The following is a 72,089-nucleotide window of genomic DNA, read 5'->3' as shown; positions in this document are numbered from 1 at the left end:
ATGTCTTATTGCTAAAATTTTGGTTGAAAAGTTGTGTAGCCCACAACCGAACGGTTCTTGTTGACCTCTTGCCTTCAAGATTCGCAATAATGTTCTCATCAATTTCAAATAACCATTTTGGGGTTCTTGAAGGTCTTGGATTTGGAATTTGTCTTTCATCCATGAGAGGGTCTTCATTTCTAAAGTAATTAGGTGTTACATATGGTTCACTTGGTTGAGCAATTCCACCTTCAACGTTAAAGTTTTCCACATTTTCACCTCCTATGTCAAAATGTTCCACATGTTGAGCATTTTCATTATCACTTTCAACATTTTCAAAATTTTCAATATTTTCACTTTCAAAATCTACATTTTCATTTTCAATAACTTGTGGCACATTTTCAAATTCAATTTCCTCTTCACTTGAAGTAACATTAGCAATATTTTACATACCTTGTCTTCTCCTCCTATGACATTCTCTATCTCTTTCTCTATACACTTCAATTTGCTCATTTGAAAGTTTTCTTTTGTGTTTAGACTTCCGACGACTACTACTACCCATTTCCCTCCACACATGCTCCTTCATGATTGACAATGTAATTTTTCACTTTAAGAATCTCCTAAAAGCACAAATTTCTCTCTAGCTGTTTGAAAACCATGATCCTCGACAAAAAATAGAATATATGCAAACTGTGGGCCATTGGAATCTACAGAATGGCCCACAAACCCTTTTTTTCTTGGCTTTTTGTACAAAATTCGGATATCGGATAAAATCGGATATCGGATTTTATCCGATATCTGATTTTAGTACAAAAATTTGTGGTCCCCAAAAAAAATTGAGTTGCTGCCATTTATTTACTAAACTGCCACATTGCAGAAATCCGATATCCGATTAAATCAGATATCAGATTTTATTAGTCATATTTTAGAGAGAGAGAGAGAGAGAGAGAAGGAGAGGGAGAGAGGGAAAAAGAGAGGGAGAGAGAGAGAGAGAGAGAGAGAGAGAGAGAGAGAGAGAGAGAGAGAGAGAGAGAGAGAGAGAGAGAGGAGAGGGAGAGAGAGAGAGAGGAGAGGACAGACAGACAGACAGATAGACAGACAGACAAACAGATAAAGAGACAGAGATAGAGACAGAGAGACAGAGAGATATGACCCTATAAGACACAATATGACCCCTTAGGACACATTATGACCCAAAGCAACCCAATGTGGTGTCATTATGGGTCATATGGTGTCCTAAGAGGTCATAAGGGTTCATGAGACACCATATGACCCCTATGGACACCCTATGACCCCTAACGACACCATAGGACCCCTTAAGACACCAAATCATGTCGTTAGGGGTCATATTGTGTCCTACAACCCCGTAAGACACAATATGACCCCTAACGACATGATTTGGTGTCTTAAGGGGTTTTATGGTGTCGTTAGGGGTCATACGGTGTCTATAGGGGTCGTATGGTGTCTTCGGACACCATAGGACCCCTTAGGACACAATATGACCGCTTAGGACATAATATGACCCAAACCGACCCAATATCGTGTCATTAGGGGTCATATGGTGTCCTAAGAGGTCATAAGGGTTCATGGGACACCATATGACCCCTATGGACACCTTATGACTCCTAACGACACCATAAGACCCCTTAAGACACCAAATCATGTTGTTAGGGGTTATATTATGTCCTACAACCCTGTAAGACACCATATGACCCCTAACAACATGACTTGGTGTCTTAGCGGGTCTTATGTTGTCGTTAGGGGTCATACGGTGTCCATAGGGGTCATATGGTGTCTTGGGACACCATAGGACCCCTTAGGACACAATATGACCCAAAGTGACCCAATATGGTGTCATTAGGGGTCATATGGTGTCCTAAGAGGTCATAAGGGTTCATGGGACACCATATGACCCCTATCGACACCCTATGACCCATAATGACACCATAGGACCCCTTAAGACACCAAATCATGTCGTTAGGGGTCATATTGTGTCCTACAACCCCGTAAGACACAATATGACCCCTAACGACATGATTCGGTGTCTTAAGGGGTCCTATGGTGTCGTTAGGCATCATATGGTGTCTTGGGACACCATAGGACCCCTTAGGACACAATATGACCCAACGCGACCCAATATGGTGTCGTTAGGGGTCATATGGTGTCCTAAGAGGTCATAAGGGTTCATGGGACACCATATCGCCCCTATGGACACCATATGACCCCTAACGACACCATAGGACCCCTTAAGACACCGAATCATGTCGTTAGGGGTCATATTGTGTCCTACGACCCCATAAGATACAATATGACCCCTAACAACATGATTTGGTGTCTTAAGGGGTCCTATGGTGTCATTAGGGGTCATACGATGTCCATAGGGGTCATATGGTGTCTTGGGACACCATAGGACCCCTTAGGACATAATATGACCCCTTTTTCCCAACAATATGACCCAAAGCAAACCAAAATAATGTCATTAGGGGTCATATGGTGTCTTAAGAGGTCATAAGGGTTCATGGGACACCATATGACCCCTATGGACACCCTATGACCCCTAACGACACCATAGGACCCCTTAAGACACCAAATCATCTCGTTAGGGGTCATATTATTTCCTACGACCTCATAACACACAATATGACCCCTAACGACATGATTTGGTGTCTTAAGCAGTCTTATGGTGTCGTTAGGGGTCATATGGTGTTCATAGGTGTCATATCGTGTCTTGGGATATCATAGGACCCCTTAGGACACTATATGACCCAAAGCGACCCAATATGGTGTCATTAGGGGTCATATAGTGTCCTAAGAGGTCATAAGGGATCATGGGACACCATATGACCCCTATGGACACCATATGACCCCTAATGACACCATAGGACCCCTTAAGACACCAAATCATGTCGTTAGGGGTCATATTGTATCCTACGACCCCATAAGACACAATATGACCCCTAGCGACATGATTTGGTGTCTTAAGGGGTCTTATGATGTCGTTAGGGGTCATATGGTGTCCATAGGTATCATATGGTGTCTTGGGACACCATAGGATCCCTTAGGACACAATATGACCCCTTTTCCCTGCAATATGACCCAAAGCGATCCAATATGGTGTCATCAGGGGTCATATGGTGTCCTAAGAGGTCATAAGGGTTCATGGGACACCATATGACCCCAATCGACACCCTATGACCCCTAATGACACCATAGGACCCCTTAAGACACCAAATCATGTCGTTAGGGGTCATATTGTGTCCTACGACCCCGTAAGACACAATATGACCCCTAACGACATGATTTGGTGTCTTAACGGGTCCTATGGTGTCGTTAGGGGTCATATGGTGTCCATAGCCTTAGGACACAATATGACCCAACATGACCCAATATGTTGTCATTAGGGTCATATGGTGTCCTAAGAGGTCATAAGGGTTCATGGGACACCATATGACCCCTATGGACACAATATGACCCCTAACGACACCATAGGACCCCTTAAGACACCAAATCATGTCGTTAGGGGTCATGTTGTGTCCTACAACCTCGTAAGACACAATATGACCCCTAATGACATGATTTGGTGTCTTAAGGGGTCCTATGGTGTCGCTAGGGATCATATGATGTCCATAGGGGTCATATGGTGTCTTGGGACACCATAGGACCCCTTAGGACACAATATGATTCCTTTTTCCCTACAATATGACCCAAAGCGACCCAATATAATGTCATTAGGGGTCATATGGGTTCCTAAGAGGTCATAAGGGTTCATGGGACACCATATGACCCCTATGGAAACCCTATGACCCCTAATGACAGCATAGGACCCCTTAAGACACCACACCAAATCGTCTCATTAGGGGTCATATTGTGTCCTACGACACCGTAAGACACACTATGACCCCTAACGACATGATTTGATGTCTTAAGGGGTCCTATGGTGTCGTTACGGGTCATATCGTGTTCATAGGTGTCATATCTTGTCTTGGGATACCATAGGACCCCTTAGGACACAATATGACCCAAAGCAACCCAATATGGTGTCATTAGGGGTCATATAGTGTCCTAAGAGGTCATAAGGGATCATGGGACACCATATGACCCCTAACGACACCACAGGACCCCTTGAGACACCAAATAATGTTGTTAGGGGTCATATCATGTCCTACGACCCTGTAAGACACAATATGACCCCTAACGACATGATTTAGTGTCTTAAGGGGTCTTATGGTGTCGTTAGGGGTCATAACGGTATCCATAGGGGTCATATGATGTCTTGGGATACCATAGGACCCCTTAGGACACAATATGACCCCTTTTCCCTACAATATGACCCAAAGCAACCCAGTATGGTGTCATTAGGGGTCATATGGTGTCCTAAGAGGTCCTAAGGGTTCATGGGACACCATATGACCCCTATTGATACCCTATGACCCCTAACAACACCATAGGACCCCTTAAGACACCAAATCATGTCGTTAGGGGTCATATTGTGTCCTACGACCCCGTAAGACACAATATTACCCCAAACAACATTATTTGGTGTCTTAAGGGGGCCTATGGTGTCATTAGGGGTCATAGGGTGTCCATAGGGGTCATATGGTGTCGTGGGACACCATAGGACCCCTTAGGATGTAATATGACCCCTTTGGACACATTATGACCCAAAGCAACCCAATATGGTGTCATTAGGGGTCATATGGTGTCCTAAGAGGTCATAAGGGTTCATGGGACACCATATGATCCCTATGGACAGCATATGACCCCTAACGACAGTATAGGACCCCTTAAGACATTAAATCATGTCGTTAGGGGTCATATTGTGTCCTACGACCCCATAAGACATAATATGACCCCTAACGACATGATTTGGTGTCTGAAGGGGTCATATGGTGTCGTTAGGGGTCATATGGTGTCCATAGGGGTCATATGGTGTCTTGGGACACCATAGGACCCCTTAGGACACAATATGACCTAGAGCGACCCAATATGGTGTCATTAGGGGTCATATGGTGTCCTAAGAGGTCATAAGGGTTCATGGGACACCATATGACCCCTAACAACATGATTTAGTATCTTAAGGGGTCCTATGGTGTCCCAAGACACCATATGACCCCTAACGACACCATAGGACCCCTTAAGATACCAAATTGTGTCGTTAGGGGTCATATTCTCTCTCTCTCTCTCTCTCTCTCTCTCTCTCTCTCTCTCTCTCTCTCTCCCTCTCCTTGTCTCTCTTTCTCTCTAAAATATGACTAATAAAATCTGATATCTAATTTAATCGGATATCAGATTTTTGCCATGTGCCAGTTTACCAAATAAATGGCGGCAACGGGAAATTTTTTTGGGACCACAAATTTTTGTACTAAAATTGGATCCGATTTTAATGATATCCAATTTTTGTAGTCAAATTTTCAAATTTCAAATTTAGGTTTGGGAATGCTTTGGTATTTGGCTTGGAAGTGACAAGCCTGGAAAGTCAACTGAAAAAATGTGTTTTTCAGTATTCCTTGATTTTCTAGACTTTACACTAGTGGCTGACGACTTTTTTTGTAACCAAAATTGATAAAACAAAAAGGGTTTTTTAAGGACGTTCCTAGCTTTCCAACAATATAAGGCTTGTCTTATTTCGACTTTAATAAATAATTATTATTTATTTTCTAATTGAATTCTGACAATAGTCTTGATTGATATATTGATTGAAAATCACTCTTAACTTTCAAATGGTATAACATTTTTTGAAACTGAAATATGCGTCACATCCTATGCTTCATCTACTATAGGGAAAAATTAAAAAAAGTTAAATTTTATTAGGTTTTGACCAAGTTAAGGTGGTCATACGTAGGAGTTTCTAAATTTCTAAAAAGTTGTAGTAAAAAATTCATAAATAATTATTTAATTTATAAAAAAATAAAAAAAAATGTGTCACATCCGGACATGAGTCTAATACTTATATTTTAAATATTATAAAAAAATATTAAGACTTGATTGTGATTAGGGTGGTCAAACATACGTCTACTTCTTTTTTTTTTCCTGAAATTTTAGTACCACTGCATTGAAATTTCAAATTTTCATCAAATAGGATTTTTTTTTTCCAAAAAACAACCAATAGCTTAGAAACTACATTCAATTTTCTATATATTCTCTTCTTACATATTTTAAAAATAATGTTCACAACTTATTCAAATTTTCATGTCAAGTTGCATAACTCCAATTTTCTGAAATTTCATTGCCACTTAAGGCCCTGTTTTGGCACACCATGATCCTACACATACCCATACGTAAGCAATTCGTGTAGGCTCAGGTATTCTTGATTGACCAAGAATTCTGGGGAAGTGTAAGCTTCAAGGTTGGGTGGAAAAAGCACCTGAATCTTGTTCTCGTCTTCATTCTAAAGATTGCATTGAAGATGGCTTTGGATTGTAGATCAATGGACGCATCTCATCCTTTACTTTATATTTTTCTTGTTATTTGAACTTAAGGCATTGGAAAGTCCTAAGTTTTGTATGTAGATATGAGTGAGATACTACTTACAAATTCTTATTGAATAAAGAATTTTTATCGCTTTTTAGAAATCTCGTGTTTATTATGATATCAATGGAAGGATCATTTAGAACTAAGGATGGAATAGTGGAAGTAAATAGACTTATTAAAGGAATTATGAGTTTATCTAAGAATAAAGAGTATTTCATTTTATAATTAAATTTAGAACGTTTTACGTCTGTACACATCTTTTATGCATTATTTTTGTTAGCTTAGGTGGAGGAAGAAAATCAAGATCATTATATGGAAAGGTTGGTCAATTTGAATTTTTTTATAACCATAACTTTTTATCCCATAGGCATTATTTGACAAGTATCCCCTACTAAACACCTTGACGTAAATCATTTTACATGGATGGTAGGAGGGCTATGTTGGGGTGAATTATGTAGGGTATGTATTGCAATAGGGAAAATATAATGGCATTGAAGGAACAACCTCCTTGTACGTTGAAATGAAACATAGTGATAAAGGGTTGAAGTTCAAAATAAATGTACATCACACAAGGAGGGAGGAGTATTATAACAAATAACATCATTACAAGGCATGAACATAAATTTCTACTTGGCTTGCTAAAGTATGGCTATTGAGAAGCACAAGTAGACATTGCTTCAAGCTAATATACAATGATATTAAGAATAATAAACAATTAAGAACATATCATATAATGGTGGCACATATGACCTCATATACATAGCAAGTGATTACCATCAAAGCACATAAATATGTAAACCATAACATATCATGGTAACCTATTTTGCCTCACATACACAATAAGTGACTTAGCATCATTCACATACATGTGTAATATCATAAAACTTATCCTGTGAATGTAATAAGAAACCCTAAGCAAGATGTCATATAAGAACTTAACACATAATTTATTTTTATAATCAATGTGCATTTGAAATTAATTATCAAATTCTATACAAAAACACATCATTTGTATGCTAAGCATTAGATTAAGAACAACCCAATCAAAATGAATCTAAAACAAAGAGAAAAATACAAGAAAGATAATATCTTTTTATATATCTAACTAAAAACAACCCATCTTTTAAAAAGATAGTATTACATAAAGAGAACATGAAAATATTTCAAATTCAAAAAAATTAATTATATCATTATACTAAAATCTTCTTTTTTTTAATTTAATTTAAAATCACCAAAAATTTAATGAATATTATTTTTTATTAATAAAATATTAAAATATTTAAAAATATTATAGTTTAAATTAAAAATAAAAAATAAAAAATTTATTCATCAAATTTAATGTTATTTTTATGAATAAATAATTTTAATTTTTTTTTATGATTAATCAATTGATTTTTTAGTTCCTCCATGGGAGGATACTATAGCAATCATTATATTTTAAATGACTTAAATAGTTATTAATCATTGTCCTTCTCAACCAATCATTTTTTTTTAATTTTCAAACTAAAATAAATTTTTATCTTTTCAAAATTCAACGTTATTTAAAAACTGATTTATTTATTTTTAAATGGCTTAAATAGTTATTAATAATTGTCCTTCCCAACCAATCAATCTTTAAAAAATTTCAAACTAAAATATATTTTTAATCTTTTCAAAAGTCAACATGCAATTTTTTTTAGCAAAATTTATTTTAAAACTGATTTATTTGTCATATGATTGGCCTTATTTTCAACAAGCATAAAATTCAATTTTTGTCAACAAAAAATACAAAATAATTACATCAACAAATGTCAAATCATCTTTTTAACTGTGCTTACACAAACAAAACAATAAATAATTAAAAAATTCAAAAGACAGTTATTTAAAAATATAAAATCATCACAATAAAAAAAAATCCTTTATAATTAATTTTTTATATAATAATAGTACTCTACATTTTTTGTGCAGGTGTTAGTAAGCACAGAGTTGTACAAGTTCTGTCGGGCAGAGGCGGACTGGTGAGGCTCTAAGGTCATGGCAAGGGAAATGGTCCTTTGGTGGTGGGTTCTTTCCTGTTTCTAATGCCATTTCCATTAATTTGAAAGTAGATATGAAAAAGGAAATTGATCATAATGTTTTTGTTCTATCTTTGCATGGTGTGATATGTCAGTTTAAGGGTTTTTGGCCCAACCTCCCTCAGCTGCACTCATGGATCTCAGGACACTGGGAGCCTCTTATTACTGGTAAAGTTCACATTTTCCCCTTGGCTAAGGGGTTTTTTATTGCTAAATTTGATAATGTCTTGGATAGAAACAAAATCTCATGTGATCATTTCTTTAGTTGGGAGGATAGATTTTTGTTGATGATTAAGCCTTGGCACTTTGATTTCAACCCTTCTTTCGAAACGTTTAATAAGATCCCCATTTGGGTTAGGCTTCCTAATCCCCCCCTTCATTTATGGACTGGTTCTCTTTTAAAGGAAGTTGGTGAGGCCCTTGGAGATTTTTTTATGGTAGACGATGAATCCTATGATATTTTTCACTCCACCTTTGCCTGAATTTTGGTTGAAATGGATGTTTCAAAATGGCTACCTACTGAGATTTTTCTCAAGTCTTCAAAGGGCTATTGGGTTCAATCTTTGGACTATGAAGGGATTCCCTTTCATTGTAGAAGATGTTTTAAAGTAGGTCATGCGACTACACAATGTGGATTTGAAAAAAAGGCAATGACAACTACATGGTGGAAAGGTGCTTCTCAACAACATTATACAGTTCAGAAGAAAACTGAGAAAAATAGGAGTTTTTCTGAGATGGTTGCCATGGAATCACAAGGTCGTGGGGCATCCTCTTCAGATGTCATTGATGGTGGGGTTGTTGATGATGTGCAAGAATATCATGTTGAAACCCCTAAAGTGCGTGGGTATGGGCCTCAGGCTGCTATTTCTAGTGATAGCATTCCAGTTACCAAATTGGTGACTCTTCTGATATAGCCATGCCTGCTTCGTTGCTTGTCGATGCTGGGGTTTTGTCACCCGCTAGTTCTAGTGTGGCTGTGTTTGTCGGGTAGAGGCGGACTAGTGATGCTGGGGTTTTATCGTCCACTGGTTCTTGTGTGATCGTCTATTGTGATTGGGGTTTGATGATTTCACCGCTTGCCGATGTTGGGGTTTTGTCGTCTGTTGGTTCTGGTGTGGCTGAGACAATGACTGCAGGCATTCATTCTCAGGATTTTGGCATGCTGGCTTGGAATGACAAGGCAGTGCAAGTGGAAGAGAAATGGATTTATGTTAAGGGCAAGAAATAAGTTCTCTAAGCCTTCTTTTGACATGATTCCTCGATCCCATAAGAGCAGCTCTAAATGTAAATATTGATGGTGCTTGGTTGGGGGCTGATTTTAGGCTGGCTGCTGGCTATTCTTTTTGTAACTTTGTTTTAGGTTGTGGGGGTTATTTTTAAAAAACCCATGTTTTTGGTTATGGGTATCCTTTTACCCCTAGTTGTCTAGTGCTTTCATGTTCCTTTTGTCAGGACAACCTTTTGGTTGAGGGTTTGATGTTTTTATTCTAAACCTTTTAGAATCTTCTTTGTAAAGGGTTTCAGGCCCATTCAAAACGTATTTTTGCATTAATCCAAAACATTTCATTTTTAATATTAATAAACACTTTCAATCGGGAAGTCTGACGACCCTACCGCTTATCAGCAATTTTGAAATTAAAATAAAAATAATTTCCAGTATTTGACCGACTTGTTTTTTTCCACTTGAACGTGGATTAAATTTTTACTTTGTTTGTATATAAATATCATATAGTGATTATTTAATATATATTAGTTTATAACGTTGCTTTTTCAGAAACTTTTATCTACTTAATTTTTTAAGCTAAATTAAATGTGTGTTCAATTAACTTAAAAAATTAAAAAAAAGTTGAAAATAATTTAATTTTTTACATTTTACATTTTTAATATATGATTAAAAATTTATTAGTACTGAAATAGATTAAATTTAAGATTAAATATAAATTATTATTTCTATTTTTAAATTTATCATGTTTAAATTTTTTATTTTTATAAAGATGGTTCGAAATAGTTAAATATTTTATTATTTGTTTTGAAATTTTTAAAAATATAATCAATAAATTATTTATAGTAAAATTATATTTAATTTGTATTTTCATTTTCATTTTAATATTTATTTTGAAGTTTTAAATATATTGTTGACCAAATGGGCTTCCTCCACATGCTATTATTAAAATAAAAGAAAGCAACATATATACATATCTCTATCTCTTTATCCCTCTCTATCTTTATCTGTCCCTCTCCCTCTTTCTCTTTATATATACATATCTCTATCTATCTATCCCTCTCTCTATCTCTCTATCTATTTCTTTCTCTTCCTCTCCCCCTCTATCTTTATCTCAAGTTTTATCTACTCTAAACTAATGACAAGAACATGATGCTTTACGTCTCTTGTTTATATCATCAACTGAAAGCTATAAAAATATATTGTTAATTTTAGTTAAGTTCATTCGTAGAAAGTAAAGGTAGTCCCATATATATAGACCCTAAAACAAATATAGATAGAAAAACAGGTCGTCAAATATTATACACTATAATAAATCCATCTGCTTAAAAACGAATGGCATACAAGTGAAGGTAGTGGCAACAATTTTAATTATATATATATTTTAAATGATTAACAATATCAAACCTCAACACCACATTGGAGGATGTGGAGATTTGCTTGAAATGCAAGAACAACAAATCAGAAGAGAAGAGAAGGAAGATAAGGTGGGCATTCTGATCCCTCATCAATACTGTTCAACTTCTCCTCTTCTGGATTTCCAAGTTTTTTGGAATTCATAGCTGAAGCAAATGAAAAGGACGGGAATCTCCCTCCCAAAAACTCACAACAAGAAAAATCAAAAGCAGATCTACTGTCAAAAGAGGAAATTGGTAATGGAAGTCCTTCAGGACCGAAATAACTGAAAAAACTACAATTCATCTGATCTTGTTCCTCTCTTTCATGAACCAAAACTGACCGAGGATCTACAGTCCTCTTTTTCTTTTCATCTTCATCTTCCATATCTAAATTCCCCAACTTTTCTTCCATGGACAAAACCTTCTCTACAGATATCTTATTATGATTTGGGTATTTCATGGATTTGGGCATTTCTTCTTCCTGGCCCTGTTGTTTGAAACCTTGGCAATGGAACAATCCAGACAAGGAATTTGTTGAACTACTGGAAAAAGGGGAAATCGGCAATGGAAGTCCGTCAGGGCCAAAATAACTAAAAAGACTACAATTCATCTATTCTTGTTCATCTCTTTCCTTAACTAGAACCGACCAAGGATCTACACTCGTCTTTTTCTTTTCATTTTCATCTTCCATATCTAAATTCCCCAGCTTTTCATTTTCATCTTCCATATCTAATTTCCCAAACTTTTCTTCCATGGACAAAACCTTCGCTGCAGATATCTTACTAGGCTTGGTATTCATAGGTTTGGGCATTTCTTCTTCCTGGTTCTGTTGTTTGAAACCTTGGCAATGGAACAATCCAAGCCAGGAATATCTAGAACCAATTTTTGAGCCGACCCTGTTTTTATCAGGGGACATCGACTAAACATGGTTTCGAGAAAAATTCAGAGAATGTGAACCATTTTTCACTCGAGGAAGAGCCATCTTAGGAGGAGGTTGATAGAAGAACTTAACGCCATTGATGACATGCTCTCTTGATGAATGCGGAAGAGCCTGACGGGCAGAGCGGTGGGGTGGGCGCAATGAGTTTCAGTCCGGAACTGCACCAGGGTGCCCGTGGCCTGCCCGATCTCTCTCGCCGATGCGCCTCTGGGCCCTAACACAAAGCCAGCAGCCAATAAGGTTACCTTCATCACCACTTCCATCTCTACCCCTCCTGCCCACCGCTGGTATTCTGTGCTCACCACTTTGTGATCCTCCCACCCCTCCACCAACATACTAATGTTTCCATTGGATAGCAGTTTATCGATCTCCTCTGTGCTGTGCACAAGGCCCTCATGATCACTTGAATTCTCCAGCTCGGGTTTATCTGATCGGCGTTCATGTTGTTGCTGTGATGTTGAGCTTTTTGATTTTGTCCTGAAACTTTCGGGCATTGGAGATTTTTTTTCTAAAAATGTCATACAAATCTCCACGGCCATCGTCTGTTAGAGGATTAAGTATTGAGTCTGGTTGAAATGTGGGCTTACTCTTTGAAGTATTCCTCCCTACATACACAAAGATTTGCAGTGTGAGTGCGAGTAGAAGCACTACATTCTGGCATATATGTACACCTATGACAATGCTTTGAAGAGGCATGACAGTACTAAAATCTTTAGCGCCCCACTCGTAATGTCACTTTGCATGTAATTGAGTTTACGTTAAATCTCATTAGAAGTTACATAATCGAGTTTTTAGATGTAATACAAGGGATAATAATTTTACGTATATGGTGATTATATATATTTTAATTGTATTTTATTAGGTTTTCTGCATTGAGGAGTATGGTGTAAAAAAGTTTCTATTAAAAGTTAAGCTTAGATTTTGAAATTTGAATTTTATCTTTTTATTTTTTATATTGAGAAGATTTGAGTTAAGATTTGAAGAGTATCTAATTGTATTATATTTTAAAAAAATTGGATTTTTAGCAAGTTTTTAATAGCTATTCAATTTTGTCAGTAGATTATTGTATCTTAATAAAATAAAAAATAAAGAATATTATTTCTTAATCTTTTTTTTTTGTTTTATTTTTTAATTTTTCCTAACTTTTTTAATAAACTTTGAAAACAATTTAAAATTCAAATAGATTAAAAGTAAATAATCTATATTTTACTTATTATTTTGGAATCAAGCTTTAAAATGGTAAACACTATATTTATTCTTCACTTTTTGTTTTTAAATATATGAACCTTAACAATCATTTTAGGTAGAGATGGGAGAAACAAGTGGAGGAGCCAGAAACAAAGATTTTCAAATTGCAAGTGATGGTGGAGAAAGAGATTCAAATGGTGATCCATTTGGTGATGGTTCAATGTTGTTTGCAGAGTTCATTTGGGCCTTGGTTTCGTTCCCTTTGCTGCGAGTTTTTGGCCTAGGAACTGTTGTCCTTCTCTTTCATTGTTGGCTGATGGATGCCCTTGTGCCTGGATGGCTTTGGTGCTGGTCATTGTTTGTGTGGGGTTTTGTTGGGCACTATATCTTCGACTCCATTTTTGGAGTTTTGCCTATCATTAGTTTTGTGGTGACCTCTTTGATGGTTGTGATGGGTTCTTCTCTTTCAAGTTGGCCAGATTGGTTATTTGTTGGGTTTTTTCTTCTTTGGGCTACCTTTTCCCCTACTAATGCTTTTTATGGTGGTCTGTGTGGGCCTCCCTTTTCTTTTCTCTGCATTGTGTGGGTGCATAGATGGTTGTATCTGTCTATGTGGAGTGATTTCGTCTTTACTAAAGTTGGGCCCCTAGATTTGGGTACACTCTGTTTTCCTTTTAGGGTGCCTTTGTTGCTTTACTTCTATTTGCCTATAGAGTGAGTTTGGTGATAGTCAGCCTATGGCTTGCTTTGTTGGTTGGTAAAGAGGGTTTGAAGATGGTTGGTTTGTGGCTTTCTTTGTTGGTCAACAAAGAGGGTTTGAAGATGTCAACCAATGGCTTTCTCTATTAGTCAGTTTGGGGGATTCTAACACTTAGAGCTCTTGGTCTAGCATTGGTCTGGTTGATACAGTGACTTCTATCCTAGTTGTTGTGAAAGTTGAAAATGGACTTTTGTACCCTTGTGTTCTTGGCTAGAGTTCTCGTGGGCTTGGCTTCCTTCCTTTTGAGGAAGATCTTATTGGGTCTCCTTTTCGGAGTTGTCTTACTAAGTGTGCATCACTTAGATTTGGATTTCTGGTGAGGGTTTCTATCCTTGTGTTTTCTCCTATGGGACTTATAGAGGTGGTTTCTATAGTGGAGGTTGTTTTCGTAGACACTTTTGTGGGGGCTTTGATGGCTATTGGTTATCCTAGATCTATTGAGGTGGGTTGGGGGGTTTGCTTTTCTCTTTAAGTTTCTTTCCTAGAGAATTCTAGTGCAATTCTTACTACTATTTTTCCTTTTGAGGTAGCTTTTGTTGCAGAACTTTTTGGAGTGGTACCTCAGTGTGGAGAGGCTCGTGATGGAAAACGGGTCAATGGTTCATGTAAATGAATTTTTTTGGCTCAAAATGGGTTTTTCTGATGTGGTTCTTGCTGCTAGTGATCTTGTTGAGGTGGTTTTAGATGCATATCTTACAGGGGACTTACTTCATAGTAGAGTGGCTCAAGAAACAGTTGATGGAGTCATGTACCTACAACTTCAAGTTGTTTCCTTCATTGTTGACAATTTTTATGCGGTTTATGCTTCTACTGATCCTATAGAAGTGGTTTAAGAAGAAGAGTTTTTTGAGGTCTGGCCTCAGAGTGGGTTAGCTCAAGATGGAAGATGAGTCAAAGGCCAATGGGTGTGGATCTATTGGCTCAAAATGTTTTTTTCTACTGTTGCCAAGATATTGGGGTGGTGTTAGTTGTAGACTTCATTGGGGCCTATCCTTGTGATGGTTGGGCGAGGTGAAAAGATTTGGTGTTCTTGCCAATGCTCTTTTTGAGGAGAGTGATTGTTTGTTGGAATCCTTACTATGGCCCTCTATTAAGGTAGAGACTATTTTTTGGGGTTCTTGAGGTCCCCTCGAAAGGAGATAGTTGACCCTCTCTTAGCTTTAGTACTCAATATTGTGAGGGACCTACTTTGGATTCTTTGTAAGTGGTCTTTTTGGCTTTGTGTCTCAACCCTTGAGGTTTGGGTTTGTACCCTGTTTTGTTGCTTCACAAGTCTTTGACTAGTGTGTTGTTAGTGGCCTGCTTGGTCTTTGTTCTGATAGAGTGTTGCTGATTTGGTTATACTATTAGTATAATGATGTTAGTGTATTGATAGAGCTTTTGGTTTTTAATTTCTCCAATGGGCTACTTGTGTGATGGGCCAACACCCTAGTATTGTTGCTTATCTTAATCAAAAACAATAATTTATAATTGATACAATTTAAAAAGAAAAAAAACATAAGAAACACTAATATTCGTCCCTTCTTAAAGTTGAATCAAGAAAAAATGTTTATTAATGTTTCAAAAGGACAATTTTGAAATCAATGATATTCACCTAGAATCAAGAAGACCTTAAACAACTATGAAAAATATATTAATTACGAGGAAACAAGAAAACCATATCCTTCCTCATGCCTTTTTATCAAGATTCATCCAATCGTCATTAGACATTTCGAATCACTTCTTTTCATTAGAAACTACCAACCACTTGTCTCATGGGAAAAAATTAACTTTCTCATCCTATCAAGAAAAAATAAGGTTTATTAAAATTAAGTCATCAACACTAGAATATAAAGTTGACTATCTTAACAAGAATTTTTTTTTGAAAAAAATGATAAACTGGAGAAAATATTCTATATCAAGATATATATTTTTTTTCTATTTTAGATAAATAGTTAAGACGAAAAAAAATGACACGCTGGAGAAAATATTCTATATCAAGATAATTAATTAAATAAATAACTTCATAGAATTTTTTTGAAAGGGTTAACAAAATATTTAGTTTTCTTCAATCAATACTAGAAGAGGAAATTTGTGAAAAAAATGGTCTGTCTATTCGAAAGACAAAAAATGTAGGTTTTTTATTTTAAGCAGAAAACAACTTTGCTCCTCATCAATTTATCTACGCAAGAAAATCCTTGCACAATTGATATTGATGTTTCCTAAATTGTCGATCATGGCATAAATGCTCTTCACCAAACAATTGTGTCCTTGGAGGATATCAAGTAGAAAAAAAATGGATCATAGATAATTGTGAAAATGGATCAATAAAAATTTATATCCTGCCAAAAAAACTATTTTGGGTGGAGTTCAATAATGGAAATGATAGAGATAAAATCTTGTAAAATAAGCCATGACGCTTGTGTGACCTCTACTTTTTTTTTTTAAATGGACACCTAACTTCAACCCATGAGAAAAGTGTCCTTTAGAGGGTCCCTAGTGGATCAGACTATATATCTTCCCTTTGAGTTTTAAAGGAAACTTGTAGCCTCAAAAATGACAATTTCCACATAACCCAAAATAGAAATTTGTGCAAATAAGTATTCAAAATCCATATGCAAGAGAATAGACAACATACCCATCAAAAGGAGACACAAGATATACCCTTGGAAAACCCTCATGAGAAAAAAAACCTATCCTCCAAAAGAATCCATCGACCATGCACTATTCAACAATGCAGTTCATTACAATACATCCATGAACACATTTGAATCATAAGCCTTGTATAAGAATTCTATGTGAACAAGCATGCAACCACACATATCATGCCATTTTTCAAACCCTCACGAATGCTACAAAAGATGCTCTCAACACCTAAGCTAAAAATAGCCAACCTTAAACAACTACCCTTGTGGTTGCTTTTACAGAAACATGCTCCCATAAAACCACCAAGTGGTATTAGATAAAACCATGTGACGAAGACCATGGGATTACAAACCATTGACCCTACATTTAATATTGGGTACTTAGTGTTCACTTTATTTATTTAATTTTATCGATATTAAATAAATACAATATAATATCTCAATGTGACACCCATATTAAATATTTAAACCCCAATGTTACAATTTACAACACATAAAGTGGTCCATATTAATCTAAAAAATACAAACCTAAGAAACAACATTATATGTCCCAATATTTATTATATGTTTTAAAAAGACAATTTCAAAGTCAATGTTATTCATATAGAATCAATACCTTAAAAAAATGGAAAATATATTAATTATGAGGAAACTAGAAAACAATATGGTTCCTTAATCTTCACGAGACATTTCAAATCACTTCTTTAACATTAGAGACTGCCAACCAGTTGTCTCTTTAGTGAAAAAAAAGGTTGATTATCTTTAAAACCCTTTCATAATGCCACTTTTCATGTAATTAAGTTAGAAGTTACATAATTAAGTCTTGGACATAATACAAATAATAACAATTCTATAGTTATGGGAATTCTATATTTTTAACTGTATTTTTTTAGGTTTTTTCATTAATTTTTTTAATTTGTTGGGATTGAGATTAGTAGTTTGCCATAATATCTCTTTCATAAAGAGTTAATAATTGAAGTCTCTATTTTGTGAAAATCATCTCACATGATCTTTTGTCTTACGTTTAAAAAAATTTGGCCTTTAGCAAGCTTCTTTATAACTATTCAACTTTGTTAGTACATCAAAATTTCTGTAAATTTAAAATTATATTAAAAGAAAAATTGAAAGTTACAGATATTTTTCAATCAGCCTATCAATCAAGACTTTAGTTAGGATGTTGCCACTTTTTGGCCCCTCATGATCATGCACATGGTACCCCGAGTCTCAATTTGATCTAGGTTTTGAAGGAGGTGGTTGAGGAGCTTGATTTCATTGTTGTTCAAGTGCTTTTCATTGGGTGTTTGTGTGGTGTTGTGCTCTTTCTTCCTCTTCCTCTATGACAAACATTGTTTGCATGTACTCGACATAGCTTGTTTTTGTTTTCCAAGTGATGGTATTCAATTTCGAAATGATATCTTCTTGTTTGTCTTGGAAGCCTAAATTGGGCTGAAGGTCTAGGGTTACATTCTCAAATGGGAGAACCATTATGGTTCATTCTCATAAACTTTAAGCATATTTGTTATCCTAAATACAAATTGTGATCCTGATTAAGCTAGATGAGGGTTCACTTTAACAACTTTGCAAGATGAAATGGGAACTTTGAAGGCAAGTTGAGACGCTAATTAGCTAGGTGTAAATTCATTTTAACAACCTACAAGAAAATTGAAATGTGAAGTTGATTCCAAATTGAAATCCTAATAAAGCTATGTGATGATTGTTGTTCATTTTTATCCAACTTGCAAAATGAAATAAGGAATTGAAACTGAATTGAGATGCTAATTAGACTAGATTCTTTCTAATCACTTGAAACAAACTGAAATGAGAAATTGGTTCCAAATTGATTCCAAATGGATTCCAAATTGGACCCTAATTAGGCTATATGATGGTTCATTCAACTCCTATTTAGGCTATGTGAGAGTTGTGTTTCATTTTAAGCCAGATTAGTCAGATATTTGATTATCAAACATCATTTTGGTATCAAAAACCTTCCATCCAACACGTTAGTTCTCCAAAACCCTGCATGTGAGAAACTTATTCACAGAATGCTTTGCATGTAATAAAGCCAATCATTGAAAACCCAACATGCAAGAAATGATCAACAAAAATTAAGCACAATGGTCATGCACAAAAATCTTGGTCAAATGCTCAGAAACCATGATCAAATGCACAAAAATCTTAATCAATTACGCTGGAACAGATGTCAATTGCACAATTTTAGGCTCCACTTATCATCTTTGAATGCGTAGTTATGGGGATCAATTGTACAGGTTTGTTCTTGGAACGCTTGAGAGATGCAAAGCCATCTTTTTGGTACTTGCACATAATTAGAAACTCAAAAGATGATCAGTTTGGAGACGCGTTCATGTCGGGTTCACCAGAATGTTGAGTAGGAAATTGGGTAAGGAAACCAAAGAGCATGAATATTAATCTAAGATAATCACAAAAAACTAAACAAACATGCAAATAAAACCTATTCCAACCAACATAATTATCAAAAATAGTGTAAACCATCACTCCTATGCTCCTTCAATAAAACTCCACTGCTTCTCCTTTCTTCTCTAATATAGATATGTTACTCTCTAAATGCAAGATACACGAATATAAAAGAAAGCAAGAGATGTGATAGCGATATTGCTAGAAGTGTGATTATGAAAACTAAATTGATAGAATAACGATGTTAATAATTAATTCCTAGATGAATTGAACGAAGAATGAGGCCTCCTTTTATAATAATTCAAACTTCGATGGATGATTGAGATCGAGTTGATTTTTGAGGAATCGAATGGATATGATTGAGCGCATGACAAATCCGCCATTTAGGAGATGGGTAAAATGGAAAAAGATGAAAAGTTATTATAGAGAATTAATAAAAAAAATCACTAATTATCTCCTCATGAAGATCAAATTAGCATGATGGAGATATTTTGAAGATTTATAATTTAAAATTATTAAATATCACCATATAAGAGGATAAATAGAAAAAATAAAAATTAAAAACCGAGAATTATCCCCACATGAGAGGATAAATAGGAAAAATTAATAAATAAGATTTATTAAATATCCCCTCTTAAAAAGAAGATGTTATGGAGAATTTATAAATAAAATGTATTAATTATCTCCATTTTAGAAGAAGATAAATATGACAAATTAATAAATATATTCATATTTATAAATGAGGTAATTAAATAAAATAGAATTATTTAATTAATAGGAAAAAAGATAAATAAATAAATATTAAATTTATTTCTTTAATTTTTAGAAGAAGGGTTAGTAGGAAAGGGGGTTTAATTAATTAAATAATTAATTAAATGTAGGAGGCAAATAAGTCAAACCAACATCCAAAGACCTTAATTTGGTCAAATTAAATCAAATTGAGTGAATTGGGAAGAATTGGCAAGAAATGGAAAGAAAATGGGAAGAATTGGGTCAATTAGCTCAACATGGGTAAATTGGATCAAAGCGGGTCAAAAGACATGAGATGGGGATGAAATGAGGTCATGGGACAAGAAAATGAGTCAAAATGATGTTATGAGATTGAAATTGGAAGAAAATGATGCCATTTGGATAGGTTTTGGGAGAAAATGATATCGCAGAACCGAAATGGGAGCAAATTGATATCATCGGGCTAGGTTTTGAGACAAAGTGACATCATAGGTTCAAATTGGGGATGAAATGACATCAATGGGATAGATTTTGGGACAAATTGATATCATAGAATTGAAATGCAGAGAAGATTATATCAATTGGGTAGAAAATAGGAGAGAAGAAGTGAGACATGATCGACAAATAGTAAATAATATGCGCATTGAATGGTATGTGGTCCACATGAAGGGACATACATCAAGAGATTTTTGAAACCATGTTTTGCATTTTTCTTTTTGTCCTTAGTTTTGATCAAGATCAAGGATGGAAAAGGGGATATGGATTGAAGAAGTAAGATCATAGGTAGTAATGGATGATGGAAGGAAAGAAATGATATGATAAGCTATATGGACTAGAGGTATATGTCAAGCTCAAAGATGGAAAAACAAGATGGATGTAGATAGGGTGATGGATCTAGTGGATGACGGATAATAGGAGATTTGGTAGGAATGATAGAGTGGATTAAACATGTCCCCAAGTATAGAGGTATTCATTTGCAAAAGGGTGATGTGTGAGATTGTCACCACATATAGCGCTACTCGAATAAGTGCTCCTGAACATTTGTAAGATAAAGACCTAACCCACACTTAGAACCTCTAGAAAATTCAATCAAACATATCTAGTGACTAGGAAGCATACTCAAAAGAGAAGAAGAATCCCAAACTAGATCGATGTACTTATTCTTTGATTACCATATGTGTGTGCAAATGGGTTTATTCTGGCTCATATGATCATTGTAATCTTTAGAATTCAGTGTGACTAGCTACGTGAGTTATCCTAACTTCAAAAGCATCCTAGATAAAGCCTCGCTGCCAATGAGAATACATAGCCCCGATGAGGTTATCACTGTAATCTCACAAATATTTCTCTATTTCCAGCCAGGCGTCCATACCCCTGATGGTGTTACTTGTATGTTCCAAGTGTTTGATATTGCATTTTAGCTCATTGTTTTTGCTTTTCTTGCTCATTTTTTCTTTTCTTTTGATCTTTTGATATTGTTTTTCTCTTGTCATTGATTCTTGTATGCATTGGCTTGTAAGCAATGAAGCTCACATGGGTTAGATAATTATAGTGGTGTTGAACTAGGATTTTAGATTTTTCACTAGACATGTCTTTGACTAAGAGATCACAATGATTTAGAGAAATTGATTGTGTGTATGATATAGTAACCAACAGATGTTGGTATCAAGATACAATAAGTGATTCTCTTTGCATATGAAGTATGCATCCCAACCAAAAGATAGTGTTAAAGAGGAACAACCTCATATTTTGAAGTGTTTCATGAATATATAAGAAATGGACCGATCATAAGATTGAGCATGGGTGAGCATGTGAGAAAATGACACAAATGCCTATTTCATGGATGAAGGATTTATGCAAAGGATTCAATGAGAGGGATCAAAGGATGGAAAATAGGTGTTGGAATAGATAGGATGTTTTAAGATTTGTGCAAGGATAAATGGAAATGTCTTCAAGGTCAACATTGGCACACACCTTGGGGTGGTGGAGTAATGGAAGACAAGTGGATCTTTGATTTTGAAATTTTGGGTCGGGAGTGGACATGGATTTTAGGACATAAAGACCCAAAACTGATGGAGGTGATGGAAGAATTGATTTGGAAGGTGGGAGATGTGTAGATGGATGATTGAAGGAAGCTTTTGGAACAACAAGTCTAGATGCTAATTTTGATTTTTCTTTAGGATGCAATGTTCTTATGGGAATCCCAATTGATTTTGATTTTTCTTTTCTTTCTGGTTCTTTGGAACACATTGTTTCCACGAGCACTTTAGGAACCCACATGGTTTTTTATTTCTTTTTTTTCTTGATAGACCTTTCTAGCATTTTGAAAATTACTTTTTGCTTTTGGATCAAATCTTTCTTTGTATTCACATGCCTTTTAAATTGGACATGTTAATCTTTGGATGTATGTGGATTTTTGGACTTGATGATTTTATTCTTGGTATCCAAATTGCTTCCAAAGGGAATGAGATTCGAGGATAGATGATATGAAGGTATTTTGGAGGGAATGGTGTAGGTAGATGGTTCGAAGGTGTTCAAAGATGTGTGCCTTTTTTGATATTGATTAATGATAGGGTAATTGAATTGTGAGCTAGGGATCATATGAATAGTGGATGGAGGGACATAGGGTCCTAATATGGATGGAAGGGAGGAAGGCTTTGATTTTGGGATAAAAGGACCCAAAATGGATTTGAAGGACGAAGAGGGATGCTTATGTTGGGATTTAGAAGAAGGGATACTTTGATCTTGACTTGGAAGATGATTACTAGACTTTGTGCTTTTCTTTTGATTTTGAATTGGACTATAGGAGGGGATAGAAGGGACATCATGATCTTGACTTGGAAGAGGACCATTGCAGTTTGTTCTTTGCTCTTGATTATTGGAGGAGATGGAAGGGATATCATGATCTTTCTTAGGAGTTGTTTATTGAATGGGACTTGGAAAGACACATTGTTCTTGAGATGGAAGGGGATCATCGTGAATGGAATACAAAAGGATGAGGGGATCTTCATAAGATTCTTTGTAGCTGGGATCTTGATCAAAAATTGGATTAGATTGGAAAGTCAAGGTATCTTGATTTTGATTTATGCAACGACTCATTTCTTCCGACTTTGGATTATTTTCTTGACACGGGGTAGGAGTTTGGATATGTGTGGAGGATTCTTGGAAGGATTCAATAGTTTTTCATGATGAGAAAGGATTTTGAATGGGACTTTTTGGAGTTGGTTTTGACAAATTGTTTTGATTTTTATTTTGTTTTTTGTTTTTGTGATTTTAAGTTGGATTTTTGGAGATGTTTTTGGATTTTTGGTTGGTATAAAAGACATCTTAGAAACCATCACTTGGTAAGCCCATCTTGACTCATGCTCTGACACCTATAATGAATGCATAGCTACTAGAAAATTTGAAACCTATTGACCAAGTGGTTGACACTTCTCAAAAATATTAAGATTTGTTGTTGACCCAAATTGGAACTTGGCAAAGTGATTCCCTATACTAGATTGATGAGGAACGGAACCTAATTTAATATGATGATTGATTAAAAATTTGAGGGTCTTTTGAACTTAATGACCTTTTGAGGGAATGCTTGGAGTTGATCTTGATAAAGACTATGCAAGGACTAGTTGAAAGAGACTAAATGATAAGCTTGGACTTGATCTTGATAAATACTATGCAAGGACTAGTTGAAAGAGACTAAATGATAAGCTTGGACTTGATGCATTTAGATTTTCAATATCACGAAATTAGATGAATTTAAGATTTGGGGAATTGAATTTTAATTTTATTTTAATTAGAGGAATATTGAAATTAGACGAAATTAGAATATGGGGATTTGGATTTGAATTTGAATTTGAATAAATTAGCTAATGCCATAATTAAAAGAAATTATTTAATCACTAGAAATTATATTTTAATTAAATAATAAAGATTATTTAATTAAAGGGATTAAATTGAAATTAATTAAATAATAAATATTTATTTAATATTAGGAAAGGGTTAAATGATTAAATGATGATAGAATTGGAAATGAATAATTAGTAATGTGAAGTAATGATTAGATTTTAATGTGGAAGAATAAGATTAATTAAATTAGTTAAATAATTAAATAATTATTTAACTAATAAAGACGGATAATTAGTGTATTAGTGATGAGACATTTTTAGGTGTCTACACACACTACTCAAAAATATTAAGAATAGATGACTCAAGGTAGCTTGAAGCCATAATACTTTTGGGAGGCTTAGACCCTACCAGCAAGCTTGTTTTTTAATTTCTTTTAAAAATCAATTTTTAATCAATAGAAGTCAAGGAGCTTCTGGGAAGCCTCTCTTTTGATTCCATCTTTTTTTTTAAATTATTATTATAGCCAATTTATATAAAATTTTAGAGTACAAAAGTTTCTCCCGATGATGATGTCTGCAACTTTGTCTCGACCTAGGGTTTGAGTGTTGGTTATAGAGCCGTAGGCTTGTACGCGAGCCTCCCAAGTTGGTTAACGCATTTAGTGTTGGTTGGTGCAGGTTCTTCTTTGCTGTCAGTTCTCTCTACCTTCCCTTGTGTGGACGTTTAATGTCAGGCAATGGAAGACTCTTCCGGAGGCGCTGCAAAAGCCAACACTAATACCCCTTTTAAAACGAAATCCTTCAAAGATGTGGTCACTTCATCTTCTCCCTCTGTCGTCGAAGGTGCGAGGTTTGTCACGAACCCTAATGGCAGCCCCTGTGGAGAAGGTAAGGACCCTCACTTGACTTGGGAATCTATCTCCATATCTCCTAATGAATTAATGTGTAAAGAAATCAATTTGGAAAAGGATAGACTTAGGGACACTGCAATCTTCTTTGCCACTGTGGACTTGGATAAATGCCTTGCTCGTAAATTCATTGATGATTGGATTAGGAATGTGTGGAATACTAAATTAGGGTATTTGGTTTTGTTCTGTAGACTCATTCAAAAAGGATTGTTTGTTATTTTTTTAAAGATCATAAAATGCAGAAAGAAGTGCTTAGTAAACAATACTGGTCTATCAGGAAATGCACATTTTGTGCCCTAGAATGGACACCAGAGGCGGTTAATGAAGAAATTCTTGCACTCTCGTGCCCTAGATGGGTTTTAATTTGAGAAGTGCCTCCGTTGTTATGGAAATTCTTACCCCAAATTATGGAATCGATAGGCAAAACTATTCGGATTGACAACTCATCCTCGCTTATACCTCATTTAGATGCTAGGGTTTTGTTATCACTTAATCCTGGGCGTGACTTCCCCAAAATAGTTAATATTAATCTTAGAACTAGAATTATGGTTTTCCCTATTGAAATCCTTAGTGGGGTGAATGTGTGCTTTCTCTACAGGAAAGAAGGGCATATCCATAGGAATTGTCCGATTATTAATAAAACTAAGGGCTCAGATAGACCTCACAATCAATTTGATAACCCACCACCTGTTAATGAAATGATCCCGAACATGGATAAACTTAACGACATTAGTAATAAAATCAAGAACTTGTTAAAAGGGGAAAATTCTAAACCCTTGGAGGGGGGGAAAATTCTCGACTCTGAGAGATCTGGTGTTCCCCCCACCCCCCATTCTGCAATCTCAATTTCTCTTAAACAAATGAATGAGAATTCGCAGTAGGAATTTTAGATTGTAGGGAAAAACCCGAAGAAGAGAAGGAGGAAAAATGCTCAGCAATTAGCATTGGAAAAAATTAGGGCAAATGGTCCTATTAATTTAACTAATAAGACTAATTTGGACTACATGTTAACATCTCCTATGGAGAATGATGGTCTTGAGGTCCCCCCGGAGATGAAATTCTCTAACCTAGTCCCTAATGGTGGTAATCCTGGTGCTCTTAACCCTAAGGATAGAGTCGAAGTGAGTAATGTGTTGAGCTTGGGAGGGAGCTAGGTTGGGTTGATGAATGCTACTTCTCACAGAAGCTCGACAAACATGGATGTCTCATTTGAGGAGATTCCATCAAAGGATCCTCCCTTCACCACCGAGGCTGAGGTCCCCTCTCAAACTGAATTCACTCCTGACTCAATTTTTGTCATCCCCCCTAAGAAGTTTGTAGAACTTGAAGAGTCCTGTGTAATTGAGGTCATTGTTGCTGACCCTAAGGCTTGTAGCTCTAATCTAATATCTAGTGTTGGTGCTACTCTAGACCTTTCAGATAGTTTGAAGGCTTTGGAGTCCTATGTTGAGATCCCAAAGCCCCCCAATTAGGGGATCGCTAGGAAAGAGTCTAAGCTAGATGAAGAAGACCAGGGAGAGGAATGTCTAGGAGAAGAAGGAGATTGGACTTCAGATACTAAAAATCCTGAGGCAATCCCTAGAAGAAGAAGGGGTAGGCCTCTGGGATCCAAAAACAAGGGCACCATTAATAGAAAGAATAATGAGGAGAAGAAAGACCTCCCGAGATACTTTAACAAGTTTAAAGCATCCAAAGAATAAATCAATACTCTGAATCTATATGAAGTGCATCTCTTGGAATATCAGGGGTTTGGAATCTCCAGTTAGGAAGCAAATGATTAGAAGGTTTGTTAACCAACATAAGAATGCAAACTTTATTATGCTTTAAGAACTCAAGGCTGTAAAATTTACCCTGGAAGTCACCCTTGAATTCATATGGAAAGACTCTATCAAGATCTCCTCAAATCATGATAGAGGTAGAGGAGGTGTTGGGATTCTTATCAACCCCAGATGGAAAGAGTGTATTGTAAGCCAAGGATGCTCACCCTGTAATAGAGCAGTATGGGTATCCCTAGATGATAATGGATCCAGATTTGGAATTTTCTCCATTTATGCCCCTAACGATTACACGGATAGAACTGCACTATGGGACTGGATCGCCACATTGCTAGATATCCCCTGGTTGGTGGGAGGTGACTTTAACATGATTGAAAATTGAGAGGACAAGCATGGAGGTATACCATTGGAATGGAAAGGGATGGAGAAAATTCACTAGGAAAGATTAAAGAACCGGAAGAGACTATTTGACCCTCTGTTCTACAAAAAGAAAGATGTCTATGATATTTGGTACACATGGTGCAACTTCCAAAGTGGGAAGCACAGGATCTTTTGTAGGCTCGATAGGTTCTATGCTAATAAAGACCAGTTCACCTTTGACCTAGGCGATAATGGCAGTCCTGTATCAGTTCTTCCGACCACTCTTTCAGACCACCATCCTATCATATGTCAAGTTAAACTCAGGGACTACCCTGAGAAGCAGGAGACCCCAAAGGATAAATTCTTTCTGAATTATAGCCTTCTCTTAGATACAGATGTGTTGAGTATGATCAAGATTGTCAGAATGTTTAACAGAAGGAATAGATTATTGAACTCTTCTGTGGAAAGATGGAACCAGAATGTGGATAGCTAGCAAGTACTACTCCAAACCATAGGACAAAAGAAAGCAAGGGATTTTAGATGAAAAGAAAAAACTCTAGTTGAAAAATTCCACTTGTGTGAAGCTAAGATTCAAGACAACCCAAGTAGTATTGAACTTACCCATGAAGTAGCCTAGGCCAGGGATAGACTCAGAAAACATCAGTAGGCTAAGACCCAAGGGGCCATAATCAGGGCTCGAGCACATTGGATGCAAGTTGGGGACAAAGGATCCAAATTTTTCTTTAATATGCTAAAACAGAAACAGTGTAGAGAGAAGATTGGTAGGATTTGGGTAGAAAATAGAGAAGTTAAAGAATTGGAGGATATCAAAGAGGGGTTCTTCCATTTCTATAAAAGTCTCTTCGCATCTAAAGAATCTGCTACCTCCTAGGAAGCAAGAGAAAAGTGCAGAAAGATTATTCCTCCTAAAATCTTAGAGGCAGATGCTCATGCATTAAGAGGACCTATCACTCTACAAGAGGTAAATAATGCCATCAAGACCTTGAATAATGACAAAGCTCCAGGCTCGGATGGGCTAACGATAGAATTCTACAAAGCCAATGAGGATTGGGTGAGTCATGACCTACATGAACTCTACACTGAAGCTTTTAACACTGGCTCTCTAGGAGAAAGAATTAACAGTGGGATTATCAAATTACTTCCCAATGATGGGGACAAATCCCTTATCAAAAACTGGAGACCGATAACACTTCTTAATGTGTCTTACAAAATATTGGCCAAAGCTCTAGCGATCAGACTAGAAAGCATTCTCCCTAAATTCATCTGTTCTACACAAACAGGGTTCATCAAAGGAAGATATATACTAGAAAATGTAATTACCAGTTGGGAGGCCATGGAATGGGTGAGGACCTCAAAACAAAACGCAGCCATGTTCCTCCTAGATTTCAAAAAAGCATATGACAGGGTAGAATGGGGCTTTATCCTAACTATGTTAGAATCTTTTGGTTTCCCAACATAATTCTGCAAATGGATTATTGTTTTGCTCAAAGACACCTCAGCTCAGGTTGAAGTTAACGTTTCCTTGACTCAAAGTATCTCTCTAGGCAGGTCCATTAGATAGGGGTGCCCCTTAGCCCTTGCTCTCTTCGTTATTGCAATCGATGCCCTGTTCTACATTCTTAGAGACTCTACTATCTCTCCTAAAGTTCAGGGGATCCAACTTCCAAACGAGGAAGAGTTGATCAATGCACAATTTGCTGATGATACAACACTCTTTCTAGATATCAGTAAGCATAACTTGAATGCTCTAGAAGGAAAAATCAAGTTTCTAGGGGAGATTTCAGGAGCTAAAATCTCACAAAGCAAATCTATCATGCTTGGATGGGAGGAGCAGCCTCTAGGCTGGTTGCAGTAGCTTGGGTTCCAATGGGGAGGACCTAACAAGATAGTCAGGTACTTAGGAATTCCATTTGCAATATCCCCATCTCTTAAAGATATGTGGCAATGGGTTAGAACCAAAATAGAAAATAAGCTCAACAGATGGGATAATAAATATCTTTCACTTGTCGAGAGAATGCAGGTTTGTCAGAAAATTCTTTCTTCTTACAATATTTATTACTCTTCAGTATGGATGTTCTCTAATTACCAGATCCTAGAAATATAGAAAACCATCAGGAACTTCCTGTGGTCTGATGGAAAAGGTAAAAAGAAAATGCACTCTGTTAAATGGGAGTGGTGCCATAAGGATAAGAGCCTGGGAGGCCTAGGACTTAAGGACTTGAGACTCCAAGGAATTGCTCTTGTAGCAAAGGGGATTTTGCAAGCTCTAGATGGGAATGAACCGTGGAAAGTGTTGGTTAGGAATAATATTCTGAAAGCCATGCCAAAGAAGGCCAAAACTTGGAAATCCCTCCCTTTCTATGACCTTGTGGCTGGAGACTTTGAGGTCTCAATTCAGGGGTCCAATGTCTTCAAATCTATCTGGAAGGCCTGGAGTAGTGTGAAGCCCTTTATCAGCAATTATAGAGTCAGCAACAATGAGTTTATTTACAGGTCTAGATCCATTTGGTGGAACCTCCTACACTCATCCAAACCCTTGGCCCTTACTTAGGGGTGCTCTGCCAAAGCATGGGCGGCAAAAGGCATTTGTTGCTTTAAAGATATCATTGAGAATGATATGCTGCTGGATTGGGATACCCTTAGAGATAAATTTAACCTGCTGAGTTCCCATAAGCACACATATACTTTCTTACAGAAAGCTTGTGAGAAGCTTTTGCCCAAAAAATGCAATAATGATGCAAAGTGTTGTAAGGACCTTTTGTGGAATAATACCATCCCAGTGTATAATGTTAAAACTAGTGTTATTTATAAGACCCTAACTTATGATGAAACAATAATTTCCCATGCTAACAAGCTGTGGTTTACAGATTTTACAATTAAACAGTGGCAGAAGGTGTTCAATAGGCTTTGGAGTAGTCCTGTCGCTCCTAAGGAAAAATATTTTAAATGGCTGTTGATTTTAAACAGGTTACCAATCAGAAAAGATCATAACAACAATGACATCTGTAACATTTGCAAGGTTCCTGAATCAATTAGACATTTTTTTTTTATTGTAGCAATGCTAAAGAAATATGGTTATTATTTGGTATTCAATTTCTTGTTCAATTTACTATTTTAGATGTTATAATCAGATACATTAAAGATCTAAAAAAGGACACTAACCTTTTTTGGTATGTTCTTACCTCTGAGATTTTATGGCACATTTGGAAATTAAGAAATGAAGATAAATTTCAGGGCTCAAGTAGGGCCCTTACTGAGTCTTTTCGTGGACTCACCCTTCATCAAATTCTCTTGCAGGTAGCAGTAACAATGAATGTGGAAAAGAACAAATTCTTCAGATTCATAAAGGATGGAAATGCAAGGATGTTCCTTCATGAGATGGAGAATGGGTATAAATGGAAAAAGACACTCAAAGGGAAGAAAGAGGTGGACTTGGCTCTAGAGACCCTACAAGTAGAGGTGGCCAGAGTGCGAGACCCTATCAAAGACCAGATCCAGATTCTTATAGAGCTCCTTGACAGAAAACAAGTCGTTTGGATGGAGGGCCCTAGGGGTTGGACCACATGGATGGAAGCCCCGCAGGAACAAATCCTTCAAGGATAAGTGACATGGATGGATGCTCCTTATTGAACCTCATGGATGGTTGTTCTATTTTTTATTTAAACACTATCATACTATATGTATAAACTTCTATATCTCTGTTTATATTTTAGGTAAAACTGTTAAACTGGTGATGGCTGGACCTACTGTCCAGATTGAGAATCTGTAATTGTTTTTTGTAATAGTCTTATCCCCTTATATGCAATATGAAAAAAATTATTATTATAGGAAGACGAGGGAAAACATTGAAGCCCATTTGTAGGATTGAAGACATACATTTTTTGGATCTCACTACAAAATTCCTCATAAACAATTTCTCTCACTACAAATGTCCTTTGAACTTCTCACATTTGGATGAAACTTGTTCTTGCACACAATATTAATACTTTTGTTAGAAAGTCCTAGTATAAGTACAAACCTCCTTGCAACTATACATAATTGACATCTCATTGATAACATGTGGTTGAGTAGGCATCTTTTGTTCTTTTTTCATCTAAATTTTTGCATTTTCCTAACTTGTGGTATTGTCATTAGATTTTATGGCATATTTGGCACACCAAAGATTCCTTATAAATAATATGTTGCACCGAATCTCATTGAATTTGGCAGACAACAAGCATTTTTTTTCCAATTTGGTCCTTTTGGATTTGATCATTCAATAGTGAGTTGGTTGAAGGAGTTAGAAATATTCATCAATATTTCCTCTTGATGTTCAACAAACACCAAAGAAGCCTAACCAAAACATATACCCTATTAATGCATCCCTTCTTTGTATCAAGTTCAAATTTTTATCTTTTAAGGAATAATGTAGATTTGGCAAGAAACCAAGGACCCTCCAAGAGGGTATAAGCATAATTTGTGGTTTGAGTAAGCTTTGTAACACATTACATCATTGTTATAAAGAAAAAAATACTGTTATTTAAATATAAAAATAAAAATATCATTTCTACATTGCAAAGTTAACCTAAGTAAAACACATCTTGCATACTAATCATTACATTATACTAATCATTACATTAAGAACAAACCTATCAAAATGAATCTAAAATCAAGAGATTTAAATATGTAATATATTCATATATTTTTACTATAAAGTATAATTAGAAATCTATTTATTTTTTATTATTTATTTTAATATTATAAAAAATTTAATGAGTAAATTTTCTTATTAATATAATATGACAAATTAAAAAATATTATAATTTAAATGAAAAAATATAGCAATTTTATGAAGAAATATATTTTTTAAACAATTAATCAATTATTTTTTTAATATCATCTACTTAAAATTATAAAAAATAAACAAATTATTAATTATAAACTTAGGTGCTTCTTTATGAAATGTAAGGTAGTGGCATATATATTATAAGTCTATGTAGACCAAAAGGAATTGGTGAATCCATTTTTGTTTTCCTATTCTTATAAAAAAGATGGTATACAAGTGAAGGTCATGGCAATAATTTTAATTATATTTTTGTAAAAGGAAAATTGAGTGACAATATTAATCCACAACACCACATTGTAGGGGGTAAAAAATTGCTTGATATATGACAACAACAAATCAGAAGAGAAGATAAGGTGGTCATCCATCAATACTATTCAACTTCCCTTGTTCAAGATTCTCAAGCGTCTTGGAATTCACGACTCTGCTGGAAAAAGGGGGAAACTGGCAATGGAAGTCCTTCAGGGCCAAAATAACTGAAAAAACTACAATTAATCTGGTCTTCTTTCTCCCTTTTCTGAACCAAAACTGACCAAGGATATGCGGTCCTCTTTTCCTTTTCATTTTCATCTTCCATATCTAAATTCCTTAACTTTTCTTCCATGAAAAAACATTCTCTGCAGATATCTTATTATGGGTGTCATTCATGGATTTGGGCATTTCTTCTTCCTGGCCCCGTTGTTTGAAACTTTGGCAATGGAACAATCTAGGCCAGGAATTTCTAGAACCCATCTTCTGTATACTAAATTGGCAAGGTCCTCTATAGCACACCCTCAAAGAAGTTTTTGAAAGCTAGCCAAGACAACCTTGGAAATCTACTCTTTCAAGTATTTGGCTTATAAGTCCTTCTCTAGTCACATGGGAAATATGGAAGGAGCACAATTGTAGAATTTTTAAGGATAAAGGGGAAGATGTTAGAAGATTGTTGGGTAGAATTAATCGGGCGATTGAAGAAGTAGTAGGATCAACAGCCTCTCAGTCCTTTTCAATGACTACCCCTTTCAGAAGAATACAGAGTTCATGGCCTAGTATTAAAATAAGGCATGGGTTTTAGTCAAGTAATATTTAATGCAAGCAAAAAGTTGGAGTTGTGTGTATCTTGGAGCCCTCCAGCGAAGGGTTGGTTCAAGGTAAACTTTGATGGGGCTGCACAAGTAGAAGTTTGGTAGGGGCAATTTTTGTAATTAGGAATGAGAAAATAGATTTAATTAAGTGTGGAGCTCAAAGGTTAATAAGCAGCACAAATAATGAGATTGAAGCTCATGTTGCACTTTTAGCTGTCAGATTAGCTATGAGTTTAGGGATTAGGAATCTACATTTGGAGGGGGATTCTCTAATAATAATTCAGGCCATTATGAATGGGGATATCAAAGCTTGGCACTTATAGGGATATATCTCTTTGATCGTTGAAGATTTGAAATCTTTGAACAATTTCAAGGTGAGTCATATTCGAAGAGAAGGTAATCACATTGCAGACAGATTATCAAAATGGGCTCTATCCTTTGAATAGGAAGGTGACTCAAGACTGGAAGATTTCCAAGGCACTCTTAATTTAGATGTGATGTAAGTGTCATGAGTTAATGTTTTTGACAAAATGTTTCATGGTGCTCTTAAGTTGATTCCCTCTTGAAGTGGTCTACCGTTCTTTTAATGTGAAAGCATGGTAGTTGAATGGTGTATTTTTATTGATATGGAAAGGATATTTTATTGCAAATGTACACGTGTTCTTGAAGTGGCAGCTTTTTTGTTTATCCCTCTTTTTTAAATGATGGCGATTGTATGGGGATTTTTGAGTCACTTCAATCCAATTTCATTTTTTCAGTAGGGCAATGAATTTCAAACTTATGAAGGATGTTAGCAATGCATGTTTTAAGTTATTAAGGATGATCTTATTTAAGATGACAAATTTTGAGGCTCAACGGATAGATTCTTAATCTTTATTTTGATGATATTTAAGTCCCTGTTGTCCTTTCTTTTCAAACGAAGCTGCTTTGAAAAACAAGTTTAGTCGCTCTCTCTAGTTTGAGCAAAGGTGAGTTGTTTGAGTTGTGTGTTTTTGAACCCATGGAAGCAAATTTTTATAGTCAGCACGAAGAAACAACAGAAAGGTTTCAAGGGACCAGTTAGCAAAGAAAGAATGTAGGGACTTCTCTGCTTCAAGGAAGAGGAGGTGGTCAATGCAACTCTAGGGGTTTTGGGGCCTTTGTTTATGCAAAATAGGATGCGGTGGAGAGTCAATATTGATGTAATATCCATGATTATTACCTGGGGTTTGGAATTGGGGGAAGACATCGAGGTTGTAAAGTGGGTTGCCACATCAATATTTGAAGATGAGATGCTGGAAGGATTGGGTTCCATTCTGGAGTGGTCTATTCCAAGAGTAGAGATGGAATATTTAGAAGGTTTCGAGGATGTTAGGGATGTAGATAAGTTTGGCATTTTTTCCTTTGTTAGATGGGTAGGAAAGGTTGACAAAGATGCATATCAACTAGAAAGAGCATCGTCCCGGAAGAGGCTCAAGGAAGTGATTTGGTGTCATGAGAGAGAGAGAGGAGATTGACTTGACTCGAGCTTGGCCACGGGAGGTTCGCAGAAGAGATTGATCCAAAAATAGGGGCAAGGGGTGGGGAGGGGCTAGATATGTCGAAGGAGCTCGTGTTGTGAAGGATGCCAAGCAGCGGTTTCATGCAAGATAATAGGTTATGTCTGGCAACGTTCTTCTTTTTTGTATTATGTAATAGACGTTTGTTTTTATATGCTAATTTGTAAGGAGTTGGTGTAGGTCTATACTTTTTTGGATGGTCTATAAATTAAGTTTGTGATGGTCCTTATGTTGACGGCTGGTTTTTTGTAGATTATCCTTTTTTCAGGGTGGTCCTATCATGGTTTTATAACAGTGTTATAGGTCTGTTAAGGTTATGGTGGTTTCCTTTTGAAGAAGGTTGTTTGTTTTACTTTCTTATATTGGGTTGTTTTGGAGGTTTGGAAGCCCAAATTTCTACTAAATGTAAACACTTACTTTATTTTGCTTAAATAAAATACAATATTATTACTGACCGAAAAAAAAGGGATTAAATTGAAATTAATTAAATAATAAATATTTAATTAATATTAGGAAAGGGTTCAATGATTAAATGATGATAGAATTGGAAATGAATAATTAGTAATATGAAGTAATGATTAGATTAATGTGAAAGAATAAGATTAATTAAATTAATTAAATAATTATTTAAATAATAAAGATGAATAATTAGTGTGTTAGTGATGAGACATTTGTAGGTGTCTACACGCACTACTCAAAAACATCAAGAGTAGTTGACTCAAGGTATCTTGAAGCCATAATACTTTTGGGAGCTTTAGACCTTACCAGCAAGCTTGTTTTTCATTTCTTTTAAATATTAATTTTTAATCAATAGAAGTCGAGGAGCTTCTGGGAAGCCTCTCTTTTGATTCTATCTTTTTTTTTTAAGTTATTATTATAGGAAGACGAGCAGAAACATTGAAACCTATTGGTAGGATTGAAGACATACATTTTTTGGATCTCACTACAAAATTCCTTATAAACAATTTCTCTCACTACAAATGTCTTTTGAATTTCTCACATTTGGATGAAACTTGCTCTTGCACACATATTAATACTTTTGTTAGAAGGTCCTAGTATAAGTACAAACCTCCTTGCAACTATACATAGACATCTCATTGATAACATGAGGTTGAGTAGGCATCTTTTGTTATTTTTTCATCTAAATTTTTGCATTTTCCTAACTTGTAGAAAACTTGTAGTATTATGACTAGATTTTGCGGCATATTTGGCACACCAAATATTCCTCATAAATAATATGTTGCACCCAATCTCATAGAATTTGGTAAACACCAAGCATCTTTTTTACAATTTGATCAATTTGGATTTGACCGTTCAATAGTGAGTTGGTTGAAGGAGTTAGAAATATCCATCAATATTTCCTCATGATGTTCAAAAAAAACCAAAGAAGCCTAACCAACACAAAGACCCTATTAATGCATTCCTTCTTTGTATCAAGTTCAAATTTTCATCTTTTAAGGATTAATGTAGATTTGGCAAGAAACCAAGGACCATCCAAGAGGATATAAGCATAATTTGTGGTTAAAGTAAGCTTTGTAACACATTATATCATTGTTATAAAAAAGCATGTAATTAATGTTATTTAAATATAAAAATTAAAATGTCATTTTTAAATGTCCAAGGGGTTGAACTTAAATGGTTAAAACACTGGGTTTTCACTGTGGAGACCCAAGTTCAATTCTCAATAGGGACATCTAAAGTGGAATTCTAAGTTGTTCAACTCTTGGCCTTCCATAGGATGGGGAGGTCTTAAGGTCAATCTAATCAAACATAATAATAACAATTCAAAGATATGTAATGGGGATGGGGCCCCACTAATAAATTTTTTTAACAATTTATCAATTATTTTTCTTAATATCATCTACTTAAAATTATAAAAATAAATACCAAGCAAAAAAATTATAAAAATAAATAAATTATTAATTATAAACTTAGGTGCTTCTTTATGAAATGTAAGGTAGTTCCATATATATTATAAGTCCATGTAGACCAAAAGGAATTGGTGAATCCATTTCTATTTTCCTATTCTTATAAAAAAGATGGTATACAAGTGAAAGCCGTGGCAACAATTTCAATTATATTTTTGTAAAAGGAAAATTGAGTGACAATATCAATCCGCAACAACACATTGGAGGGGGTGGAAAATTGCTCAAATTACAAGAACAACAAATCAGAAGAGAAGATAAGGTGGCCATTCATCAATACTGTTCAACTTCCCTTGTTCTGGATTCTCAACTGTCTTCGAATTCACAGCTCTGCTCGAAAAAGGGGAAATTGGCAATGGAAGTCCTTCAGGGCCAAAATAACTGAAAAAACTACAATTCATCTGATCTCGTTTCTCCCTTTTCTGAACCAAAACTGACCAAGGATCTGCGGTCCTCTTTTCCTTTTCATTTTCATCTTCCATATCTAAATTCCTCAACTTTTCTTCCATGAAAAAAACATCCTCTGCAGATATCTTATTATGGGTGCTATTCATGGATTTGGGCATTTCTTCTTTCTGGCCCTGTTGTTTGAAACTTTGGCAATGGAACAATCCAGGCCAGGAATTTCTAGAACCCATCTTTGAGCCGCCTCTGTTTTTATCAGGGGACACTAAATGCCGATTATATACAGCATCATCCTGTGGCTTAAAACAGTCGTGGTGTTTAAATTGCTCAAAACAGTTGCAGCCAAAGGCAGGGCTGTGCAATTGGGCATCGACCAAGCATGGTTTCGAGATAAATTCAGAGAATGTGAACTGTTTTTCAGTCGAGGAAGAGCCATCTTAGGAGGAGGTTGATAGAAGAACTCAATGCCATTGATGACATGCTCTCTTTGAACAAACTCTTCCCTGCTCTTGCATTCACATAAAGCTCTGTATTTGGCCACAGCTTCTTGTATGACATATACTGCAGCCTGAACCGCACGTTTGTTGCCCTGAATGCGGAAAAGCCTGACGGGCAGAGCGGTGGGGTGGGCCCAATCAGTTTCAGTCCAAGACTGCACCACGGCTCCCGTGGCCTGCCCGATCTCTCTCACCGATGCGCCTCTGGTCCCTATCACAAAGCCAGCAGCCATTAAGGTGACCTTCATCACCACTTCCACCTCTGCTCCCCCTGCCCACCACTGGTATTCTGTGCTCACCACTCTGTGATCCTCCCATCCCGCCAACATGCTAATTGAATTGTTTCCACTTCTCGGCCCCCGTGCAAACCTCTTCCTGCCGCTTCCTCCCCTGCCTCTTCCTCCACTGCCCGCCTTGTTTCTATTACTGCTTTTGCATTGGCTGGAAACCAGTTCATCGACCTCCTCTGTGCCGTGCATTAGGCCTTCACGATCACTTGCATTCTCGAGCTCGGGCTTATCTGTTTGGCGTTCATTTTGCTTGTGTGATGTTGAGCTCTTTGAATTTGTCCTGAAACTTCTAGGCATCGGAGATTCTTTTGGCGAATATGGCATACAAATCTCCACGGCCATTGTCTGTTAGAGGATTAAATATTGAATCTGGTTGGGATGTGGGCTTATTCTTCTAAGTTCTCCCTACATAGACAATGTTTGCAGTGAGTACGAGTAAATGCACTAAACTCTCGCACATATGTAGGCCTATGCCAATGCTTTGAAGAGGCGTGACACGCTATTAAAATATTTAGTGGCCCACTATTAAAATCTTTTCATGTATAATTGAGTTTACGTTAAAACTCGTTCAACGATACATTATTAAGTTTTCAAATGTAATACAAACTAGCTATCCTACTTTGGGGTGCAATAGGTATGTCAAGTCCTGAAGGTATTTTTTTTTTATATATTTGTGCAATATTTCAAGTCAATTGGTATATTATTTAGTAAATTAGGTTATTTGTGCAATGAAGATTTTTATCGAGAAGTGATATATTCAAATCAGCTATGCCATATATAGGAATCCAAACATGAATCAAACAAAGCCTAAGCCTTTGAATTAGTAAGATAATCAGCTCCCATTACCAACAATTCATATTATGCTTGCAATAGAGAGAAGCAGAATGTGTGTGTGTGTGTGTGTGTGTGTGAGAGAGAGAGAGAGAGAGATATGATATAATAACATCATAAGCCATAAAATATGATATGATATGAGAAATTTTGCTAGGGAGAAATTTTTATCTAGAAATATGATATGATATGATATGATATAATAACATCATAAGCCATAAAATATGTTAAATAGGATAAATTTATGCAATTTTAAACCATAATAGAACAAAAATTGAGTAACATATAGAATTGAGTGGTTGTCATTTGTGTGGCAAGCCATAGAGACAAAACACCAAAGCAAACTATAAGAGAGGATGTTAATTGTACTACAGTGTATGGTAATGATGTTCACTAGTACTATAATGGGAACCTTCTTCCCTTTTAATGTTAAACTAAGTTAATTAAGACAAGAAAAACAACTAGAATTAATTAAGATATATTAAATGGTAATGGGTAATGAGAAGTCTAAGAGAGAGAGAGAGCGCAATTGCTTGTGGAAAATGTGATGGAGAAAAATATTTATGTTGTATAAATCTAATTACCTTGACATTCTAAACAAATGATCTTGAAAGTAACACCTTGGATCTTGAATAGTTCTAAAAATCTCTAGGGTTAGATCTAGTTTGTGTGAGATTGATCTTGTGCTTTATAGAAATGTCGTGACATGTTAAACATTCCCAAAGTTCATTCAATTGACTTTGTTGATTGTAGACTATTGGAAATTATGTCAATGCTACTTTTGATATCTTCTTAGACATAACAACATGTGGTATTATTGAGGAGGTTTCTTGATTACGAGGGTCATGTTCTCTTAGGCTGACTTTATGATTAGATCAACTTCATAGTCATGAAAAAATATTGAAGACAACAATAAAATTTAAAGTGTATTAAATATATTTGATGTAGACTTAAATTTCATAGAATCCAACTTGATTGTAGGTAACCAAAAACAAAAAAAAAGAAATAGAAGTAAGATGAGTGGTTGTGTAAACTTAAACGTTCAACTTTTTAGTAAATGTGAATTATAGAAACATTTTACTTAGACATCACATATTTCAACTATCAAACTATCAATGATAATCTTACATTCTATAATCACTAGAAAATAATACATAGTTGTTCTACTTTTATTAGGCATATCCAGAGTACTTGAAAAAAAAGTGATGAAAAGATATAGATGACAAAGTGGAAATGATGAGGATGAAGCGTATGATAGTATGAGGAAGCCCATGAAGACCCATGTAAATATGGTAAAGGAAATCATGTGAACACTCTAGTTATTATTATTATTAACAAACCAAACTACAATTTCCAATTACAAGACAATTCTTATACTTTGGTAAGTCTTCAAATTGGGAAACTAAAACTCTTTGCAAATGTACCATTTTTTTTTCCGAATTGTCTATCTAGAGTTCAAAATGCACCGTTGACTGTATTTATTTATTATATAAAAATAAAAAAATAACTATATTTTGATTGTCAATTAGTTAATGAACATAAAATAAATAATATCGGCGGTAGTGCATTCTGATCTTTGAATAGACATTGCATATTTTTCTACTACTAACAAATCAAGTACATAGTACCATAATATTTTGAGGTATTTTGTTAAAAATTTGATGAGTTTAATTAATTCTTTCATGTTTTATGCTCAAAATTATAATGAAAACTTAATTTAACTATTGCATGTTGCATATCTTAAAAATAGTCCATAAAAATATAATGAGAGTTGTCCTTTTCAAGTGTGAATTTTCCCATCATGGACAATTAAATTATATAACATAACTAAACATACTATATATTTAATTTAAATATGCAATTTTATAATATAATGTTCTACTAAAACTATATATTTATACAATATTTAATATAATTGTAGTTTACTAAGACTAAAATTAGAAGCTGCAATTGTTTTTAAAAAAATTTCTTTACCTATATAAAGAAGTAAAATATTATAAAATAAATAAAAATATAATATTATTTTAAAAATAAATATACATTATAAAATATAATATATAATAATAATTTAATAAAAAATATTATTTTTTTCCTAAAGATAAATATTATGTCATTATAAAACACCTTAATCGGTAAGTTAGACTTGGATTAGAAAGACAAAATCCCTAAATGCACATGTAAAATAATATGGCAAAATTAAAAAAGAAAAATGTCATATCCTAGTCATAAATAATTTTGTCTTGTTTCAATTATCTTACCTCTTATATGTTTGGAAATTTGTTCCATTTTGGATGTACAATGTACATGCAATGCAATACGTGAGTGGATCATTCATTACCGTGAGAGATGAATTTGTGTGAATCACTACTCAATTTGAATCAATAAGTTAGACTCCAAAACTATACAATTAAATTATGATATTAATATAATAATAAAATTTATTGAAATCTAAAACTAAATATATTTTACTATAAGTATTTAATAATTAAAAATCAAAATCTAATACATTTGACTATAAATACAAATTAATTAAAATTCAAAATAGAATATATTTAATAAAAATATTAATTAATTAATATTTAAAATTTAATATATTCATTATGAAATAATTAAAATTTAAAACCCATTGACTTATAATTTAAAATTGAAAATCCAACACATGTCAATATTAATTTTTTTAAACTCAACACCCCATAGAATTAGCAATAGATGATATTCATTTTAATTAATAATAGAAAAATTATCCAAATGACGTATAGGACAAATTGGTAAAACAAAAGTTTAATAATAAATTAATTTACAATAAATAAATTATTTTAGCTCATGTTAATTATCTAGCGTGACACATCTCTACAAATTAGTGTCATTTTGGATGTGTAATGTACATGGTTACACATGTCAAGGAGAAAAAGTGGAGAAAAAGTAGACAACGAAAGGAGTTATTTTCTAAACACAAATTATTTTTATATTTGTAATGTACATGGTTACGCTTAGGGTGATTATATTTGTGTATTGATTTTATTTTTATTTGTTGGGATAGGGAGTATGTGTCTTTATAATATGTGTATATTATTTTTTTAGTTAAGGGTTGAGAGTATTTATTGTGTCAGAAATCATTGATATGATTTTTTCTTACATTTAGAAAGTTTGATTCTTATATAAATTCTTTTATAATTTTACAATTTTGTTAATAGGTGAATTTTAAATTACATGTTAATAAAAGAAATTATTGAAGAATATTATTTTTTATTTTTTAATAAAATATGAAAACAGTCTAAAGTTTAAATAGATTAAAAGTAAATAATGAATCCATTACTTATATTTGATAATCCAACATTAAAATAATAAACAATATATTTATTATTCTACTTTTATCTTTAAATACATGAATCTTAACAATTATATACTTTCAATTATATTTGTACATAACAAACATTGATAATTTCTATTCGTTGGGTCAAGAATAAACTAGATAACCTGAAGGACCTAGATTTGAATTGGCTGGAGAAGGAAGTAACACGGTTGTTTCCCTACAAAAATTAGTTAAGGATATAGAACACATGAAGGAATATTTCGAAGGGAGAATCATGAGATTGGAGATGAACTACAAAAGGATCAATGGCAATTTAATTACCCTATTCAACTTCAGCTACAAGGTTATCAAGTCCAACGCAGAGAGTGTTAGAGTTATGATAGAGAAGTTTGAGAGGGCTCAAGAGGCTAAATTGTCCTTCATTGATATTGATGTCATTGAAAAAGTAAAGCAGGCTACTCAGGAGGAGGTTAGAGGCCCTTGGTGAGCAATAAAAAGATGGTGGACCAAGTTGTGCAAGATGTGAGAGACATGAATAAGTTGTCCGTGAAACTTTCTTAGCTTGAAGTGGAAGCAATAGAGGCTTTAAAGAATTTGAAATAGTTATTTTGTCTTATTTTGTTGTGTTGTGTTTTGTTTTGTTTTGTTTTTTGTGTGTTTTGGCTACCTGTTTGTTGATGGTATGCTAATGGTTATCTGATGACAACTTTTTGTAAATAGGGTTTTGGGTCCCTTCAAAACCTACTTGGCCCCTTTATTAAAAATAAACATTAATAATTATAATAATCTTAAAAAACAAACCTAAGAAATAACATCATGTCTCCTAAGAAAAAATATTTATTATATGTTTCAAAAAGATAATTTCAAAATCAATTATATTAATGGAAAATCAAGAAGACCTTAAGAAAAATATATTAATGGTAAGGAAACTAGAAAACCATGTGATTTCTTACTCTTCATGCGACATTTCCAATCACTTCTTATCATTAGAAACTACCAACCACTTGTCTCTTTAGTGAAAAAAAAGTTTTCTTACCTTTGATGCTCATGCATAATGCCACTTTTCATATAATTGATTTAAATCTCAAAAGTAGTTACATAATTAAATTATAATAATTTTATATGTATTATTATTTTTTGGTTTTTTTCCATCCATTTTTTTAAAGTTTGTTGGGATTAAGATTAGGAGTTTAGAATTCAAGTCTATTGTTTGTGAAAATCATCTCACACATGATCTTGAGTATTACATTTGGAAAAATTTGGTATTTAACAAGCTTTATTATAACTATTCAACTTTGTTAATACATAAAATATTCTTTGAATTTAAAATTATATTTTAATTAAAGAAAGATTGAGAAATATTATTTCCTAATATTTTTTAATAAAATGTGAAAGCAAATTAAAATGCAAACAAATTAAAAGTAAACAATGAATATATTACTTATTATTTTGAATCAAACTTTAAAATGGTAAACAATATATAAATTATTGGGCTTTTACATTTATGATAAACTTTAAAGTGTTCTTTTAGAATTTCTTTCAAATTCAATTTGAACAATCATTTGATATTTAAAAAAAAAAAATTATATATATATATATATATATATATATATATATATATATATATAATTCAAGTTAAAGATTTAGATCAATGTTAGTTATTTCCTTTATAAAGTGTGACACATAGGCATGGTTAGAATGTGGATTATTTTAGGTGTCTAAAATTCTCCCTTTTTTGAGACAATAATACGACTAGAGATGAAGCAATTTTATTTCAAATAGAAATATATATAGCATTTTTATGAGGAGATGGGACCAGTGGTAGGATGCTCCAATCACTAAAATGATGAGAGAGATGTAGAGGAAGGATATTACATATAGATTCTCCCTCAAGTGGATGGGCATGTTTAAAGAATATGGATGCACTCTTAAAATAAATAAAGGGATTGAGAATAATATATAGAAGGAGATGAAAGTATGGATTGATAAGAATAAGAATATTGGCTGACAGATGAAAGGGATGGAGATCTGAATTAATTGGGGGGGGGGGTGTGTGGTAGTAGTCATGTTGACTTGGTTTAAAAGACCTTTATTTAAATTGTAGCACTTGATGGTATATACCAAGGTATAAGGATTGGGGTGATACTATGCAAATTATATAAAAGATTGACACAAAAGAATACATTGCATACAATAATATATTATATGACACCATGGTGATATGTAGCAAGGATTGGGATAAATATAAGTAAAATGATAATATACAAGAAAACAAGCAATCATACAAAAAATATTCAAAGACAAACAAATATGTTACCGCTAGTCAAGCTAAAAATTTATTGATAGATGGTGATGACGACAATGTTGTTGATGATGAGAACTATGAAAGGATTGGGAATGATATATCTTGATAATGATCATGCTTTGAGTAAAAATGGTCCAGGTTTGTAGCAATATTATGAACAAAATTGATAGATGCTTTGAAACATATGTGGTATTTCTTAACTAGATTGCATGCATTTGGATGGATTATTGTGGGATCGTTTGGTAGGTGGATGCTTAAAATAAACTAAAAGAGAGAAGTAAGTCTAGAGACAAGGATAAAATGATGTAGGTATTTTATAGATAGGAAAGGGGTGGATTGGATGGGTAAGTTTGATGATATATTCTTGAAGGAATCATGAGTATAAAGAGTATCATAGCTTTAATAATTTTTTGTGACATAGATAGGGGAGATATGAGGGATTTGGGTAGTTGGAAGGGTTTTCAATATGTGATCTCTAGGGACTTTTTTCATATAGGAATAATCTATCAAGATGTATGTTAGTTGATAAGATTGGATAAGTAGGAAATAAAGAATTGAGACAATTTAGCTTTATGGCTTAAGACAGTGGAGGATTTAGGGAATAGAGGCCTATGAGAGGTGTGAATTGTAGAGGAAGTAAGGTTTCTATTATCGAAAGCATGATTTGATTAAATTCCATTATCATTCTTATGATCAAAAGTAGGAAAGAAGAATAGATTACGCATTATAGGAATATATATGTAGATATGGTGAATGGATATATAAGATATATGAGGCTTTCCCTTAATTGTATGATTCACTTAGATAGTGGATGTACACATGATACCTCTTTGCTATGTTTTTATCATATTACATGTCCAAATCACCATAGAAATGGTTTTCACCATTGGATGTTTTCTCTCTTTACTTTTTAACTTTTAAAAGTTTAAATTCTTATATTGATTTTAATTGGAATCAAAGGGATGGGGATTTTGGATTCAAAATGTATAGGTTGGATGAGTTAGATAGGGAATGGGATGTAGATTTAGACTCAAGAATATATTTATATAATTATTTGATAGCTTCATTACTAAATAATTATTTCAAATAACAAATGCCATTTGTCATCAAACTCATAAATGTTAGTTTCTAAGTGGGATTTTCAAAAATATAAACATGGTATATTGTAACTTTGAAACAGTGTAATGTTACAATAGGGAATGAAAGGTAGTTTGGATGAAGAAATGGATGGAGGGTGACTTAGTTTATGTGTAAATAAGGATTGAGGGGGTGTGATGTGTTATATAATAGATTGGACAATGAAAAATAAGTGAATGGGAGGATGAAATGGTGAAGGGATGAGGTAATATCATGGGACCTAAGGGAACCAAGACCAATGACTACATACATCATGATAGAAGTTAAAGCTTCGTAATAGGATGTAGTATTTCAAGGGTGTATGGGATTTAGGATTTAGATGGGAGAATTAGGAATAACAAATTTTGGAATGTAGGGACCCAAACTAGAATTAGGATTATTAGAATGGGGATGCTCCTTGTAAGTTGAAATGTTCAAAATAGTGATAAAGGGATAACGTTCAAAATATTATGAACATCACACAATGAGGGAGGAGTATTACAACAAATAACATCCTTACAGGGTTTGGATAGAATTTTCTATTTTGTTTTGCTATTAAAGTATGACCACTAAGAAGCACAAGTAGACATTGCTTCAAGCTAATATGCAATTATACAAAGAATAATAAACATTCAAGAACATATCATTTAATGGTAATACATATGACATCTTATACATGACCTTGGGATTCGAATTAAAATTGCCTAACCTATAAGGTCAACAAAAAAAAAACATATTTAGACGACTTCCTTGGTTTTCTAGACTTCGCCCATGTGGATGACGACCTTTTTTAACCGAAATTGATGAAACAAAAAGGGTTTATTAAGAAAATTTTCAGCTTTCCACCAATATAAATTATGCCTTATTTTGAATTTAATAAATAATTATTATTAATTTTTACATACAATTTGACTAAAGTTTTGACTGATAGGCTAATAGAAAAAAATCTATAACTTTCAAATGGTTTCACATTTTTCGAATCTAAAAGATGCACAACATTCTTTGCTTCACATACTATGAGATTAAAAATATTGAATTTCATAGAGTTTTGACCAAGTTGTGATGGTCAAACATATTTGTTTTTTAGTTTTAAGAAGTTCTTGTAAAAAATTCATAACTAATTATTTACTTAGCAAAAATTACAAAAAATTATGCCACTTAAGCACCTATTCAAATTTTCATGTCAAGTTTTATAACTCTATTTTTTTTAATTTTCATTGCCACTTAAGCACCTAGTTTGGCACCTCATAATCCTGCACATACCCCACTATGGCTAATTGACAGTGAAAAGGTTTTTTTTCTTCTTCAAAGTCTGGATCTATTTGTCTCAATCTGCACTTCATGAATCTATAATCCAACTTTTTCAGATTTGAATATTACACATAAAAAGAGATAGAAAATGGTGTTGGGTTGTATAGGGGCTTTCCTCAGTCAAACCCTAGGTACGTGCTAACCTCTACTACAATAGTGGCGATTAGAAACAAATATCTTACCCTTGTAGGGCAAAGGTTAAATCTGATGTAAAATGTTGAATTAACAAGATTATACCTCAAACTTTATAATGTTGACGATGTAATGCTCTATGGATAGGACCCACATGTTGGATATTAGAGTTGTTGTAATGTGTTGTTGCCATTGATGTCAACATATTCTTGTGTTGCAGAGAATTGGTTTGTTGCGGAGAATTAAGTTGGATTGGTTGTAGATGTGTTGATGTGGATTAATGGGTTTTGAGATACTTATTTCTAGTTGATTCAGTATAAGTTTTAGTGTTCCAGAAGATGATTTGGTGGAGTTATGTGATTTGGTGTAATGGCTGGTTTTTTTATTAATTCAGTATTGCAGAATTGTGATTTTTGGATTGTATTGCTCTAGAATTGATTCCTTATATTGTGTGGATTTTGGAGAGTCTTTGGTAAATTCATGTGTTTCCTTGGTTCATATGGTTCATGATTTGGAACTTCACAAGCGTATCTTTCAGTTTGTTGTTGGTGTTCTTGAGCTCCAATGATGAAACAATGATGACTCTTGTTATCCGAGTTGTTGCGGTTATTGCAATGGAATTCACGTTGCTTTTTGATGTTCTTTGATCGTGTTCTATGCGTTTTGGTGGTCTGTGTTGATCGTAGTGTGCATTATTGAAGATTTTATTGGTCCAATGGTTTTTTTCTTGTTATACGACTTTTTGGCCGACCCAATGGTTGTTGCATGTTATAGATTTTCTTGGTGTGATATTTGGTGGTGTTACATGTTTGAGGATTTCATTTGGGTCCATGCTATGTCCTTGACAAATTTTTATTGGTCTAGTTATGGATTTATGTATCATGTGTGTAATGTGGTGAAAAGGTGATGAGAGGAGATCAAGTGGAAAGCTTTACCCTCCTCAAGAAAGGAGTCAAAGTTTCACAAAGGATTTCATTCAACTTCTCATGCACATTAAATTTAAAAGAGGGGTGGTTGAATTCACTAGATCCAATCTCAATGGAAAGAGATTGAATGCTAACTGAATTGACAATGAATTTGGAAAGTAAGTTAACCCTCTTTTAAAATAGGCAAGTTGAATTGAGCGAATTGAGACTAAGTGTAAAGATGACAAAGAAATGATTATATCTTGAGATAAAGATGCATGATGAGGTTGTACACCTGAAATTAGCAGTAAAATGTCGAGACAAAGCTCCCCTAGAAATTTGAGCAAAATTTGTCGGGATTAGGTTGAAAGTGTACTTGGTCCTCCAAAAAATCTATGCGCCAAAAAGGGTTTTCCATCTCTGAAAATGAAGCCTAAATCTGCAATTATAGCTATGCACCTACAACCTACACACAAAAAAGAGAGGAAATGTTGTTGGGATTGGAGGTTTGCCTTCAGGTCAAACCGTGGTTTGGAATTAACCAAATAATAAAAAACAATTGCAAGTAAGTGAAAGGAAATGTTTGGAGTAGAATTAACCTCAAGAGAGGATGCAATATGCAATTGAAATGTTGATAGAGTTGTTTGAAAGGATATGTGGAATAGAATGTCTTGAATGTTGACAAAGATCTCCTCTTCAATGGTTGAATCCTTGACTTGAATGCAACACCTAGCCTTGGAAGGGAGACTTGAGATGCTCAATAGAAGCTTGAATACTTGAATGCTTGCACTTGATTTTTCTTGTGATAAATTTTTCTTATCATCGACTAACTTGTGTCAATAAGAGGGGAAAACGCTTCTTATATACTTGCCAATTATGGCTTTTAAGTGATTTTTCGTCTTAGGCCGACATAAGAAAACTTTTTCCTACTTGCAATTAACAAGCCCAATACAGGATTGGGTCAAGGGAAGCCCAAAATAGCGTAGGGACAGGGGTGCCATGTCCCTATCCTTCCCTAATTTAGGACAAGAAGAGACAAAGATCAATGCGGGGTGCAAGTTTTAGGTGTTTTGAGCATGTCTCGGGTCTCCAGTCAAGCTTAGGGATTTGTTCACCAATGCGAAGACCCAAATGCGGTCAAAAATTGCAAGGTCGCAATTTTATGGCACTATAATGTGATATGATTTTGTAATTAGATCTTATTTGTTGAGCCGACCTTAAGGTTAAGGTTGATGACTTGTTTTAATAAGTGTTGTAATCATGTAAGATGGGTGTCTGCAAGTGTTTGCAATTGTGTCTATGATCTGTGATAGTATTGTATGTGCAAACAAGCGAACTTATCTTTCAGTAGTATGGTAGAGCAAAGAAGTGTTGTTGTGTAGATAGTGTGCTTAACTGGAACTGTAATCAAGCATTTGGAGATGTTATTCTTTCAGTTCATGTAATCCAGATTGGTGTGTGATCTTTGTAAGGCAGTGAGCCTTCCCAAGGTTGTTGCCCTTTGTTGTTTTTGAGAAGTGAGCTATAGGCAGTGTGCCTGAATGCATGTGCATTCCCCATTGTAATATTCACACATACTACTGCAGAGTATCATCTTATTGTGGGTAGGTTCTCACCGTGGTTTTTCCCTTAACTGGGTTTTCCACGTCAAAAATTTGTGTGTTATGTGTGATGTTGATGTGATGTTTATCTTTGTTATTACTATTCTTGATCAGATCTTAATTTGAGGTTAATTTGGTTTAAGTTTGGTGAAAACTAATTCACCCGCCCTCTCAGTTTTCTTGCATTGTTTCTACCAACACCTCAAGGGCTAATGAAATATGATGACATGAAAATACACAAAAGGATCAATCATAACTACATTCTAACATGCAATTTCTCATCGCTTATTGCTCCATAATGAACATATTTATTGAATTTCACACATAATGCTTCCTCTAGGATGTGAACTCAATAATGTTAGATAAAAAAGAATAATGAATGATGCCTTATACAAGGTTCACTAGGTAATTTGCATTTTAGGGAGACCTCCAATAGTCGTATCAATTAATCAAGATCAAATAATAATAGTGGGAACCAACACACTAACATATTCAAATTTGAGCTTGTTTCAGCATGACTATGGTGTTAGGTGCCCTAATCCATCAAGAATATGGCACTAGGTGCCATAGTTCACCTAGAAAGGGGTGGAAAAGAAGTAGATTTTAAGTGCATAGATCTTGGCTACAAGACCGGGTAATTAAATGAACATGAGGATAGTTTTACAATAAGAGGCCCAAAATAGGCTAAGAATGAGCTAATAGAGGACACACTTTAAAGAAGGGATTCAAAAAAGGATAGAGAAATTGTAAAGGGTTAGTAATTTATGACAAGTTACAATGAGTTATATGATGGATGGGATAAATATTTATACTCGAGCATATATTTTCATAGTGAGTTGATAACCTCACTTGCCAAAAAAATATTGGTAGAAAACTTTTTGGGTGCTACTTGGGATTTTATAAAATTTAAGCATAGTACCATGTTACAACTTTGGCATTATAGGATCCTTCAATAGGAAATGGAAGGTAGTTTGGATGAAGGGATAGATGGAGGGCAATGGGGTTTATGTGTAAATAAAGATTGAGAGGGCGGTGATGTGTTGGATAATAGATTGCATGATGAAAAATAGGTGGATGGGAGGATGGGATGGTGAAGGCATAAGGGAATATCATTGGACCTAGGGGAACCATTACTTATAACTATGTCCACATCTCGATAGAGGTTGAAGCTTGAGATTAGGATGTAGGATTTTAGGTGTATGGGATTTAGGATTTACATTAGGGAATTAGGATTACTAATTTTGGAATGTAGGGGCCAAACTAGATTTAGGATTATAATAATGGGAATGCTTGGATTTAGGTAGATATTTTTTACATTAGGATGGGAGAGAGTGATTTAGCAATTTGGAGATGGAGACACGGTTATATTTGGAGGCATATGTACCTAATCTACTTGGTTCAATTAATTTATTCTTTAGGCTCCACATAATTTTAATTTATTTTTATTGGTGGGACTATGTGGCCTTTTTAATTTTTCTTTTGCATCAAATTTTGCCTCACAAGTACATGCTAATGCATTGTGACATGGTAATCTTTGGATTTTTATAAGTTCATTGCTTCATATTCAAGTATAAATTCAAAGTATTTCCAAAGTTAATGTTATGCTCCCATGGGGAGAGGGATTTGAGTCATTCCATTTATTGGGTGGTGACTTTATCATTTTGGAATACATCCAATTGTGTGTGCATTTGTTGATTTTATTTAAGGACTTTAGATGGTGAATAGTGAGGACTAGGGATTGAGATAGTAGGATCAATGAAAATCTTATGTTAGGGTGATGGGGTTGATGAATAGATTAGTTGTAGTAATATATTGACTGAAGCAATAGGAAGAACCCATTTGGATGTTGGAAGAAGTTTCCTTAGGATTTGTCAAGATGTTTACCAACTTTGTTGTGGTATTTATAGTTGTTGACTCAAAATTTTGGATTTTATTATATCTGTATGGGCTCCAAGATGACATTATCATGAAGGCACAATTCTTTGCCTTAATAATTCATTTTTTAATAGATTTGATTTATAATTTTATATATGTTATTTTAAAGAAATAAATGTGAATCCATAAATCTAGATGGGTAAAGAGTGGTGGTGGTTGTCTCCTTCTTAGTGATAATTCTAGATCTGATAAAGATGAATGAACCAAGGTGATTTGCTTGTGGCTTGGGTACTAGATTGATATGGATTCTCTAATCTTGATAGGGTATGGGAACATCAAATATATTAGTGTAGATTCTTAGACATTTGTTTAGATTTAGAGATGTTTGGGTGTTTAGATGATAGGAGGAAGGAGTAGTTTTTGTTGCTAATGGTACCTCTAGCTATTAGTGTATGGATAGACTCCTGGAGTTGTGCACATGGATGGGGAAGTGTCATCAACATTTATGGATTTAGGGTATGATGAGGGTTTTTATGGATGATGTAGAATGAGAAGTGTTGCAAGATTCCATGACTTGGCTTGTGTTTTGTGGATTTGGATCATTTACAAATTGTCCTTAAATAAAGCTATAGAGGGATATTAATTGATTGGTGGTTGGATTGGAATTGGTGAGATTATGAATACGTGTAGGCGGTTGGATTGGAATTGGATTTGGATCTCTCTCACCGATGCGCCTCTGGCCCCTATCCCAAAGCCAGCAGCCAATAAGGTGACATTCATCACCACTTCCACCTCTGCCCCTCCTGCCCACCACTGGTATTCTGTGCTCACCACTCTGTGATCCTCCCACCCCACCACCAACATGCTAATTGATTTGTTTCCACTTCTCGGCCCCTGTGCAAAACTCTTCCTGCCGCTTCCTCCCCTGCCTCTTCCTCCACTCCCCACCTTGTTTCTATTACTGCTTTTGCAATTGACTGGATTTCCATTGGATTGGGTGGAGACCAGTTCATATATTTCCTCTGTGCTGTGCACAGGGCCTTGATGATCACTTGAATTCTCCAGCTCGGGTGATGTTAAGCTTTTTTATTTCGTTCTGAAACTTGCAGGCATTGGAGATTTTTTTTTGGTGAATATGGCATACAAATCTCCACGGCCATTGCCTATTAGAAGATTAAATATTGAATCTGGTTGAATTGTGGGCTTACTCTTTGAGGTACTCTTGCCTACATATGCAAGGTTTGCAGTGTGAGTACGAGTAAAAGCACTAAACTCTCGCATATATGTATGTACAGCTATGATAATGCTTTGAAGAGGCGTGACACTAGGAAAATCTTAAGTACCCCACTGATAAAGTCACTTTTCATGTAATTGAGTTTACGTTAAATCTCATTACAAGTTACATAATTATGTTTTTAGATGTAATAAAGTGATAATAATTCTACATTTATTGTGATTATAGTCACGAGGCAACTCTTTTTAATATTCTTTTACTCTTTTAATTACATTGAAGTCAACCTCTTTATATAATTTGTGAACTAGTTAATTTTGTGTGAAACAAGAATTATATAAAATAAATTTTTAAAAACTATTATTATTCTATAACAAAATTTTGATGTTTGTACAATAAAAACAAGAGCTGAGATATACAGCTAGAGTCCCTGCCTTATGCTAAATCTGGTGAGGGAAAGGTAGAGATTGTGGGCACTGGGAGAAAATGAAATATGGAAAATGAAGAAATATCAGTACTATGCTGTAAAATCATAGTTGAATTGAGATTGCTCAAACTTTCTCATGATTTAGAGCTTAACATCCAGATTATTCAACTCCGTATTTTTTGTGTTTAGGTGGATTAAAATTGATAGGTTAAACTGAAGGCATCAAAATAAGAAAAATTGTATGAATACGAGAAGAAAAGATTTTTAATTCTCTTGAAATAGCCTGTAGGTGAACACGGACTGAAATCTATCTTTATATAGTCTTTGAGGCATAAATAAATAAATAGGCATAGCACAAAATGCTATTGACTTTTAGTTGTAGTGATGTGTCACAGAAAGCTTTAGACATGTATAGTGGACAACAAAAAATAATCATATCCAAATATAAGTTGTCATATGAAAAGGTAACGACTTTTCTCATTTTACTGCTTGCAGGAATCTTTGTTAAAAAAAATACATATATAATATGATTTTAAAAACAATTTACAACTGATATTTGGTGCAAAAATAATAACTGGTTGTAGTGTTCTAAGAACTAGTTTTCAAAACTAGTATAAAGTGGCAGTGTGGAAAGTATGGTGTCTAATACTTGCAACTGAATAGTGCAAAAGATTTGGATTTACAAAAACTAAGCATAATATCAAAAGTTTGTTGTGAAAGACAGTTAACTAGTTATTTACAAAACAAAAATAAGATAGATGTTGCTTTGAACATTATAGGTATGTGAATAGTATTTCGAGCTGTCTAATAGTTGAAGCAAGCGGCTTTTGATTGTTTTCAACTTCTCTTTTGTGAACTTGTGAAATTAAGCAAATTAAAATGTTAATTAAGAAGTTTGACAGTAGATGAAATATGACAACAACGTAAACTTTTGTGAATCGGGTTTTTAGATACGTAAGACAATAACTTGCAAAGATTATAATATAGAGCTATCAATAAAAAGGTTTGATCTTCAACAATTGCTCGCATGTCTTAATATATTTTCTAATAAAAAGAAACAAAAATTTTTATTTTGATCCAAAATATAGACTAAATATTACCGAAACTATTTTTTTTTGTATTTCAGCTCCTCAACTCCTTACTACAACAATATTGTTTTCATCCAATATTTTTTATTGTACATTCTAAGAAGCCTTTCAATTGCAATTTTGTATTATAATAAGCTAATGGATATTATTTATCATCACTTAGCTAGTATTGCATTTATTTCTTAAAGACAAATGACTGGAAAACTTTTTCAATCACTTATGTAGTGCATGCAGCATTTTGTCAAACCCCAATGACTTGAAACTCTATAAGGTTCAAATTCTGGCCCACTGCTCAACTTTTTCAGGAAAAGCATTGTCTGAAAATAGTATATCTGCATGGAATTTAAATGTAGGTGGACAAGTAGAAACTCTTGCTTTTATGCAAATATGAACAAATAGAAATTCCTAACAAGTGAACAGATTAAAGTTTATTTATGTGCAATGGGCAATGGGAAATGTGATCCACGAGTAAGAGGTGGCATGTCAAAAGTCATATACAGTACATCAATGTGATTGAATGCTAAGTGAAGTAGTGTGCCATGAGATTGTAAGAGTGGTGGTCTGGTAGAACGGTAGACTTCTCCTTTGCAATGTCTATTGTTTCAACCATTTGTTTGTTGGCTATGTCTTGTTTTGGCTTATCTTTATTACGTATTGCAACTTTGTGACATCGCAATGAGTGAGCGGTTTTCAAGTTTAGTTCTTTGGGCTGCTGAGCTTGTCATAGGCGAAGTAATTGTATTGTTTGTTGCAACATTCTATGAACCAATCCAATTTCGTTGACCATAATTACTTGGTTCAAAAGTCGGTGCATCTGGTAACAAGTCTAGGTTTCGCTGAAGTGTAGGAGGTAGTGTAGATGCAGATGCAGCTGCATTAACTTGTATCAAAATGCCTCAAAGAGATCTGTTCTCATGGATTGCAATGATTGCAGGATATGCACATAATGGATTTTCTGAAAAAGCTTTATAGAATCTCAAGCAAATGCAATCGGCAGGTATAAAGCGAACTTACACTACCTTTGCCAGCGTTCACCCTTTCCTTTGGAACGGGGCATGAAAATTCATGAAAGCGTAAAGGATAGAAGAAATTTATCAGTGTTGTAGTTGCAGGTGCTCTGATATACATGTGCACAAAATATGGAAGAATTGATAAGGCAGACGAACTCTGACAAAATACCTCGAAGAAACCTAATTTTTAGGAATGCCATGATTGATGGAAATGCACAAAATGGGTTTGATATTGGTAGGTGTAAAACCAAATTCCACAACCTTTGCCAGCATCCTCTCTGCCTGTGCCACAATGGGAGCTTGAGAACAGGGTATGGACGTACATGAAAGAACAGAGGAAAGATTCAGATGTCAAAGACAACCTTGAGGGTGATGAGTCTCGAGAAGAGCTCTCATGTTCGATTCCGTACATCTTAGATGTTTCCAGGCGCAGCGAGAAAAATCGGCGTGAAATTTGCAGCAGATTATCATGAACATTGGAAAATATAAAAATAATGCATCCCATCCCTTGAAAATGATTGGCCCAAAACAAAATTTGCTTAATTTCAAATTCAAAAATATTAAAACTACGGGCAAAATTACAGCCTCCAATCAGAAAAAAAAAATTAAATAAATTTTAAAGATACAATCACTACAAACTATAGTAAATCTATTTTTATTTTCCTTGGCACGGTTTCCAACGGCAAACTAATTGCAAAAATAGTTGTGATCGAAAACATGAGTCTCTACCTTATAAAAGGAAGGGACTAATAACTCAATATTAATTTACTAGCAGTTGCACACTATTGTGCGCACAACGGGAAGCCGATAGGCAATGGTTTGCTAAATTGGCCAGCTAAAAATAATTAGAATGTAATTGAAAGCATCCTTGCTGAGCAAAACCATTGGAAGAGCAGAAATTGAAAGAGCCAAACAGCTCTGAAACATTACATCATACAAAAATAAACGACTTTTGCCAATTGAATGAAAATTTCGATTGGATAGCTATTTACTGAAAACAACAAGAAAGGACAAAAACCAGCAATATTTGTCAATAAACAACACGAAAGAGAAGAATATCAGAACTTTAAAATTGGAGGACTGGAAAGTGGTAAATGAATCAGACTTGAAGCAGAAACATCCGTAGAAATTTTCACACTACGGTTAATCAAATTTAGCTGTCAATATTTAAGAAGCATTTGGAAAGATCAATTTGTTAAATTTATTTTATCCGTGTTTGACTAAAATTGCTTGAAAATGCATTGTAGAACAATTAATAAGAATGTATACAAAATAATAAAAATTTAATGAGAAATTTGAGAAACGGTGAGGAGAAAGCACCAAATTTTTTAAATTTAATAAGATTTATAACTTAATGGTTAATTATTGCTCAAATTGAACCCAATAAATTGAGAGCACAACTAAAATTGAACAACATTGGGGAAGTTTTTTTGCACGAGCTAAAATTTCATAAATTATACAACATCCTCACCCAAATAGAAAAAGCTTCAACAATCTATGAAATTGAGCACATCAATCTTAAGAACATAGGTAAACTTGTATTAAAATTTGCAGCTTGAAAAGGAAACAAGATTTAAAAGAGAAAGCTTTATATGCCTTTCTTTTACATATTATGGCCATTCATTGGGTGCAGCTGTTAAACATAGTGCAGTTCAGCAAAGCATAACAGTGACTTGTGTGAAGTTGATGGTCTCTTTTTGTAGTTAAAAGACCATATCAAGATGAAGACCATACGTTCATATATACAGTTAAAAGACTATACCAAGTTAAAGGCCATACCAAGTGAAGTTAGTGATATAGATGAATTAAATGTGGAAAGAATGGAAGAGAAACAGAACTAAAAAAAAGTGAGTGTCACAACCTTAATAATTCTAAACAGTCGTTGGTTGAGTCCAGATTTAAACAACTCCTCTAAAACAAATTGAATGTTAATGACCAGATGATTATCAACACCTTCATGTATCAGAACAACCTGTTCTTACATGCTAAAAAACATTTCTTAAAGAATCAAATATTTAGAGAGCTGCTGAAAGCCGTAAGATATGTAATGGCTTATGTCCAAGTAAGCTGCAGTGCAAGGAAAGCAACCAACTATATTTGTTAGCAATAGAAAAAGTTATGGTCAACCAAATATGGAAGGTTTAAACCAAAATTAGAACAACTTACTTCTTGATGAGCAACAACATGAAACTAACACAATCAATTTTGTTTCAATTACAACCCTTGCTCAGTTTTAAAGCCTACATATTTCAAAATGTGGTAAATTTAGAAGTTAACACAAACTACTATACTATGGTAAAAATTCATATAATGCTTGCATGCTTAACATGTCTATTAATTTGTTTCACCTTATGAAAATAAACACATGGTGGATTTGTTTGCATAAATACATTCAAATGCATGCATAAATCACCAAAGTATTACAATTTCCAACATGGTGTCAGAGTCATGGGCTTTTTCTTTGTGGTTTATTTTACAAGATTTTGTGATCAACATGTTTTGTTTTGTATTTTGTGTTTGTGTTTTTTATCCCATTTTGGTGATTGCATGCCATTCAAAAGAACGAGTTGCAACTTGGACAGAAAGTTTGGAGGCAGAATTTTTAAACAGATATTGCCAAAACACTGGTTAGTTATTTTTAAATTTGAGATTTGATCTTAAAACCCATTTGGGCCAAAATAAATCTCTGACAAATGTATTTCAACTGCAACAACCTTGACAGAGTTCAGGATTGAGGGTTTGAAGCTCCGCCAATGGCAAAAGCAAGTCGTTGTAGTAATAAATTTCACTAGAATTTAATAATTTTGGTGTGGTATTTTGGTCTTCTTTAATTTCAGATAATGATTGATGCCCATTGTCTAAATCTATATGCATCATGCATGGCATCTTTTTGAGCAATGGCCTTTGTGAGGTGGTAGGGGTGTTTAGTTTACATACAGTGATCTTCAAATCTATTGGATCTGTGGCATCTTCGTGAGACAAATGCTTTTTATGGTTAGATTTTACCTTAGAGCTAGTTTCTGTTCACAGGGTAGAGCCTTTGACCAAACAGCCAAGGTGTTTCGCTCTTACTCCAAATGTTAAAGGTTCAAATCTTAGCAGTGTTTATTTATAGAAGAGCACTTTGATGTTTTTATCACCTTAATGCATAGTTATAGGTATGCTTTTGAGTTGTGTTGTGTTTTCCCCCCCCCCAAAAAAAAAAGGTCTGAGATCATGAAATAAAACTTTCTCTCAAGTGAAATTATTTATTTGTTGAAATGTCTAGAGGTCTTTGTGAAAACTGTTATTTGTTGAACGTACACCCATCAAAATTGCAGAATTGTGTATAACCCATAATACATGGATCAATAGAAGTGAGCACAAAAATTAAAATGAATGAAGAGTTAAATTTTTTTCTCACCTCTTGTTCAGAACTAGAAAGTGAACAGATGACCTGCCAAAGTAGAATAAATACAGATTAAAACTGCACTGTAGAAGGAGTTTTAAAACTTGTAACATAGAAATCTTTCAAGTGTTACTTCTACTCGATACTATAATACTATAATCTATAAAAAAAATTAATAAATACAAAAAACATTTGACATGCGAAAATTGGAGTAACAAGTAATATCTGACAAGAAAGGGCAAAAGACAACATGCATTTTGCACATCATGGCGAGGAATGTCATCCTTGTCAAGTACATCAACCTTCATAGAATTCTAAGAGGCAATTTGTAATTATTGTAGTGTGTATGACATGCAATCCTGTAGAGAAGAGTATTTTATATGAAAAGGTGTGAAAAACATGGAGCTGTAAGAAATGCTAATTGTAGAGATTAGGTGGTGGAAAAATAGCAAAAAATAGAAAAGAGGGACCTTAGAAAATGCGCAGGAAGAATGGAATGCAGGAAAGAATTATCGTGGAGGGTGCATTAAGAAAATCTGCCAAGGACAATTGTTCCTGCAGTGAGAAGCGAAAATAAATTAATGCTAGCATTTAAAATGGAGGAAAGGAATTGGAAAGCAATTAATTGTTTGAGTGAAATGGGAAAGATAACAAGAGAGAAAATGAGAGCAATGTAAAATATTTAATTGAAATTTGTAACTGACATAATTAGTGTGATAAATCTGGAATGCAGTGAAGTTTCAAAACATCTTGAAGTTGTTTTTTTGTTGCCTGCAAATTTTGTAAGGACAACACAGTCATAGGTTTGTGATATAGATGGATGAAGTACATGTTGCAGACAAAGTGTTTTGAAATGTAATGATAATTAAAAAGGTGTGAGCAATAGAGTTGAAAATAAGAGTGTTTATTGTAAAAGTATTATGTTGACGGAGGTGGCTAGTGAAGTTTGGAGCCGTGTGAAATGGAAAGCACCTATTTTGTGTATTTCAATGACAGAAAAACAAACTGTACAAGGATGAGAATGTAGGCAATCGATAATCAATGAGAAGAGGAGTATAGTATCATAACGAGACAAGAGAAATAATGATGCAAGAGGAAAGAAGGTGCAAGGAAAACTTACAATGCATGAGAGCTGAGGCTTGAAAGTGCAAGGTAACCAATGGAATATATTAGCAATCCTGTCTGTGAGATTTTTGGTATAGCAACATATAGGGCATACAAAAAAAGTGGATATAGATGTTAGTGCTGAAGATGCAAGCTAATATATTTAAAAATAGAATATTATAAAATGAAATGGATAGAATAAGAATCCAAGTAAATTAAGTAAAAGACATATAATAAGGAATTCACAGTAAAATTTAATTATATGTCTAAACTGTGAATGTTCGATACGTATGAATACCTGCATTGTGCTGGAAGAAACTACATTGAACGGTTGATTGATAGCGATTGAAGTGGACAGGCAATAGGTTGCAGCTATCTTATAACGAGGTAACTGAGATTAAAGCAAGACAAAGTAGTTAGTGAGTGAAGTGGATGGTAATGTGTTGCAAGTGTGTTATACCTGAGATAGTTTTATACTTATAGGTGTAGAGGCCTGGAGAATAGGAGACTTTTAAAAGTGTATGTCGCCATGTAATGCTTTTTGAATTTGATGAAGAACTAAACAATGTCAATGGAAGGGATAAAATAAAGTGTAGAGGGCGAAATAGGAACAGTGCAGAATTAAGGAAAGTTTGAAGGAAAACAAAAATTAAATCTATTTGTAATGGGGAGATAAAACAGTAGAATAAAGAATGCTAAAAGTGGTAAATAACTATAATGAGCAATTTTAAAATATTTTAAGAAAGTAAAACAAATACGACCTAAAATATGTGGAACAAAATGAAAGGATATTGGTGAAATAGAAAAACTCATTTAGTTTGGTTGGTCAAAAGATTTTGCCTGCATTGAAGGAGGGGGGCATTAGAAGGATTAATTTTGTAAAGTTGCAAAGAACATATGAAGTATGAATTTGGAAATGACTTGAAACTGTTTGCGTGTAATTGGTACTGAATGGAACCATGGGTATGTTGTTTTCTGTTAATAGCTATCTCTGCAAGAAAAAGAAGATATATGTTCAGTATCTCAAATTTAACATATATACAACTCATGTGCTAAAACAACTGTAAGTGGTGTGGCAAATAGAACTATGATTATTAATTAATGCAGATAGAAAAACTGAAAAGAAATTTTCTAGTGAGTATTGAATATGCCTTGAAAGAATTACATGGTCGCATAAAATGAAGAGAATGCAAATTTTGTATGTTTGATAGGTATGTATACTTGCATTTTGTAACAGAAAAGTGCATTGAATGGTTGATTGACAATGAGTGCAGTGGAGAGGCAATGTATTGTAGCTGGCGTACAAAGAGGCAAGTTAGATAAAACTGAGATAAAGTAATGTTAGAGTATAAAAATTTGTCAACAGAGTATATTTGAGGAAATAAAAGTAAATATTATACCTGAGATAGTTGTTTATTTTGGAGCAGTGAGTTTTGAGTGTAACAAACACTTTTGTAACAAAACTTATCACAGGTATAATACACAGATCCTCTAACAATGGCATTAATAAAAGCTCTTAAAGTTTGCATAGATATATAATGTTGGAGCAGCAGCACAACCACGACGATGTTTCAAATTAGATTGTATCACAAATGTTTGATTAGTATAAGTTTAAAATTGATTAGAAATATATTCATTTTAGTGTCAAAAGAGTTACAAAGTAAATTGAGGGTTGAGCAAGACATGTTTTGCAGACAAAAAGAACAAAATAAGCATATTACTGATTTTTTTGTGTATAACTTTGTATAATTTATATTGACAACACATTTCAGCTACAACTAATGATAAGTTCAAAAGTGAGAACGAGAACATGAAATTGGTCATCTATGATTTAATATGTACCAAGGGTACATTTAAAAAACATATGTTTCACTAACCTCAAAACAAATGACAAATAACAGGGTCAAAGTAGTTTTGGAGCATAGAAAATCATGAACAAAGTATATTTGAAGGAATAAAAGTAAAATATTATACCTGTGATAGTTGTATATGCTCGAGCAGTGAATAATTGATGTTGTCAAAAGCCATTGGAAAGGGTTTGTAGTTTTTTTTTTGCATATTTCTCTGTATTTTTTGTACTACGTATTAATGTATATAGAGAAACTGAAAAGAAATGTTGAAGTGAACATTGAATATGTCTTCAAAGAATTACATGGCCACATAAAAAGAATCACATGTAAACTTTGTATGTTTGATAGGTATGCATACCTGCATTGTGCAAGAGAAAACTGCATTGAACGGTTGATTGACAACGAGTGAAGTGGACAGGCAATGTATTGTAACTGTCTTACAAAGAGGCAAGTTAGATAAAAGTGACATAAAGTAATGTTGGAGCATAAAAATTTGTTAATAAAGTATATTTGAAGCAATAAAAGTTACATATCATACCTGAGATAGTTGTTTATGTTGGAGCAGTGAGTGATGTGAATAGGCAATGTGTTGTAGTTGTGTTATACCTGATATAGCTTTAGACAATCATTGTAGCCTATATAGATACGAACACTTGTGTGTAGTGCTCAATGCAGCATGGAGGATGTCTTAGAATGAATGCAATCTAAAATGAACAGTGAGGTCAAAAGAATTAGTACCAGGGATGATTAAGAATGCACATGTTTTGAAGAGATAAGACCATGTAAAACTGTAATTACCTTGTTGAAAGTAGAGGAATGTAACAAAGATGGTTCTGGACCAGAGGATTTTAAGTTGAATAGATATTTGTTTGTGTAGAGAGCAACTGCAAACGAGTTTCCTCTTTCTTTCTAATGGTTGTATAAGCATTATTTTGCAGTTTGGAATACCTTTCAAAAGAGAATGGTGGTTCGATCCGTATCCCATCAATTGTCTTAACTCTTGAAATGGCTATGAATGTGAGTCCTTTCTTTTCAGTATTACCTATGTCTATTGTAGCTTTGTCTAATGTAAGTCCTTGAGATTTGTGAATAGTGACGGCCCAGGACATTGTCAAAGGTACTTGCATACACCTGCCTCATGTTATTGGCAAAATGGGTATGTCTTTTGGATGTGCTATATCCCATGGGGGTCCATTATAATTCTTGAATTGCACGACCACATATTTTGGCAAGTCTGGTGGTTTTGTATTGTTTTCATATACAATTTTTTTGATGAGACCAATAGCTCCATTGACAAGGCCAACTTCAATCCATAAGTTAGCTATTAACATCACTTGCTAATTTATAGAAAGCAATACTTTAATAGAAGTTGTTCATTGTTGTCATATTTAGTATTTGTTTGCTTACCAACTTTAGCTAAACTTAGAGCGACAGGCAAATTTAATTCTTTGAGCATTTTCCCGTTATGCAACCGTGGAGATTCATTTGTTGCAAATAAATGGATTGATGAGTTGAAATCCTTCTTTTGTTGAATAGTTAATGTTGTATTTGTCTGGCACATCAGAAACTACCAATCATGTTGCAGTGCTTGAGCATTTCTTATGTTGTGAAGGATTGTTCTGAATTGTTGCTGTCTTATAGATGCACCTTGTTGCCGGAAAATAGTGTCCAATGTTACGACAGTAGTAAAAGAGTGCCATAAACTGAGGGCTGTAGAGTGAGATGCATATATAGGTTTATCCATTATAGGGGGGAGCTGAGCAAGATCACCTACAAGAATTATGGACACCCCACCAAAGCTTTCATGTTGACTGTCAGGGAATGCTTGGTGCAAACGACTATCTATCTTTAGTAGTAATTTTAGGCCTAAAAAGCTCATTTCATCTATCAGGATATATTTAATATGTTTCAACTGTTCTTGTAATGTCATTAATGGCTGCCCTGTCAAAGGATGCATTTCTCTTATAGGTATGCGTAACCCTGCATGGATTGTTGTCACTTGTATATTAAAAGTAGCAACACCTGTTGGTGCCAAAACAAGCAATGGGTTTTGCTTCATAGCTGTAGATATGTTCAATTGTTTCCTAATGCAGTCTATTAAAAATGATTTACCAGTGCCTGCAGTGCCTTGAACAATCATTCATAGAGGTGCTGTTGCAGATTGTTTATTATGATGTTGTAGAACAATGTCAAGTGCAACTTTTTGTTTAGGCGATAGCTGAATTTTTTGTGTGTCCTGAGTTGAGATTTGCATGCTAGCATGTTGGAATTGTAGCTTGGTTGCAGCTATGAATTGAAGAGCAGTAAAATCTAATTGATCCTCCATAACAGTTGCACCCCACAAGTAGTTAATATCGTAATCACGACAGCCTAGCATTTGTAGATCATTCTGGGCAAAGTTATTTGTAGCTCCCATTCGTGACAGTAATTCCCACTCGTATAGATTTGTATCATCTTCATTTTGAGAACCATTATTGTCACTGACATCTTCATTTGGAGGGCTGCAATCATCTATAATTTGTTGGCTGTGAAGACGGTTGTAATTAGTCTTTTTAAAGTTTTTCCAATTTGTTATAATTTGTTCTTTTGAAGTTCCTATCTCAGTTGGGATGTCACGAAACGGTTTGTACAGTAGCAGTTCAGACCAACAGAAAACCTCAAACTCATTGGTATCTTCATCTGGAGGTTCTCTAAACTGAGGATATATAGTCACAATTGCTTTTTTATCCCTGATTTGCCATTTTATTTTTTTGCGTTGAGAATTATATGAGAACCCTTGTGCTGATTGTAACATACTTGTTGCACTTAATTCAAAAGGGTGCTGCATATAAGCATGGATATAAGTTGTGGAAAGGTCAGTTCCATTATTCGATTTTATAACACAGTGCAGTATTTTTCTGCCAACATTTAGAGAGACAAACTGTCGGCTACAACTTACAAGAGGCAATTTCTGTAACATATGGCAAGTTTCTTGTGCACTGATATCACGATCTGCTACTATGCCCATCATAAATTTTTGATATGTTAGTAAGATGCTATCTTTAGATTTAGTTGTATTCACTATCGTTTTCAGCATTTCAATATAGGATTGCGATTTGTTTTCTGATTTGGAAGCATACTTTGAAATGTATTGGAGGACAGCTTTTTTTGAAGTGACTGGTTGACAATCAATATTAGCTCTCCATAGTGAAAGCATCCAAGGATTATGAATATTCAAACGATCATCATTCCTTGCAGGTTTATAGCATGGGTTGTTGTCATTGTCAACTGTCAACGTAGACATCTCTTATAGAACCCATGGAGCTTTGTAACGGCATTCAAGTGTGGGACCTTTTTTCTTAAGGCATGTATGTTATGTGCATTTTGTGTGCCTCTGTAAAGTATTAAGTAATGCGTCATAAACCAATGCAGGGTCTATGGAGAATATTTTTTTTGTATCAGCTAGACATGGATCATCCAATGCAGTGTAGTGCATTGCATTCATGCGGTCTGCTGCACTGCGAGGATTCCAAGCAGAAACATATTTGTCGAAGAAAAATTTTGCCATTTGGACCTCATTATCATCTGTCCAATCAATGGTTTCCATATTTGGCGCTCCAGGGAGCCATAAGAAGCCATGAATATGTCCTGAGCCACAATGCTGCCATTCATACCTATACCAATGATCTTTTGCTTGGAACAACTTTTGAATAACTTCTTCACGAAATATTGTAAATCTATTGTGAAGGTACAATGTTGTTATATGTGGATTGCAGATCACATGGTCTATAAGTTGTTTTCTTGTAAACTGTGTGTTTTGGCCATCATTTCCAGAGAAAAGCCTATGCAAATTAGGCCATTTAGTATCAGCTGAGCTCAATGTAAAGAACAATGTTGGGGTCCCCAATTGGAAGATCATTGCAGTAAGCTCTTTTCTAGATTTACTCCAATATGCACGAGTGCCTCGAAGTGTTGCACCAAATCACAACAATTGATTTGGCAACTGATCATCAGGAGTCTTTTGCAAGCGTTCATGCAGTGCTTGCATAGTGGGTGGGACAAGCTCTCCCAAATTAGTTCTAATGAAGATAGCTACAGATTGTTGTGCACGATGTCTCATAATTAGATTGTAAATATAATATCGAAATCTGACATGCTGTCCAAATCTTTGATCAGCATATCTCATTAAGTGGAGAGCATATTCATGTAAATGAACATGTTTGATATGTGGCTAAAGTGGAAGTGCAACTCCAGATGGGAAAAGCATTGGGAATGCCATGCTTAACAAGCCTATCGTATTATATTCATTTATCGGAGGCAAGTTTATTTCAGGCCAAGGGATATTATTATCAGTATCAGCATCTAACTGCAAGGTTCTCTTAATTGTATCTATTTCACGGGTTGGAGCAGGCAGTTTTGGAATAAAAGATGATGAACTTTCTGCATCATATTCATTGCAATCGTCAAGAAGGTCTTCAGTTGGTGGAATAGCTGTCACATCAGTATCTTCTTCTAAAGAGTGTAGCATATTTGATATATCTGTTGTAGTATCAGGAAGCAAGTTGACAGCATCAAAGTCTATGACAACATCATTATAGTACTGGTCATGTTGAATTTTATAGCTCAATGCATCCATAACATGGAATTTATTTACATAACAATCATATTTTTTGCCTTGTATATTACTTCGATGGACAATAAGAACTTCAAGGTCTTTTGGTTTTCGTGGCAAAAGCTTTGCAATTTCTGAAATATCTTGGGGAAAACTTATAGTGTGACCAGTGTATTTGTATTGGCCACCTCTTGCATGTCTGACTTGCAAAACAGGAGCAACCCTAGCTATAAGCATCTCCTCTACTTGGATAAGTTTTTTTAACACACTGGGTTGCTCGCTTGGGTCCAAGTTATTTGCCAAAGAGAAACGATGAACACCACTTTCAGAAAAGCATCTGGAACAGACAATATGTTGTTGGTTCTTGCGTATTACCATTCCAATATATATTTCCTTACAAATACTACATGTTTGAAGCATGGACAATGAATCAATGCGATGGCGGAATGATTGCAATGTTTGAATGTACTCTATAGAAGAGAAACAATTTGTTGTGCATTGATGTGTTGTTGTAGTCTGCAATATTGCCTGATGGTATAGAGGTTGCATGTTTCGTGCTGCATGTTTTTGTTGTAGTTTGCTACTATTCAAGGAAGGTTCTTGTATTTGTTGCGAAACAATGTTGGTTGGGTCACATGATAAAGGAAGGTTCTGATCCAAAATAAGTGAATCTGAATCTATCATCTGTGGGGTTTTGCATGGTGCAGGCACATGCAAAAGCATTTTGTGGTTCATTCGCTCTAGGCGACGCTTTTTAGAGATTTCTTCTCTATGTTCTGCATAATAGCAACAATTCCGTTCTCTCTTTTTCGCTTTCCTAAGATTGCATTCTTTGGTTGTGGTCTGCATTAATATTTTAGACAATTTAAATGAACAGAGCATATTAGATTCTGACTGTGCAAGAAACAACTATTAAAAACAATGTTTGAAACTTGTGTTTGATGCAATCTTTGAATTGTATGTGTTAAATACTTTTGCAAAAAATTTAAGAACATACCTATACATATAACTATACATGTATTGATACATGCATGCACATAAAAGAATATGGATAGTCACAAGTTTACTTACAATATGCAGGCATGCAACTTTCAAGATATAGAACGTTGAGCATGTGCATATATATCCACCGTGACTACCTTCCTTTCTATGTACATGCATGTATGTGCATATGTGGTTGTATGAATGGGAGTTTGTAGCTGGACAGGACCATATGTATGCATATGTATTCCATGCATGGAAGTTTGTAGCTATCTAAAACTATATGTATGCATGTGTGTGTATGCATCTTTTTAAATGTATATAGCAATTTCTATGATATACACATACATGTGTATGTATTTCTACACAGGAGCACAAACCCATGCATATAATCATTTATGCATTGATACATGCATGCACATAAAAAATATGTTACACACAGATTTACTTATATATGTAGATACACAACTTTCAAGATATATAAGGTCGTGCATGTGCATATATATCTGTTGTGAATGTTTGCCTTTACATGTACATGTATACAAGTGCATATGTGGTTGTATGTATGCGAGTTTGGAGCTGTGCAGGACCATATGTATGCATGTATGTGTATGGAAATATATGTAAATGTATATAGCAATTTATATGTATCTTTGTATATCGTGATACATAGATGGAGATGTAAATGTTTATGCATACTAGTAAATGCTTGAGAGAACATATAAGGCAACATACATTTGCATAAACCTAATGAATACAAAGAAAGTATATGAAAGTTGTTGTTTTCAAAAGAGGAAAAGGGTGGCGAATCTAAGTTTTAACTGTATGTCAATTGGCAAGCACGCTCAAAATTGTAATTTCAATTTACAGTTCAAGAATAATGAGAAGCAGAAGTGTGTTGGACCAAGCATTAGAACATATCTAAAAGGATTGAAAACAGTACAATAAAAAAAAGAGACAGGTCAACTAAATGCTTTGAATATTTAATAACAGTAAACATAAACAACATCATACAAGTCATTGACATTGCAAATTATAATTTCAATTGGACAGATGTAGTGCGGTGGAGTAGCATAATTTAGAAATTATGATTTGGAGGTGAAGGAATTTGTTAAAACAACATAGATTGAAGTTATTGGTTCTTGTTTCAATATTTGCACGAATGTCCATTTTGTATGGTTTCTTTCTTATTATGTTTTTACAGCATAGTATAAATATAGATATACAAATCAAGAATATCTGGAAAACATGGATGTTCAACAATAGCATAACATTAAAAGGTACAAAAGGATATAAAACAAAAGATGCAAAGAAGCAAAACTGCATTCGATATATTTTAGAAGCATGGAAGCATTATAGAACAAAACAACAATTGGTTTGACTAGGTAAGATGAATAATTCTAGCAAACATAAACAACTTTAAGTAGAAGCAACTATTGGAGAATTTTAGATCAAAACCAATGTCGAAAACCAAAAGTTTTGGACAGCCCAAAAAAACATGAGTTTAGATAGCACTGATATACGCAACCATTAATAATTTAGTTCTATTTTTTGATTACCAACAAAAACTACTAACAAGCTATCTATTCTATAAAGGTTAAAAGGCCGATGAAAACCATCACTATCTAATTAGTCGGGAACACTATAGCTGTGCTCATCCGAGCAATCTCTGCAAGCAAAAGAGTACATTCAGCCTGGAAATTGATATTCGTGACTTTGGTAATTGTTGCTTTGAGCCTGGGCTCTGAATTGTACATGTCTGTTGTAATAGAAAGTGTGAAAACAAAGCTAGATAAAAGGACACCCTTGATAATAGTCTGAGGTGTTCTCTTTGTAGTTAAATCGTACTGCAGCATGTAAAGGTCCTTGGCAGATATTTGCAGCAAATTTGTGCCAACCTCATCAAAGGCAGTAGCCCAAAGAGTGCCTGTATGATCTAGGAGCTTCATCTACAATAAGTATTTGTAATTGCATTCTGGCACATGAGTTTGGCATCTTGAACAAAACCATACATTATCATTTTGCTGGACACATTTCTTTTTACACTCTTTGCCATTAATTTTCAAAGGGTAGGCTGGATAGCAAAAAGAATTAGTTTTAATGATTCTCACAGTAGCCCTGATAGTAGTTTCAATTGTTTCAGAGAGAACACTTGTACATTCTAAAACAGCTGTGATTGTCATCCTGTTGTATTGTGAGTTAAGTTGTCCAACAACACAAGACACTATTAAAAGGTCATCTAGAATCTTTCCTCTTGATATAAGTGTCTCTATTTCAGGGATAGAAGGGTTTATAGCTAGAGTTGTTGCAGTGGTTGTGTTAATAACCTTTCCATTGAAATAACCAACCCGGGCATTTCTGACTGCAAGGACAACAGCTGTTTGGGTTGCATGCATGTTCTTCAAATCTTCACCCACCCCTTGCCATGTTGCTCCCCATAAGTTAACATCGATAGTAAAAGTTGAGATGTCATTTATTTTGACAATTCTCTTTGTTACTTCACTGCCATCTTTTCTGCGAATTAATGAGGGTTCTCCAACAGCGACTACAATACCAATAACATCAACTAAAATGTTGTTGGTGCAGTATGTAATTTCATTAATCGGTGTGAAACGTGAATTATTTCTTTGGATATCAACAACAGCATCACAACGCTTCAATACCGAATTGTTGTCCAAAGTTATCTCAAGATGACTGTTAAGCTTGTTCCATTTTGTGTTAGCTTCTTTAATGCAACCTTTTGATACAGTATAATATGTTCCTGCTTCAACCCTATGATAATGCATCTCTACTTCATCGCCAAAGCAAGTTATTCTAATTTCAGTGCCTTCATCATCTATCATGTCAAAATTAAACACTTGGCCGGTGGACTTTGGTGTACTATATTGATGCATCTTCCTCTTGTTTGTCACGCGCCCCTTAATCGTCCAATTATTTTGATAGGGGTTCAAGGCTTTAATCGGGCTGATATTAATAGAAGATTCACGCTGCACAGGTGGGAGGTGTATTCCAAATTTAAGGGAACATTTGGTTGTGGCAGGTGTGTCCCGACCCAACATTTGTTGTTCTTTCTCTTTAAACAGATATCTAGGTTTTCCAAGCAATGGAGAATTTGTAAATTTGACAGCAAGGCTGAATATTACTATAGTCCTGTAAAACGAAGAAAGCAAGAGGTTGAATAATCTGGATAGTGTGCAAAGGGAGATTTCAAAAGCCAAGGAGAAACCATCAGAACATATAGAGGGCCCTACCTTGAGTTTCAAATATTTCTACAAGCATAAGCTATCAGTGATAGGATAGAGCCTATCTTTAATGTCTCTGAAAGCAGCAAATCACTGTACTTAGGCGGGAGGATCGCCAATTGCATGTGCGTGGCATCAGACAAAACAACCCTATATCGGGCACTGTCATCTTCTTCGGCTGTTAATTTTTCAAAAGACAAAAGCTGAAGCACTAGAGAGGGGACATCATCCCCAGCGTTGATGCACAAGATTGCATGCGGGGTCAATTGTAGTTGTGGTTGCACTTCCTACAAGGATAATAGAAGAAAACCAAATAGATACACAAGGTTATGTACATTCGTATGCATAGGCATGGGTACAACAACCTTTTTTTTTTTTGGAGCTTCCAATTTGTATTACTATCTATGTGTGCATTTCTTTATAGTTGTTGTTTTGTGTGCATGGACAGACTATAGATTGATGTATTCACTCATGCAAATGTGCAAGGACAATGATGAGAACACCTCTATCAATTTATTTATATATATAAATATATAAACAGATTTTTTTAAAAAAACTTGAAACAGTGACATATGTTGATATATGAACTTACATTGACGGATGACAATGCTTCGCAAAAGAAAAGAACAAATAGAGATATAATGATTGTAGTTAAGTTGAATATGAGAAGACATATGAATGAATAAGCTCACCAAAGTTTCTGCAGAAGGCTGTTCTGAGCCATCAGGAGAGGCTATCGTGGATGACATTGTGGAAACTATTCTCTAGAGATGAGGAATGGGGCTTTGTACGGTGAAATAGAAATTCTATGTCACAACAATAAACATAACCGATCATATTTTAATGACAAGCACAATTCATATCACACTTGAGGACAAGAGAAGACAACACCCAAAAAAAAAGCACAATAGAAGTTTTGGCTATACCAATTTGGATCAGCAACACACACGAATGCATACATGTAGAAGACAGCATTTGTACATACATATACAACCACAAGTAAAAAAATGGATATAGACATTGCACATGTGGAAACCTTTGAAAATACATACATATCAATATAGATGCACACATACATATAACATATATATATATATATATATATATATATATATATATATATATATATATATATATATATATATATATGTATTGCCTTAGCGTGGAGATGGTCTGTCAATGAAGCAGCTGGGGAGGATTCAAAAGACTGAACGCATATATGGTTTGTTAAATCATTCATTTGTATTGTATGAAATACTAAAGTGTATGAGTTTGAACCCTCTCGCTATGTGTCTAACATAGAGATCCCAAACCAAAGCTTCAGTCCAACCAACATACCCAATTCAAATTAACAAAATAACAATCCTCCCAAATTGAATGACATGGGCACCAAATCCATAACAAAACCAAAATGAAACAAGTGCTGAAATGCAGTTGGAGTTCCCAAAAGTATATGCCTACTAGGCAGAACAAGGAATGCAGCAAAATTATGAATAGCATTTATTTATTAAAAATGTTGGAAGAAACATCATGCTAATACGATAAACTGAGGCACCCAAAAGAATGCAGCAATGGTCTTTGATAATCAATAGTTGGAATACAATCTTCAAACTATTTGACTTGAACATGTATGTCGAAAGCAAGAGGGAAAGCCAAAAATGAACATTGCAATCTTGAAGAGGTCACAAGACATAGGAAATTTTTCCATTTGGGCAGCCAATTCTCAGGTTGTTTGTTATGGAGATAAAGAATTGCAACTTTAGGCTAATAAATCGTAAGAAGAATCCACAACAAAGTGTACATATTTTTCTATACATATGTATATATACACAAAGGAAAGCAAGATTTTATTCTCCAAGAACTAATATCTAATAAGTTGTAAGAAGAATCCACAGCAAAGTGTACATATTTTTCTATACATATGTATATATACACAAAGGAAAGCAAGATTTTATTCTCCAAGCACTAATATCTGATGTAGGGAAAATTTTGATCAAGCAATTTTTTGTAGAAAACTTGAATTGCACTAAGCTGCCTTCTATTTATTGTTGAGAATTTTAGTCTCCATCTTACAATGTATGGAAAATGTTGATCAAGCTATTTTTGTAGAAAACTTGAATTACAGTGAGCTATCTTTTATTTATTGTTGAGAATTTTGGCCTCCATCTTACAATGTGGTGTTTTTTTCTTGTAAAACTTAGTCTGGAAATGCATCAGATTATACATCTAAGTATTTACATAATCACCAAAAGAGGCCTTTACTGATGGCTAAAAGACTATGCACAAATATATATGCATACATATACACCTGTATTGCACCAATCACCAGCTAATATACAATGTATGCTACTCTTAGAGTAGTCTCTGTTATAAATTGTTCTCAAATGGAATATATAGGATATATGTTCATTTTAGATAGCTTGCGGTATATGCACGCGTGCACACACACACATAGCTTGCGGTATATGCACGCGTGCACACACACATGTAGCACTAATATCTGATGTATGGAAAATTTTGATCAAGCAATTTTTTGTAGAAAAC

The 72,089-nt window shown here is 34.5% G+C and overlaps 3 protein-coding genes across 3 annotated transcripts; all 3 read right to left on the bottom strand.

The window, feature by feature from the left end:
- Nucleotides 1-62,298: 62,298 nt before the first annotated feature.
- On the bottom strand, nucleotides 62,299-62,871 carry LOC131039292 (ATP-dependent DNA helicase RRM3-like). Its single transcript, XM_057972004.1, has one exon. It carries the CDS (start codon nucleotides 62,869-62,871, stop codon nucleotides 62,299-62,301), a length of 573 nt encoding a protein of 190 aa, XP_057827987.1.
- On the bottom strand, nucleotides 62,872-64,014 carry LOC131039303 (uncharacterized). Its single transcript, XM_057972013.1, has one exon. It carries the CDS (start codon nucleotides 64,012-64,014, stop codon nucleotides 62,872-62,874), a length of 1,143 nt encoding a protein of 380 aa, XP_057827996.1.
- Nucleotides 64,015-67,928: 3,914 nt separating this feature from the next.
- On the bottom strand, nucleotides 67,929-70,294 carry LOC131039313 (replication protein A 70 kDa DNA-binding subunit C-like). Its single transcript, XM_057972024.2, has 4 exons — nucleotides 70,238-70,294; nucleotides 69,645-69,832; nucleotides 68,415-69,453; nucleotides 67,929-68,252 (listed from the first exon to the last, which is right to left on the bottom strand). Exons 1-4 carry the CDS (start codon nucleotides 70,292-70,294, stop codon nucleotides 67,929-67,931), a joined length of 1,608 nt encoding a protein of 535 aa, XP_057828007.2.
- Nucleotides 70,295-72,089: the final 1,795 nt, after the last annotated feature.

This window comes from Cryptomeria japonica, chromosome 6 (assembly GCF_030272615.1).
Source record: "Cryptomeria japonica chromosome 6, Sugi_1.0, whole genome shotgun sequence".
NCBI classification, from domain to species: Eukaryota; Viridiplantae; Streptophyta; class Pinopsida; order Cupressales; family Cupressaceae; genus Cryptomeria; species Cryptomeria japonica.
The sequence above is the reverse complement of the archived record's forward strand: the minus strand, read 5'-3'. Positions and strand labels throughout refer to the sequence as shown.

Bases quoted from the DNA above. Each gene is read 5' to 3' on its own strand.
- LOC131039292 (XM_057972004.1), bottom strand. From the start codon at position 62,871: ATGATTGTTCAAGGCACTGCAGGCACTGGTAAATCATTTTTAATAGAC.
- LOC131039303 (XM_057972013.1), bottom strand. From the start codon at position 64,014: ATGTCTACGTTGACAGTTGACAATGACAACAACCCATGCTATAAACCT.
- LOC131039313 (XM_057972024.2), bottom strand. From the start codon at position 70,294: ATGTCATCCACGATAGCCTCTCCTGATGGCTCAGAACAGCCTTCTGCA. The intron at 69,833-70,237 runs GTGAGCTTATTC...TTATCCTTGTAG, and splicing joins AGCCTTCTGCAGAAACTTTG to GAAGTGCAACCACAACTACA. The intron at 69,454-69,644 runs GTACAGTGATTT...TTCGTTTTACAG, and splicing joins TTGGCGATCCTCCCGCCTAA to GACTATAGTAATATTCAGCC.